The following is a 72,089-nucleotide window of genomic DNA, read 5'->3' on the forward strand; positions in this document are numbered from 1 at the left end:
ATGAAATTTAACCAACTCTAAATGTATTGGTAATGTTTGCTATTTCAGTGTGTATCCTCGAAAATAAGACTTCTGGCAGAAACTGGCATGCTGAGGCCGGTACGATGCAGAGTGTAGGGTCAGATCTGACTCTGGAATGTGACAAGGATTACTGGCTGCAGAACTCAACTGCTGGTAACCCGGTGACCAAGCAAAACATAACATGCAACACAAGTGGGGACTGGTCGGAAGCTGCAATGTGTCATAAAATAAGTAAGCTTAATTCAATTTTGTTAAATTTATTCTTTGAAACCCCCCAACCTGAAATATGTTGTATGCTTTATTCACACAATAACGATCTGGCCAGTTTTGAATAACCAGCAGGTGAATGCTACATTTTAAGCATATCGAAACCCCCGTTTTTAATACTCTTGCAAGTGTTGCGAGGATGTATAAGACACCGTTCGAACACATTTTGGTAATGACACATCGCGACTTAAACTGACTCTTATAAATGCAGTGACTTCTCCTTATATACACCGTACTAGTTTATTTGGAATATAATTGAGTGATTTACAATGGTCGAGTTTATTTAGTGCTCGGTTTGGAAAGGCATCTACCTGTGAAGCTTTACAATCACATTTCTAAAAATATGAACATTGACTTTGGTAAAACTAGTTAAAGGACTAGTACGATATGTGGTGCGTGCTCAATTACGATGTCGGAATATCATAAAATAGACAATAATTTACTTAAGTATTCGTTTTCAAGTCAAATGTTTTGATGATGCTCATATTTGCGGCAGAAGTTTTCAATTAATATATTCTAGACTATAAACGATAATGAATAATTGCTTTCTATTTCGCAGACTGTGGATTCTTCCCACATGAAAACAACGCCGATATAACATATTCTCCTGACACCCAGAATGTTCATTCAAAAGCAACTATATCATGTAGAGAAGGGCACAGGATCAAAAACGGCGCTGGAAACAGCGACGTGATCAGACTTGCGACATGTGAAGAGACTGGGCAGTGGAATAGCACATACACATGTGAACCGAAGGGTATATTATATATTTGTGTTTATTTATTAGAAACTTTTCAACATAATAGTCTGCGGTCTTTTATTGCGTGCTATTATACTAATTTGCATGAACGACTGTATAACTAAACGTATATATATAATATATTTCTAATAGTGGTGATGTTCAGTTTAACATGCAATAGGCCAGATGGAGTTGTCATATGCCACATTGAGGGATAATTAAGTGCAGTCTGTGGCAGGCCAACTCGAACAATTTAATGGCGTTATAAATGCACACGAAATTATGACGTCATGCATGCATATAAATGTTCGAATAGTTAAACTTGAGGCTAGTTTTATGTCTCGAATTGACACATCGTGTTGACCGTTGTTGGCGTGTAGTTTTGCTTTTGATCGTCATTGTTTCTATACAAAAATGCAAAGTGTAATTGTTTTGCTGTCCCGGTGCACTGTATCGCAGTCTTTGATTGTGTGAAAATTCATTTACAACGTCAAACAATTAGCCCGTGCTAGACGACCCAATGCAAATATACCCAAATGTAATATTGTTCATCAATGCTCGATAGCATACACATGTGCAATCGTTCTTACTAGGTTCACGGTAACAGATAACACACGTTGATAACGAACGTTGAAAAGTGTTTCCTAACTATTAAACATTTTTATTCACATACACAATTGTTTATCACTTTTCTACGGTTAACACAAGGACAATGTTACCGACATTTAATGGATTTTCTATTGTTGTTAATCGAAATAAAAATAATATTTCCACAATTGCTTTCACCGCACACATTAACACACATGTGTTCGGAGATATATCGCTCAGTTCTTTGTGAAAGAGGCAATATTACAGACTTCATTGAATGGAGTTACCTTTATTGGGAATCACATGATCAATAGCGCATCATTTGATTAAATACTTAATGATTATTATTCTGCGAAATGCGTATCATGCATGGCATATTGCTCCTGTGTAGTGATGTGATGTTTCGTATCACTTACATTAATATTGTGGGGTAGAGTCGCAGCCGAGACATTTCTCTTGCGATATGCCAGTTGATAAACTACGCAGCACACGTAATAAATTGCTCGTTATGGTGTTCATGTTTATAAAACAGTTCAAGTATGTTTCATAAAACGTCTAACTTACGTTCAACATAACTGATCCCATTTATACTAGTCATCGCAATAAAAAAAAATATCATGGCGAAAACATGAAATTTAACCAACTCTAAATGTATTGGTAATGTTTGCTATTTCAGTGTGTATCCTCGAAAATAAGACTTCTGGCAGAAACTGGCATGCTGAGGCCGGTACGATGCAGAGTGTAGGGTCAGATCTGACTCTGGAATGTGACAAGGATTACTGGCTGCAGAACTCAACTGCTGGTAACCCGGTGACCAAGCAAAACATAACATGCAACACAAGTGGGGACTGGTCGGAAGCTGCAATGTGTCATAAAATAAGTAAGCTTAATTCAATTTTGTTAAATTTATTCTTTGAAACCCCCCAACCTGAAATATGTTGTATGCTTTATTCACACAATAACGATCTGGCCAGTTTTGAATAACCAGCAGGTGAATGCTACATTTTAAGCATATCGAAACCCCCGTTTTTAATACTCTTGCAAGTGTTGCGAGGATGTATAAGACACCGTTCGAACACATTTTGGTAATGACACATCGCGACTTAAACTGACTCTTATAAATGCAGTGACTTCTCCTTATATACACCGTACTAGTTTATTTGGAATATAATTGAGTGATTTACAATGGTCGAGTTTATTTAGTGCTCGGTTTGGAAAGGCATCTACCTGTGAAGCTTTACAATCACATTTCTAAAAATATGAACATTGACTTTGGTAAAACTAGTTAAAGGACTAGTACGATATGTGGTGCGTGCTCAATTACGATGTCGGAATATCATAAAATAGACAATAATTTACTTAAGTATTCGTTTTCAAGTCAAATGTTTTGATGATGCTCATATTTGCGGCAGAAGTTTTCAATTAATATATTCTAGACTATAAACGATAATGAATAATTGCTTTCTATTTCGCAGACTGTGGATTCTTCCCACATGAAAACAACGCCGATATAACATATTCTCCTGACACCCAGAATGTTCATTCAAAAGCAACTATATCATGTAGAGAAGGGCACAGGATCAAAAACGGCGCTGGAAACAGCGACGTGATCAGACTTGCGACATGTGAAGAGACTGGGCAGTGGAATAGCACATACACATGTGAACCGAAGGGTATATTATATATTTGTGTTTATTTATTAGAAACTTTTCAACATAATAGTCTGCGGTCTTTTATTGCGTGCTATTATACTAATTTGCATGAACGACTGTATAATAAACGTATATATATAATATATTTCTAATAGTGGTGATGTTCAGTTTAACATGCAATAGGCCAGATGGAGTTGTCATATGCCACATTGAGGGATAATTAAGTGCAGTCTGTGGCAGGCCAACTCGAACAATTTAATGGCGTTATAAATGCACACGAAATTATGACGTCATGCATGCATATAAATGTTCGAATAGTTAAACTTGAGGCTAGTTTTATGTCTCGAATTGACACATCGTGTTGACCGTTGTTGGCGTGTAGTTTTGCTTTTGATCGTCATTGTTTCTATACAAAAATGCAAAGTGTAATTGTTTTGCTGTCCCGGTGCACTGTATCGCAGTCTTTGATTGTGTGAAAATTCATTTACAACGTCAAACAATTAGCCCGTGCTAGACGACCCAATGCAAATATACCCAAATGTAATATTGTTCATCAATGCTCGATAGCATACACATGTGCAATCGTTCTTACTAGGTTCACGGTAACAGATAACACACGTTGATAACGAACGTTGAAAAGTGTTTCCTAACTATTAAACATTTTTATTCACATACACAATTGTTTATCACTTTTCTACGGTTAACACAAGGACAATGTTACCGACATTTAATGGATTTTCTATTGTTGTTAATCGAAATAAAAATAATATTTCCACAATTGCTTTCACCGCACACATTAACACACATGTGTTCGGAGATATATCGCTCAGTTCTTTGTGAAAGAGGCAATATTACAGACTTCATTGAATGGAGTTACCTTTATTGGGAATCACATGATCAATAGCGCATCATTTGATTAAATACTTAATGATTATTATTCTGCGAAATGCGTATCATGCATGGCATATTGCTCCTGTGTAGTGATGTGATGTTTCGTATCACTTACATTAATATTGTGGGGTAGAGTCGCAGCCGAGACATTTCTCTTGCGATATGCCAGTTGATAAACTACGCAGCACACGTAATAAATTGCTCGTTATGGTGTTCATGTTTATAAAACAGTTCAAGTATGTTTCATAAAACGTCTAACTTACGTTCAACATAACTGATCCCATTTATACTAGTCATCGCAATAAAAAAAAATATCATGGCGAAAACATGAAATTTAACCAACTCTAAATGTATTGGTAATGTTTGCTATTTCAGTGTGTATCCTCGAAAATAAGACTTCTGGCAGAAACTGGCATGCTGAGGCCGGTACGATGCAGAGTGTAGGGTCAGATCTGACTCTGGAATGTGACAAGGATTACTGGCTGCAGAACTCAACTGCTGGTAACCCGGTGACCAAGCAAAACATAACATGCAACACAAGTGGGGACTGGTCGGAAGCTGCAATGTGTCATAAAATAAGTAAGCTTAATTCAATTTTGTTAAATTTATTCTTTGAAACCCCCCAACCTGAAATATGTTGTATGCTTTATTCACACAATAACGATCTGGCCAGTTTTGAATAACCAGCAGGTGAATGCTACATTTTAAGCATATCGAAACCCCCGTTTTTAATACTCTTGCAAGTGTTGCGAGGATGTATAAGACACCGTTCGAACACATTTTGGTAATGACACATCGCGACTTAAACTGACTCTTATAAATGCAGTGACTTCTCCTTATATACACCGTACTAGTTTATTTGGAATATAATTGAGTGATTTACAATGGTCGAGTTTATTTAGTGCTCGGTTTGGAAAGGCATCTACCTGTGAAGCTTTACAATCACATTTCTAAAAATATGAACATTGACTTTGGTAAAACTAGTTAAAGGACTAGTACGATATGTGGTGCGTGCTCAATTACGATGTCGGAATATCATAAAATAGACAATAATTTACTTAAGTATTCGTTTTCAAGTCAAATGTTTTGATGATGCTCATATTTGCGGCAGAAGTTTTCAATTAATATATTCTAGACTATAAACGATAATGAATAATTGCTTTCTATTTCGCAGACTGTGGATTCTTCCCACATGAAAACAACGCCGATATAACATATTCTCCTGACACCCAGAATGTTCATTCAAAAGCAACTATATCATGTAGAGAAGGGCACAGGATCAAAAACGGCGCTGGAAACAGCGACGTGATCAGACTTGCGACATGTGAAGAGACTGGGCAGTGGAATAGCACATACACATGTGAACCGAAGGGTATATTATATATTTGTGTTTATTTATTAGAAACTTTTCAACATAATAGTCTGCGGTCTTTTATTGCGTGCTATTATACTAATTTGCATGAACGACTGTATAACTAAACGTATATATATAATATATTTCTAATAGTGGTGATGTTCAGTTTAACATGCAATAGGCCAGATGGAGTTGTCATATGCCACATTGAGGGATAATTAAGTGCAGTCTGTGGCAGGCCAACTCGAACAATTTAATGGCGTTATAAATGCACACGAAATTATGACGTCATGCATGCATATAAATGTTCGAATAGTTAAACTTGAGGCTAGTTTTATGTCTCGAATTGACACATCGTGTTGACCGTTGTTGGCGTGTAGTTTTGCTTTTGATCGTCATTGTTTCTATACAAAAATGCAAAGTGTAATTGTTTTGCTGTCCCGGTGCACTGTATCGCAGTCTTTGATTGTGTGAAAATTCATTTACAACGTCAAACAATTAGCCCGTGCTAGACGACCCAATGCAAATATACCCAAATGTAATATTGTTCATCAATGCTCGATAGCATACACATGTGCAATCGTTCTTACTAGGTTCACGGTAACAGATAACACACGTTGATAACGAACGTTGAAAAGTGTTTCCTAACTATTAAACATTTTTATTCACATACACAATTGTTTATCACTTTTCTACGGTTAACACAAGGACAATGTTACCGACATTTAATGGATTTTCTATTGTTGTTAATCGAAATAAAAATAATATTTCCACAATTGCTTTCACCGCACACATTAACACACATGTGTTCGGAGATATATCGCTCAGTTCTTTGTGAAAGAGGCAATATTACAGACTTCATTGAATGGAGTTACCTTTATTGGGAATCACATGATCAATAGCGCATCATTTGATTAAATACTTAATGATTATTATTCTGCGAAATGCGTATCATGCATGGCATATTGCTCCTGTGTAGTGATGTGATGTTTCGTATCACTTACATTAATATTGTGGGGTAGAGTCGCAGCCGAGACATTTCTCTTGCGATATGCCAGTTGATAAACTACGCAGCACACGTAATAAATTGCTCGTTATGGTGTTCATGTTTATAAAACAGTTCAAGTATGTTTCATAAAACGTCTAACTTACGTTCAACATAACTGATCCCATTTATACTAGTCATCGCAATAAAAAAAAATATCATGGCGAAAACATGAAATTTAACCAACTCTAAATGTATTGGTAATGTTTGCTATTTCAGTGTGTATCCTCGAAAATAAGACTTCTGGCAGAAACTGGCATGCTGAGGCCGGTACGATGCAGAGTGTAGGGTCAGATCTGACTCTGGAATGTGACAAGGATTACTGGCTGCAGAACTCAACTGCTGGTAACCCGGTGACCAAGCAAAACATAACATGCAACACAAGTGGGGACTGGTCGGAAGCTGCAATGTGTAATAAAATAAGTAAGCTTAATTCAATTTTGTTAAATTTATTCTTTGAAACCCCCCAACCTGAAATATGTTGTATGCTTTATTCACACAATAACGATCTGGCCAGTTTTGAATAACCAGCAGGTGAATGCTACATTTTAAGCATATCGAAACCCCCGTTTTTAATACTCTTGCAAGTGTTGCGAGGATGTATAAGACACCGTTCGAACACATTTTGGTAATGACACATCGCGACCTTAAACTGACTCTTATAAATGCAGTGACTTCTCCTTATATACACCGTACTAGTTTATTTGGAATATAATTGAGTGATTTACAATGGTCGAGTTTATTTAGTGCTTGGTTTGGAAAGGCATCTACCTGTGAAGCTTTACAATCACATTTCTAAAAATATGAACATTGACTTTGGTAAAACTAGTTAAAGGACTAGTACGATATGTGGTGCGTGCTCAATTACGATGTCGGAATATCATAAAATAGACAATAATTTACTTAAGTATTCGTTTTCAAGTCAAATGTTTTGATGATGCTCATATTTGCGGCAGAAGTTTTCAATTAATATATTCTAGACTATAAACGATAATGAATAATTGCTTTCTATTTCGCAGACTGTGGATTCTTCCCACATGAAAACAACGCCGATATAACATATTCTCCTGACACCCAGAATGTTCATTCAAAAGCAACTATATCATGTAGAGAAGGGCACAGGATCAAAAACGGCGCTGGAAACAGCGACGTGATCAGACTTGCGACATGTGAAGAGACTGGGCAGTGGAATAGCACATACACATGTGAACCGAAGGGTATATTATATATTTGTGTTTATTTATTAGAAACTTTTCAACATAATAGTCTGCGGTCTTTTATTGCGTGCTATTATACTAATTTGCATGAACGACTGTATAATAAACGTATATATATAATATATTTCTAATAGTGGTGATGTTCAGTTTAACATGCAATAGGCCAGATGGAGTTGTCATATGCCACATTGAGGGATAATTAAGTGCAGTCTGTGGCAGGCCAACTCGAACAATTTAATGGCGTTATAAATGCACACGAAATTATGACGTCATGCATGCATATAAATGTTCGAATAGTTAAACTTGAGGCTAGTTTTATGTCTCGAATTGACACATCGTGTTGACCGTTGTTGGCGTGTAGTTTTGCTTTTGATCGTCATTGTTTCTATACAAAAATGCAAAGTGTAATTGTTTTGCTGTCCCGGTGCACTGTATCGCAGTCTTTGATTGTGTGAAAATTCATTTACAACGTCAAACAATTAGCCCGTGCTAGACGACCCAATGCAAATATACCCAAATGTAATATTGTTCATCAATGCTCGATAGCATACACATGTGCAATCGTTCTTACTAGGTTCACGGTAACAGATAACACACGTTGATAACGAACGTTGAAAAGTGTTTCCTAACTATTAAACATTTTTATTCACATACACAATTGTTTATCACTTTTCTACGGTTAACACAAGGACAATGTTACCGACATTTAATGGATTTTCTATTGTTGTTAATCGAAATAAAAATAATATTTCCACAATTGCTTTCACCGCACACATTAACACACATGTGTTCGGAGATATATCGCTCAGTTCTTTGTGAAAGAGGCAATATTACAGACTTCATTGAATGGAGTTACCTTTATTGGGAATCACATGATCAATAGCGCATCATTTGATTAAATACTTAATGATTATTATTCTGCGAAATGCGTATCATGCATGGCATATTGCTCCTGTGTAGTGATGTGATGTTTCGTATCACTTACATTAATATTGTGGGGTAGAGTCGCAGCCGAGACATTTCTCTTGCGATATGCCAGTTGATAAACTACGCAGCACACGTAATAAATTGCTCGTTATGGTGTTCATGTTTATAAAACAGTTCAAGTATGTTTCATAAAACGTCTAACTTACGTTCAACATAACTGATCCCATTTATACTAGTCATCGCAATAAAAAAAATATCATGGCGAAAACATGAAATTTAACCAACTCTAAATGTATTGGTAATGTTTGCTATTTCAGTGTGTATCCTCGAAAATAAGACTTCTGGCAGAAACTGGCATGCTGAGGCCGGTACGATGCAGAGTGTAGGGTCAGATCTGACTCTGGAATGTGACAAGGATTACTGGCTGCAGAACTCAACTGCTGGTAACCCGGTGACCAAGCAAAACATAACATGCAACACAAGTGGGGACTGGTCGGAAGCTGCAATGTGTAATAAAATAAGTAAGCTTAATTCAATTTTGTTAAATTTATTCTTTGAAACCCCCCAACCTGAAATATGTTGTATGCTTTATTCACACAATAACGATCTGGCCAGTTTTGAATAACCAGCAGGTGAATGCTACATTTTAAGCATATCGAAACCCCCGTTTTTAATACTCTTGCAAGTGTTGCGAGGATGTATAAGACACCGTTCGAACACATTTTGGTAATGACACATCGCGACTTAAACTGACTCTTATAAATGCAGTGACTTCTCCTTATATACACCGTACTAGTTTATTTGGAATATAATTGAGTGATTTACAATGGTCGAGTTTATTTAGTGCTTGGTTTGGAAAGGCATCTACCTGTGAAGCTTTACAATCACATTTCTAAAAATATGAACATTGACTTTGGTTAAAACTAGTTAAAGGACTAGTACGATATGTGGTGCGTGCTCAATTACGATGTCGGAATATCATAAAATAGACAATAATTTACTTAAGTATTCGTTTTCAAGTCAAATGTTTTGATGATGCTCATATTTGCGGCAGAAGTTTTCAATTAATATATTCTAGACTATAAACGATAATGAATAATTGCTTTCTATTTCGCAGACTGTGGATTCTTCCCACATGAAAACAACGCCGATATAACATATTCTCCTGACACCCAGAATGTTCATTCAAAAGCAACTATATCATGTAGAGAAGGGCACAGGATCAAAAACGGCGCTGGAAACAGCGACGTGATCAGACTTGCGACATGTGAAGAGACTGGGCAGTGGAATAGCACATACACATGTGAACCGAAGGGTATATTATATATTTGTGTTTATTTATTAGAAACTTTTCAACATAATAGTCTGCGGTCTTTTATTGCGTGCTATTATACTAATTTGCATGAACGACTGTATAATAAACGTATATATATAATATATTTCTAATAGTGGTGATGTTCAGTTTAACATGCAATAGGCCAGATGGAGTTGTCATATGCCACATTGAGGGATAATTAAGTGCAGTCTGTGGCAGGCCAACTCGAACAATTTAATGGCGTTATAAATGCACACGAAATTATGACGTCATGCATGCATATAAATGTTCGAATAGTTAAACTTGAGGCTAGTTTTATGTCTCGAATTGACACATCGTGTTGACCGTTGTTGGCGTGTAGTTTTGCTTTTGATCGTCATTGTTTCTATACAAAAATGCAAAGTGTAATTGTTTTGCTGTCCCGGTGCACTGTATCGCAGTCTTTGATTGTGTGAAAATTCATTTACAACGTCAAACAATTAGCCCGTGCTAGACGACCCAATGCAAATATACCCAAATGTAATATTGTTCATCAATGCTCGATAGCATACACATGTGCAATCGTTCTTACTAGGTTCACGGTAACAGATAACACACGTTGATAACGAACGTTGAAAAGTGTTTCCTAACTATTAAACATTTTTATTCACATACACAATTGTTTATCACTTTTCTACGGTTAACACAAGGACAATGTTACCGACATTTAATGGATTTTCTATTGTTGTTAATCGAAATAAAAATAATATTTCCACAATTGCTTTCGACGCACACATTAACACACATGTGTTCGGAGATATATCGCTCAGTTCTTTGTGAAAGAGGCAATATTACAGACTTCATTGAATGGAGTTACCTTTATTGGGAATCACATGATCAATAGCGCATCATTTGATTAAATACTTAATGATTATTATTCTGCGAAATGCGTATCATGCATGGCATATTGCTCCTGTGTAGTGATGTGATGTTTCGTATCACTTACATTAATATTGTGGGGTAGAGTCGCAGCCGAGACATTTCTCTTGCGATATGCCAGTTGATAAACTACGCAGCACACGTAATAAATTGCTCGTTATGGTGTTCATGTTTATAAAACAGTTCAAGTATGTTTCATAAAACGTCTAACTTACGTTCAACATAACTGATCCCATTTATACTAGTCATCGCAATAAAAAAAAATCTCATGGCGAAAACATGAAATTTAACCAACTCTAAATGTATTGGTAATGTTTGCTATTTCAGTGTGTATCCTCGAAAATAAGACTTCTGGCAGAAACTGGCATGCTGAGGCCGGTACGATGCAGAGTGTAGGGTCAGATCTGACTCTGGAATGTGACAAGGATTACTGGCTGCAGAACTCAACTGCTGGTAACCCGGTGACCAAGCAAAACATAACATGCAACACAAGTGGGGACTGGTCGGAAGCTGCAATGTGTAATAAAATAAGTAAGCTTAATTCAATTTTGTTAAATTTATTCTTTGAAAACCCCCCAACCTGAAATATGTTGTATGCTTTATTCACACAATAACGATCTGGCCAGTTTTGAATAACCAGCAGGTGAATGCTACATTTTAAGCATATCGAAACCCCCGTTTTTAATACTCTTGCAAGTGTTGCGAGGATGTATAAGACACCGTTCGAACACATTTTGGTAATGACACATCGCGACTTAAACTGACTCTTATAAATGCAGTGACTTCTCCTTATATACACCGTACTAGTTTATTTGGAATATAATTGAGTGATTTACAATGGTCGAGTTTATTTAGTGCTTGGTTTGGAAAGGCATCTACCTGTGAAGCTTTACAATCACATTTCTAAAAATATGAACATTGACTTTGTTAAAACTAGTTAAAGGACTAGTACGATATGTGGTGCGTGCTCAATTACGATGTCGGAATATCATAAAATAGACAATAATTTACTTAAGTATTCGTTTTCAAGTCAAATGTTTTGATGATGCTCATATTTGCGGCAGAAGTTTTCAATTAATATATTCTAGACTATAAACGATAATGAATAATTGCTTTCTATTTCGCAGACTGTGGATCCTACCCACATGAAAACAACGCCGATATAACATATTCTCCTGACACCCAGAATGTTCATTCAAAAGCAACTATATCATGTAGAGAAGGGCACAGGATCAAAAACGGCGCTGGAAACAGCGACGTGATCAGACTTGCGACATGTGAAGAGACTGGGCAGTGGAATAGCACATACACATGTGAACCGAAGGGTATATTATATATTTGTGTTTATTTATTAGAAACTTTTCAACATAATAGTCTGCGGTCTTTTATTGCGTGCTATTATACTAATTTGCATGAACGACTGTATAATAAACGTATATATATAATATATTTCTAATAGTGGTGATGTTCAGTTTAACATGCAATAGGCCAGATGGAGTTGTCATATGCCACATTGAGGGATAATTAAGTGCAGTCTGTGGCAGGCCAACTCGAACAATTTAATGGCGTTATAAATGCACACGAAATTATGACGTCATGCATGCATATAAATGTTCGAATAGTTAAACTTGAGGCTAGTTTTATGTCTCGAATTGACACATCGTGTTGACCGTTGTTGGCGTGTAGTTTTGCTTTTGATCGTCATTGTTTCTATACAAAAATGCAAAGTGTAATTGTTTTGCTGTCCCGGTGCACTGTATCGCAGTCTTTGATTGTGTGAAAATTCATTTACAACGCCAAACAATCAGCCCGTGCTAGACGACCCAATGCAAATATACCCAAATGTAATATTGTTCATCAATGCTCGATAGCATACACATGTGCAATCGTTCTTACTAGGTTCACGGTAACAGATAACACACGTTGATAACGAACGTTGAAAAGTGTTTCCTAACTATTAAACATTTTTATTCACATACACAATTGTTTATCACTTTTCTACGGTTAACACAAGGACAATGTTACCGACATTTAATGGATTTTCTATTGTTGTTAATCGAAATAAAAATAATATTTCCACAATTGCTTTCACCGCACACATTAACACACATGTGTTCGGAGATATATCGCTCAGTTCTTTGTGAAAGAGGCAATATTACAGACTTCATTGAATGGAGTTACCTTTATTGGGAATCACATGATCAATAGCGCATCATTTGATTAAATACTTAATGATTATTATTCTGCGAAATGCGTATCATGCATGGCATATTGCTCCTGTGTAGTGATGTGATGTTTCGTATCACTTACATTAATATTGTGGGGTAGAGTCGCAGCCGAGACATTTCTCTTGCGATATGCCAGTTGATAAACTACGCAGCACACGTAATAAATTGCTCGTTATGGTGTTCATGTTTATAAAACAGTTCAAGTATGTTTCATAAAACGTCTAACTTACGTTCAACATAACTGATCCCATTTTTACTAGGCATCGCAATAAAAAAAAATCTCATGGCGAAAACATGAAATTTAACCAACTCTAAATGTATTGGTAATGTTTGCTATTTCAGTGTGTATCCTCGAAAATAAGACTTCTGGCAGAAACTGGCATGCTGAGGCCGGTACGATGCAGAGTGTAGGGTCAGATCTGACTCTGGAATGTGACAAGGATTACTGGCTGCAGAACTCAACTGCTGGTAACCCGGTGACCAAGCAAAACATAACATGCAACACAAGTGGGGACTGGTCGGAAGCTGCAATGTGTAATAAAATAAGTAAGCTTAATTCAATTTTGTTAAATTTATTCTTTGAAACCCCCCAACCTGAAATATGTTGTATGCTTTATTCACACAATAACGATCTGGCCAGTTTTGAATAACCAGCAGGTGAATGCTACATTTTAAGCATATCGAAACCCCCGTTTTTAATACTCTTGCAAGTGTTGCGAGGATGTATAAGACACCGTTCGAACACATTTTGGTAATGACACATCGCGACTTAAACTGACTCTTATAAATGCAGTGACTTCTCCTTATATACACCGTACTAGTTTATTTGGAATATAATTGAGTGATTTACAATGGTCGTGTTTATTTAGTGCTTGGTTTGGAAAGGCATCTACCTGTGAAGCTTTACAATCACATTTTTAAAAATATGAACATTGACTTTGGTAAAACTAGTTAAAGGACTAGTACGATATGTGGTGCGTGCTCAATTACGATGTCGGAATATCATAAAATAGACAATAATTTACTTAAGTATTCGTTTTCAAGTCAAATGTTTTGATGATGCTCATATTTGCGGCAGAAGTTTTCAATTAATATATTCTAGACTATAAACGATAATGAATAATTGCTTTCTATTTCGCAGACTGTGGATCCTACCCACATGAAAACAACGCCGATATAACATATTCTCCTGACACCCAGAATGTTCATTCAAAAGCAACTATATCATGTAGAGAAGGGCACAGGATCAAAAACGGCGCTGGAAACAGCGACGTGATCAGACTTGCGACATGTGAAGAGACTGGGCAGTGGAATAGCACATACACATGTGAACCGAAGGGTATATTATATATTTGTGTTTATTTATAAGAAACTTTTCAACATAATAGTCTGCGGTCTTTTATTGCGTGCTATTATACTAATTTGCATGAACGACTGTATAATAAACGTATATATATAATATATTTCTAATAGTGGTGATGTTCAGTTTAACATGCAATAGGCCAGATGGAGTTGTCATATGCCACATTGAGGGATAATTAAGTGCAGTCTGTGGCAGGCCAACTCGAACAATTTAATGGCGTTATAAATGCACACGAAATTATGACGTCATGCATGCATATAAATGTTCGAATAGTTACACTTGAGGCTAGTTTTATGTCTCGAATTGACACATCGTGTTGACCGTTGTTGGCGTGTAGTTTTGCTTTTGATCGTCATTGTTTCTATACAAAAATGCAAAGTGTAATTGTTTTGCTGTCCCGGTGCACTGTATCGCAGTCTTTGATTGTGTGAAAATTCATTTACAACGTCAAACAATCAGCCCGTGCTAGACGACCCAATGCAAATATACCCAAATGTAATATTGTTCATCAATGCTCGATAGCATACACATGTGCAATCGTTCTTACTAGGTTCACGGTAACAGATAACACACGTTGATAACGAACGTTGAAAAGTGTTTCCTAACTGTTAAACATTGTTATTCACATACACAATTGTTTATCACTTTTCTACGGTTAACACAAGGACAATGTTACCGACATTTAATGGATTTTCTATTGTTGTTAATCGAAATAAAAATAATATTTCCACAATTGCTTTCACCGCACACATTAACACACATGTGTTCGAAGATATATCGCTCAGTTCTTTGTGAAAGAGGCAATATTACAGACCTCATTGAATGCAGTTACCTTTATTGGGAATCACATGATCAATAGCGCATCATTTGATTAAATACTTAATGATTATTATTCTGCGAAATGCGTATCATGCATGGCATATTGCTCTTGTGTAGTGATGTGATGTTTCGTATCACTTACATTAATAGTGTGGGGTAGAGTCGCAGCCGAGACATTTCTCTTGCGATATGCCAGTTATAAACTACGTAGCACACGTAATAAATTGCTCGTTATGGTTTTCCTGTTTATAAAACAGTTCAAGTATGTTTCATAAAACGTCTCACTTACGTTCAACATATTTTTTCCCGTTTATACTAGTCATCACAATAACATTTTTTCTCATGGCGAGAACATGAAATTTAACCAACTCTAAATGTATTGTTAATGTTTGCTTTTTCAGTGTGTATCCTCGAAAATAAGACTTCTGGCAGAAACTGGCATGCTGAGGCCGGTACGATGAAGAGTGTAGGGTCAGATCTGACTCTGGAATGTGACAAGGATTACTGGCTGCAGAACTCAACTGCTGGTAACCCGGTGACCAAGCAAAACATAACATGCAACTCAAGTGGGGACTGGTCGGAAGCTGCAATGTGTAATAAAATAAGTAAGTTTAATTCAATTTTCTTAAATTTATTCTTTGAAACCCCCCAACCTGAAATATGTTGTATGCTTTATTCACACAATAACGATCTGGCCAGTTTTGAATTACCAGCAGGTGAATGCTACATTTTAAGCATATCGAAACTCCCGTTTTTAATACTCTTGCAAGTGATGCGAGGATGTATAAGACACCGTTCGAACACAATTTGGTAATGACACATCGCGACTGAAACTGACTCTTATAAATGCAATGACTTCTCCTTATATACACCGTACTAGTTTATTTGGAATATAATTGAGTGATTTACAATGGTCGTGTTTATTTAGTGCTTGGTTTGGAAAGGCATCTACCTGTGAAGCTTTACAATCACATTTCTAAAAATATGAACATTGACTTTGTTAAAACTAGTTAAAGGACTAGTACGATATGTGGTGCGTGCTCAATTACGATGCCGGAATATCATAAAATAGACAATAATTTACTTAAGTATTCGTTTTCAAGTCAAATGTTTTGATGATGCTCATATTTGCGGAAGAAGTTTTCAATTAATATATTTAAGACTTTATACGATAATAAATACTAGTAATTGCTTTCTATTTCGCAGACTGTGGATCCTACCAACGTGAAAACAACGCCGATATAACATATTCTCCTGAAACAACGAATGTTCATTCAAAAGCAATTATATCATGTAGAGAAGGGCACAGGATCACAAACGGCGCTGGAAACAGCGACGTGATCAGACTTGCGACATGTGAAGAGACTGGGCAGTGGAATAGCACATACACATGTGAACCGAAGGGTATATTATATATTTGTGTTTATTTATTAGAAAATTTTTTTACATAATAGTCTGCGGTCTTTTATTGCGTGCTATTATACTAATTTGCATGAACGGCTGTATAATAAACGCATATATAATACATTTCTAATAGTGGTGATGTTCAGTATAACATGCAATAGGCCAGATGGAGTTGTCATATGCCACATTGAGGGATAATTAAGTGCAGTCTGTGGCAGGCCAACTCGAACAATTTAATGGCGTTATAAATGCACACGAAATTATGACATCATGCATGCATATAAATGTTCGAATAGTTAATCTTGAGGCTAGTTTTATGTCTCAAATTGACACATCGTGATGACCCTTGTTGGCGTGTAGTTTTGCTTTTGATCGTCATTGTTTCTATACAAAAATGCAAGTGTAATTATTTTGCTGTCCCGGTGCACTCTATCGCAGTCTTTGATTGTGTAAAAAATCATTTACAACGTCAAACAATAAGCCCGTGCTAGACGACCCAATGCAAATATACCCAAATGTAATATTGTTCATCAATTATCGATAGCATACACATGTGCAATCGTTCTTACTAGGTTCACGGTAACCTTATAACACACGTTGGTAACGGACGTTGAAACGTGTTTCCTAACTTTTAAACATTTTTTTCACATCCACACTTGTTTATTACTTTTCTACGGTTAACACAAGGACAATGTTATCGACATTTAATGGATTTTCTATTGTTGTTAATCGAAATAAAAATAATATTTCCACAATTGCTTTCACCGCACAAATTAGCACACATGTGTTCGGAGATATATTGCTCAGTTCCTTGTGAAAGAGGCAATATTACAGACCTCATGAAATGGAGTTACCTTTAATGGGAATCACATGATCAATAGCGAATCATTTGATTTTATTCTTAATGATTATAATTCTGCGAAATGCGTATCGTGCATGGCATATTGCTCCTGTGTAGTGATGTGATGTTTCGTATCACTTACATTAATAATGTGGGGTAGAGTCGCACCCGATACATTTCTCTTGCGATATGCTATTTGATAAACTACGTAGCACACGTAATAAATTGCTCGTTATGGTGTTCATGTTTATAAAACATTTCAAGTATGTTTCATAAAACGTCTAACTTACGTTCAAAATAATTTGTATGTTCCTTTATGTATTATTTTATTACTTTAGTACCTGCGTGAGCACATGCGTTGTGGTTTCTTGTGATTCAGCATTATTTTTGCGAACTTACGTTTGCACGAATGATTAATTTCATAAAATTTCGCATAGCTTGCCAGGCCCTCAAAACCGAACACACCGATGATAGTCACTGGCATTTGGATGATGCTGCGTTAGACAATGCTACGGTGCAGAACTACGACGCACACATGCCACTAAGGTGTGACGATGGATACTGGTTAAAACCTTCGTCGACCCTTGGCAACCCACAGAGAACCCAGGCAGTGGAGTGCGGAATAAACGGGACCTGGACACCCGCTGCAAACTGCGTTATGATAAGTATGCATTTTTTTGAGAATTGTTTGACGTCGTTTCCCGTAATAAAGAAAAGACGTTCCGTGCGTGTACATTTGATAGCCAGAACACTAGTCGATCTGCTGTTAAATATTATATTGCCATCGGTGGGACAATTTATTGTTACTCGTACTCAGTTGACGATGCATAATGTGCAAGAATAGCAAGTTTGCTGGTTTCCGGTGTCTTGTTAAAGTGTCTATAGGTAGGTACATGTTGGCAACGCTTAACTCTCACCATGTTTTGCGCATTGCCCTTTGTCAAATAACAGGAAAACCAACGAGAACCATTTTTATTTGGATAATCATAAACCCACCGATTGCAGAATTGATATAGTCAATAATGAAACAGTATGCATCGTACGCTCAGATCATTATTCATTCTGCCAAGTCTTTAGTGTATGCCCCTTTTTCAAAATAGTGCACCAAATACGTTTTGCAGTATTAAACAATTCGTTTGAATAGATGCACGCTTCAGGCGTGCAATCAAGCTTTTTAAGCAATATGCAAAAGTCACGCACTCCGTTATATGCATAAAATCCAGCATTCTATCTGCAACTTACACGCGTTATGCAATGTGTGTGCAATGCCGTTTTTTAAGCATTTGGCAATTAAGACACACTCCGCTCTGTGCGTGGAATCTAGCCATTGAAGAATGTTCGATATAAAGGATAACTTTTTTGCAAAGTCAGCAATGGTATATGGATTAAAAATCATGGAGCATTGATCCGATTAGTGTTATAACTCTCGGGTAGCACTGAACTGTCAGAGCTGTATAGCGAGTCGGAGCTGGTACCTAGTCTAAATGGCACAAGCCGCACCGAATATCGTCAGTATACGCCAAAAGGCAATGTTTGACATGAATGCTTTATACGACAACTTTACCAATATACATACTTCAATATGATTGTATGAGGTGCATGTGCATGCGCGTTCATATGTTTTGTGGACCATATACAATGTTAGAAATGTTACATTTTTATACGATACGAACGCCTTTCTAGGATCGCTATACGGCTCGTGTATCCGCTTTTAGTGAGTAGAAAAGGCATTTTGAGGTATACATCGGTTAATAGGCAAACTATTGGTAAAAACAAACGTTCTCGCCGATAAATATGACTTATTTTGCTAATGTGATTTGTATATTCCTTGTATGTATTCTTTTATTACTTTAGTACCTGCGTGAGCACCTGTGTTGTGGTTTCTTGTGATTAAGCATTATTTGTGCAAACTTACGTTTGCACGAATGATTAATTTCATAAAATTTCGCATAGCTTGCCAGGCCCTCAAAATCGAACACACCGATGATAGTCACTGGCATTTGGATGATGCTGCGTTAGACAATGCTACGGTGCAGAACTACGACGCACACATGCCACTAAGGTGTGACGATGGATACTGGTTGAAACCTTCGTCAACCTTTGGCAACCCACAGACAACCCAGGTAGTGGAGTGCGGAATAAACGGGACCTGGACACCCGCTGCAAACTGCGTTATGATAAGTATGCATTTTTGTGAGAATTGTTTGGCGTCGTTTCCTGTGATTAAAACACCCAAAAGACGTTAAGTGCCTGTATAGTTTATAGCCAGCACACTATTGTGGTTTTTCTCAAATATTATATTGCCAATAGGAGACACAATTTAATGTAAATCATAATCAGTTGACGATACATGATGTGCAAGAATAGCGATTTTTTCTGTTTTCATTTGTGTCGTTTAAGTGTTTCTATATAGGTACTTGTTTACAATGCTTTAACTCTAACCATCTGCAGCATACTGTCCTTTGCCAAATAACAGGAAAGCCAACGAGAATCTTTTTCATTTGTATAATAATACAACCACTGATTGTATGATAGATGTATTCACTAATGATACATTATGCAACGTACGATCAGATGAATACACATTCTGCCAAGTCTATAAAGTATGCTTCTTTTTCAAAAAATTTCACCTAATTCCTTGTGCAGTTTTAAGCAATTCGTTTTAATAAATGCACGCTACACGCGGGCAATCCAGCTTTTTAAGAAATATTGAGAGGTCACACACTCCGCTATCTGCATGAAATCCAGCCATCTATCTGCAGTGAACACATATTTTGAATGTGCATGCGATGCAGCTATTTAAGCATTCGCCAATAAAAACAAACTCCGCTTTATGCGTGGAAACCAACCATTTAGAATGTTTAATATATACGGAATATTACGCTAGTCAATTGTTCCAAGAGTTTGTATCACTCGAGTAGTTTGTGTGATGACGTATCACACGAGAGGCGGAGCCTCGAGTGTGATGCGAAATATCACAAGCCACGAGAGTGATACAAACTCTTGGAACAATTGACTAGCGTAATATTCCTTTTATTATATACAACAACTAATGAAAACAGTTAACACATGTATTTTGTACTTTAACAAAACTGACAAAACAATGACTAAAACGGTACGCCATAGTTTATTTAAGACGCGTAAGAATACAGTTTATGTAAATTAACGTGTAAACATTCGAACCGGGAAAACACAGGTTTCCGACAAGCTTACCTTAATGCCATCGTTAATCCAATTTTTATAACAATGAAGTTTACATCTTTAATCCGATGTTTATAACAAAAACGTTTAAACGATAAGCACTTCCACTTCTATCTTCCATATCTTTATCGAAACTTAGTTTAAACCACACTATTGTATTGTATTCATATCGAAATATACATTTATGCATAAAAAACACACACTCCAAAATACGTTTTTAACACATAGTTTACTGTTAAAAAACACCACGTCCGACATGTCCTTAAATTCCAGAGGGTATAGATAAAAATATTGTGTTTCGTAACATAAATGACGTCACACGATGTACTACGTAATATATTTCGTAATATAAAATATTTCTATTTTCGGTGCGTGTAATGTGACGTCATTAAATGGGTCAAAGTAGTCCGGCTAGTATGGTAATACGGAATTGGAAACAGCGAGTAGCGTAATTTTTTATTTCAACGATTGATACAAGCTGTATTTTGTTAAAAGCATTAAACATGTATATAATAAAACGTATAACTTTTTGGTAAGCTCAGCAACGGTATATGTATTCGAAATCATGGAGAATTGATTCGTTTAGTGTTATAAATCACTGAACAGTCAGAGTTGTATAGCAAGTCGAGGCTGGTACCTGGTCTAAATGGCACAATTTATACCGAACATCGTGAAGCAATGTATGAAATGATTGCTTAATACGACAAATTTGCCAATATACATAATTCAATATGATTGTGTTAGGTTAATGTTCATGTGCGTTCATATGTTTTGTGGACCATATACAAGGTTACATTTTTGGACGATACGAACGCCTTTCTAGGGTCGCTACACGGCTCATTTATCCGCTTTTAGTGAGTAAAAAATAAGATTAAATATACACATCGGTCATTAGACAAACTAGACGTCCTCAACGAATAATATGACAAAGCTTTGTTGTTTTCATATTTCTTAAATATGTGTTTTATTAATTTGGTACATGTTAGCACGTTTGTTGTTTCTAATGACTCAGCATTGGTTATGTGAACACATGTTTGCGCGAATAATAAATTGCATTACATTTTGCATAGCCTGCCCGGCCCTCATGACCAAGCACAGCGATGCTTGTCACTGGCACATGACTAATTCTACGTTAAGCAATGCTACGAAGATGACTTATGACGCAAACGTGCAACTCAAGTGTGACGATGGATACTGGTTGCAAAACACGTCAACCCCTGGCAAACCAAATACAACCCAAAGAGTGAAGTGCAGATTAAACGGGGACTGGACACCCGCTGAAGACTGCTCTATGATAAGTATGAATTTATGTGAAAATTGTTTGACAACGCTTTCTGTAGTGCAACACCCGTATAAACATTAGAAAGTCGTTTATGGCTTGCTAATGTGTAAACAGCACACTTTTCTTTACAGTTTTTTGTAATATTGTATTGACAATGTATGAGACAATTGAATGAACATCATAGTCATCTGACGATACAGTTGTGCGAGAATAGCAGTTAATCTAGTTTAATATCAATTGTCATGTTAAGATTTCTCATTATAGGTAGGCTTTGGTTATGTTATAGCTCTAACCATAGTTTGCACGCTGTCCTTTGCTATATGACAAGAAAACCAACAATAGCCATCGTCAGTTAAATAACCCACCGATTGTATACTAAATGCATTCAATAACAAAACTTGATGCAACGTATTATACGATCATAACACTGTCTGCAAAGTCTTCAAAATGTGCCTCGTTGCTCCCCAAATATTGCACCAAATTCAATTTGCAGACTACACAAAATTAATTTTGATAAATACACGCTACACGCGTACAATCCAGTTATTTAAGCAACAGGCAAATGTCACTCACTCCGCTATTTGCATGAAATCCAGCCATCTATCTGCAATTAATACGAATTCCGCAATATGAGTGCAATGCAGCTATTTAAGTTTTGGGCAATTAAGACACACTCCACTATATGCGTGCAGTCCAGCCATTGAAGAATATTCGATATAAAGTATAATTGTTTGGCAAAGTCAGCAATTGTAAATGGGATTGAAATGGAGAATCTATCAGTTTAGTGTTATAACCAAAGGGTAGCGATGACCTGTCAGAGCTGTAGAGCGAATCGGCCCTGGTACTTGGTCCGTATGGCGCAATCGATACTGTACATCGTGAGTGTTTGCCCAACATGGACTGGTTGATAGTCATGTTCTATACGACAACTTTGCTAATAATTATGCATAAATCAATATGACTTAGTTTTGTTAATGTTCATGTACAATTGTATGTTTTCTCAGAAAGATAGCATTTTTTAACAATACGAACACGCATTCCGCAATATGCGGGAAATGGTGAAATGGAATGTCAGCCTTGCATTAGGTTTGGCTATTTGGAAAGGGTTAAACGATGTTTCTGAACCGAACTTTCAATATATAAGTAAACTATTCTTATTTCTGCAAATCGAAGTAAACACATCCTATTTACTTTTGTTTGAAATAACTATAATAAAACTAAACAAAACACTACAATTGTGTGCTTTACATACATAAAACACACTTCATTCATGTGTATTTACTGGAGTCTTTGTTTCAGTAAATGTTTGCAACGACCCCTTCAATATTTAACAATAACACTGATGTTTTTAAAGAAAATAACAATCAATCGATCGTCCTTTTCAATCAGTACACGTCATATGGTCATTGGAGCACATATCTAGATGCACAAATCTTTATTCTTTATTAATTTCATTATAAGTTCACATACTTTATTCACATTTAAATAAGCATTATTTTGATTTCACCGACCTCAACAGGAACACAATTCTATTTTTTTTCACGGTTCGGAACCATTTGAAAACGCATGTGCAACACATGTTGTTAGCAAGAGTCTATTTGACGAAAATTCGAGACGAACCAGGACAATTTTAATACTCAGCAGAGACATTATGGTTACACACGTTCTGAACATGTTTCATCAACATTAGGGAGCACTGGGAAACGCATGTGATTTCTATAGTTTTTACAAGCATTGTCTTTAATTTGACCAACTGGCTAAGTTTTGTACCCGACGCAGCCAATTTTGAAATTGAAAAAGATACCATGGCGAAACAGGTTATGACAGAGTGATGTACAGATTGGAAAATAAATGTGAATTTGCCCTGTTCAATAGGTAAATCCTGATGACTGACGACGCGCAACAGTAAACAAACTTTGCTACAGTGTTTGACAAAAACGTGAATATCGTGACTTCAATTTTATATGGACATTTAATATAATAACTTCATTATTTGGTTTCATTTTAAGAAATTTATAAATCTCAAAGTATCACTTCCTTTTACTTACACATTTTTTAATCGTGGTAATAAATAGAAACGCATTTGGCGTAATAAAAGTTATAAGAGTTCTTCCCATTACTTCTGCATGTTGTGTTATATATACTAATGTATTCAATAAAAAAAAATATATATATAAAAGTAACAACACGTGACTGGGATTTTAAATATATATATTGATATAGCCAAAGTGTTTCACACAGCTCATCAGGGCATAATACAATATATTACAACGTCAAAATGTCATGGAGATAACGTCATATCAATTATGACGTCATAACGTCAATAAATTTTAAATGAAATTTAATTGGGTTTTAATACATGTATAAAATGTTGTTATTTTGCTAACCTAGCTGAAAAATTGTTCGAAAATAGCTTGTCAAATGGAAATATTTTTAATTTTGGTTCATTTTGTGAACATTCATATAAATGTTTACTTAAAGGCATCTGTCTTGTTAAGGTGTCTCGCATTTGTTGTTCATGGACAGATCGCTTATTTCTAAGTTTATCGCCAGTTTGGCCTATATAATACTTTTTGCATCCATTGCATACTAATACATAAATCACATTTTGTATATCACAAAATATACAAACTTATTTCAATTACTGTTTTGAAAAGTAATACATATTATAATCTATTTTGATCCATGATCATTTAATGCTAGCTAAATAAAATAATCAATCCATGATAGATACATTTTTATAATGGATTAGCTCAACTGGTTATAAACGAAACAATAATATAATTACTTCTTCAGTAATTAATAATATTCAGGCACGTGGAAGTTTTTCAGAATGTAGCTTATTCTGTAATAAATGATTTCCTAAATATTTTTTTAAAAATCTACGCATTTCGATGACAGTATTGCTGACATCAATGTAAATGCTCAATAGTAGAGTACTGCTTATTTGTTTCATTACGAGAAGTTAACAATTTTACATTCGTAGATGATCGTGCTATGAGTTGCGATTATCGTCTTACGAAACTATACCTTGCTATACAGGTCTGAGTATATATGATTGTTCGTATAAGAGAGTAATAAGTTAAAATCTCGATATTTTAGCACTGGTTATATGTTTTAGATTGCGGTAAATTTACTATCGACAACCAAAACTCAAAGAATGCACAAATAACATGGCATAGTGGAACCCTCTTTGGAGATGTCACTACTGTAAATTGCGATGGCGGATACAGAATCGTGGGACCAAACGTGAACAAACATGTATCGGAGAATATAACGTGTGGTTCCGATGGCCGTTGGGGAAAAACGTCTGGCTGCGAACCAAAAGGTACACTAATCTTACAAATATTTGTGTTTTTCACTATTACATTGCATCCGTACACAACAATTGTTGTCGTAAAACAACAGAACATCGTTGAAGAACTCATTGCAGATTTTGAGAAACCGGACTAAAAAGCATTATATGAAGTCATTAGATCCAAGTTTTCAGAATTCCAAGATTTTTATTAAAACATATAATTACATTAACAAAACCATAATAGTAATAAATCGAGGTAGAAAACAACAATTAAATAAAAACATTCTACTTTGCATTTTTTTAATGCGCAACATGTTCGCCTTTGTTTTGGATTCTTTTTTGTTTACTACTTGCAACATTGGAGACATTCCTCTTTCATTCCCTACTCACGTGATTTAAATAATCATTAAAAGTTCATGGTGATTTTATTTTACACGTAATCGGCTAAAAAAGAAATACTGATGTGCTTTAAATACATATTATATTTCGATACCGAGCTATACTCACAATGTTACAGATTGTGGAAGACCTTTTGAACCAGACCATGGCTGGGTGAATATCTCGAATGGAACCGCTGTAGGAAACACGGCCACTTTCTACTGTGATATTGGCTACACTGTAGTCGGAAACAATAAAACAACATGCCTTAACAACAACACCTGGAACCGTCCGACACCAGAGTGCAAAGTCAATGGTAAAACAACACTCACATTTATTAATTCTGCATAAGCACGCAATATATTAATTAGATAGTAATTGTCAGAAACAACTTGAACCATTGAAAAGGTTTACATAGCTTATATTACGCAGCGAAACAAATGATGAAACACGTTTTATATCGAGAATCTCATCATATAAAAATGTATCGTATCCACAAAAGTAACAAGATAACATAGGACAGCTGTTTAAGCTTATAAAACCGACAAGAAAAGCCTTAAAGGTTGATCCTAAATTATCAGTAAAGCAAATAAGCACACAATTAATAAGTCACATACATAATTCATATTAAATATTTCCATTATGCAAACAAATTATGTAATAACCTATAATAAATGCGATGCTGCCTGCAAATGATGGCAACGAAATTCGTTTATTCTACTTTTCCTAGATTGTGGCAATCTGACGCAACCGCAACACGGACACGTGGATACCTCTAACGGAACAACATATCTTTCGGTCGCCGTGTACTCGTGTGAGGTTGGATACACGCTGCTCGGAAATGCATCCCGTCTTTGTTACGCAAACAAGACATGGAGTGATCTACCACCGACATGCATAATTAATAGTATGTGCAATGTGTTATTACATACGTACGATGCGTATCAATTTTTAAAGGATTTACTTTTGTTCACATTACAAATTAATTAGCGATTGTGCAATCTCTCCTATATATATATTTAGTATGTAAACACGTTCATTAGTTTGTCTTTATTATTAACATACATATTAAATGCTTCATTAAATTAGTTAAGCTATTCAATTCAATCCTCTTTCAAATAATTAATTCGAGCTAATTCGTCACACATTTTCGTTATTGACAGATTGTAAAGATGCGAACCCCATCTCAAATGGTTACTACACCCTTTTAAACGGCACAACGACATACCAGTCGACGGTTCGGTATTCGTGTGACGCGGGGTATACACTGTACGGTACCGACATTAGACGTTGTCTTGCCAACAGTAGCTGGACACCACTTGATGTCAACTGTACAATTAAAGGTATAGGTGTACTTCAATAAACGAGCGCGATTAATTAAGATGTTTTATTCAGGCAACACAGGATATACGATGTACAAAACCAAAATCAAACGTCGACAACATACATGCGTAGTTAAACTGAATTTACTTATTGTTAAGTATACCTTGTACAAATAAGTGGGAACTGTTTCCTGGTTACTTTCACAGATTTCATTGCGTTTCGCTACTTGGTCTTAACACATAATATGCAAAAGAGTGTATATCCAATAACAACCCTGATATTAACGATTTAAAAAAATAACTTTAAATAATAACAAACTGACGTCACGAGCGGATTATTAAATCAATGTGCGGACCTTTTTGAAAGGCAAATGCTTGCTTTGTTTCCAGTTGCCTGTTATTTCGAATGATTTCATTATAGATATGAATGACTTATACAATATTGTGAAGTAAAAGTCATAATTTTTTTATTTTTTCTCTCCATTTACAAAAATGCTATTTCCTTTCATGTTTATTAGATAGATGTTGTTCATTTGTTTTCGGGTCTTCTTGTTTATTCTTTAATTTACATATTGATATTTGACGTATATCATAAGTTGTTATGGTTAAGTGGTACGTTAATGAACATCAGTAATTGTCATACTTACCTGTCTTTGTTGACAATTTAGCCAGGAATACGCTGCATGCATCTTCCGCATTTTTTAATGTTAATTTGGGGTATAATCAGTTGCACTTTCGCGTACCAGTAAAGCACTGGTTTTATTTATATGTTTTAAATAAGCGCTGATCATATCGGCCCGATCTGATTTATATATCTGAAATGAATCCGATCGATGAAGGTCAACTACTGATCAAAATGTCCACGCTCAGTCTTAGTAAACGGTGATACATAAAATTAAGCTACAAATAAGCATATACATAGAAAAAACAATGATACAAAGAAACAAATAATTTCAATACTTGACTTATTGAATACACGTTAAACTGTTGCTTAGGTCGATCACACTTTTTTAGATTTCAAATGAGTCATCAAACAAAATCTTATGAACAGGGCGCTTACCTCAATGATACCTTTAATGATAACTAATAACAACACAATAATGCTCTATGCTGTTTCATTTTCTGTACCTCCATCCATTTTTCTGAATTTAATATATTCGACAGTATATTTTTGAAAACATTTGTATCGAATGCTAACCATTCATACAACAAACACGATTTACTCTCTGGTCATATCGATCTATGTAATTGTTATTATAGTTTTAAATTATGCCTGAAATACACACAATCCGAAATTTATTTTGGATTCGTAAAACTGCTTATGTATTCAACTTGTTTTATTACTTTACTGTTAAAAACAAAAATACGTCGCCAGAATTGGTATCCCGATAATGCAGATAGTCTATCTATAAATTGTGTGTTTTATCACATAAATTACGTTATCCGAGATATGTTATAAATTGCAAATTCAGTAAAATGGACATAAAAGTGTGGAACACTGGTTTTGTAAAACATTTTAGTGAATTTTATACAATAACATAGAGCTGGGTCGAACGTCTATAATTGACCCTAGCTGTATAACGCGTCTTGAGGCAAAGGCTCTCGGGCTATAATATCGGCAGTGGGCTTGTTATAGACGTTCGGCCCAGATCTGTCGTAGGTAACGGCCTAATTCTATAATATAACTTATATGATATGACCCTCTTATCATTTGTTATTATTGTAAACTTTATATAAGCCCCTTGAATTTCAGACTGTTTTGATAAAGTTTTGCCCGAGTTCGCGAATGTAACTTTCTCGAACGGAACATTGTACGAGTCCATAGCAACTGTAAAATGTAAAGATGGATACAGAATACTCGGTGGTAACAATAACTGGTTAACAGCGGAAAATATAACGTGCACTGCCTTCGGCAACTGGTCTGAATATGATGGTTGTGAAAAGAAAGGTATTGATGCATGCCTCTATACTTCTCAATTAATTGATTGCCTTAAAATAAGGCTTTTTCGTCAATTCTTGCACAATTAGTGCTAGTGCACGCATGTAATCATATATAGAACGGTATTTCAGATGTCAGAAAACAATAGTTCATGTATTTAATTTCAAACGATGTTGTCATTGTTGACGAGTTTTATTGACGAAGAGCTGCTTATGTTTAAGTAAAAATATACTACTTTATTCTGGAATTTAGGTTGAAGGCTTCGTAAATAGTTTACTCGTTTCGAATAAACGTAGTTTCGTTCAGGTATTTTGTTATTGTAAATGTATTATTATTTCGTGTGAATGTGTGCGGATTATACATGACTATCACGTATCACGTTCTATTATAGACTGTGGTAAAAAAGAGTCATACGATAACGCTTTTGTGCTCTGGAAAAATGAGACCTGGTTTGAGTCTTCGGTAATAGTTCAGTGCGCTGAAGGATATCGAATAAACGGTAGTCATAACAATAACGTTACCAAAGAAGAGATAAAATGCCAGGCGGATGGTCATTGGTCGACATCACAGGGATGTATCAAAAAAGGTAATGATGGTCGTATAATTATTACCATGATAATTAATAATATAAATATAGTGCATAGTAATGGTATTATAAATATGTAATAATAAGAATACTGTGTACTACTATAGTTATTATAATTATTATCATGATTATGTTTATGTTTATGATGATTATTATTATTATTATTATTATTATTATTATTATTATTTTATTTTATGCTTTCCGGTGGTTTATAGAGAAATATCAGTGAATTAAAACTGATAATTTCACTGTTAAAACAGTGAAAATTATCAGTGAAAATTATCGATAATTTTCACTGTTTTACCGGCACTATTTGTTAAACCCCATTGTGACCCCCACACATTCTTCCACCAAGAGCGAGAACTCTTCGATAAATATTTATATCAACATACGGAGTAACTTCCCATGAACATACATGTACACACTGCTAACGTTATTTACGCTATAAATAGACTCCGCCTATTTATACGACAACATGACATAAACAAATTGTGTCATCATATGATTATTTATTTTTTAAATGATGTTATCGGTGTTTTTTTTCTTTTCACATAATATGTGTTACATTGTAAATACAAAAAAGTTATCCTCTATATTAGTATTATTATTATTATTATTATTATTATTATTATTATTATTATGATTATTATTATTATTATTATCATCATCATCATCATCATCATCATCATCATCATCATCATCATCATCATCATTATCATCATCATAATCATCATCATCATCATCATCATCATCATCATCATCATCATCATCATCATCATCATCATCATCATCATTAGTATGCGTATTCGATATAGTTAAATCCAGTCAGTGTGTGTATGTCTCTTAGAATGTCCAACGGATATCGAAGTTGATCACGGTCATGTAACATATTATGGGCAACTGTACCGTGACATTGCCTCTATAAGATGCTCCCCGGGCTATAGAATTAACGGAACGAAAGGCAACAGCATCGTCAATCAAACTGTGAATTGTCAATCGACGGGCAGATGGCAACTTCCAAGTGGTTGTGTACGAAAAGGTATGATTGTCATAGTAACTTACGTTTAATACGTATCACTCACATTTTTAACAGTATATCAATGTATTTCATCATGAAACATACTCTTAAAGTTACCTTGTTTAACTCTTACATGCATAACCGATCTCCGCATCGGAATCACTATAATATGAATACAAGTTTCGTTTTGAAAGTAATATGCTTAATCATCAAGTACAAACCATTATATTAACTTACATTTTTAGCTCGACTATTATATATGAAATATATATAGTAGAGCTATCCTACTCACCCCGGCTTCGGCGTTCCCGTTCCCGTGTGCGTGAGCGTTGGAATGTTAAAGTTTGCGTACCACCTCAAATATTTTCTAAGTCCCTTGGCATATTGCTTTTATATTTTGCATACCTTTTTACCAACATGACCCTTACGTATAAACATGAGCAGGCAACTGTATCAAGCATTGTGTAAGAATTATGGCCCTTTTTCCACTTAGAATATGCATATTATTGATAAATCTATGTTACAGTTTGCGTACTACCTCAAATATTGTATAAGTCCCTTGGCATATTGCTTTTATATTTTACAAACTTCTTTACCAACATGACCCCAACCTATAAACAAGAGCAGACAACTGTATAAAGCATTTTGGAAGAATGATGGCCCTTTTTCCACTTAGAATATGCATATTATTGATAAATCTATGTTAAAGTTTGCGTACCACCTCAAATATTTTCTCAGTCCCTTGACATATTGCTTTTATATTTTGCATACTTCTTTACCAACATGACCACAACCTCTTAACAAAAGCAGACAACTCTATCAAGCATTTTGTAAGAATTCTAGCTTTTTTTCACTTAGAATATTGAAGATTTGGTTAAGTTTTGTGTTTAGGTACACTTTATTCCTAAAGTATCAAAGCTATTGCTTTCATGCTTGCAACACTTACTAACTATCATAAGGGGACTCTGCAGGCAAAGTTATGTAACTTTGACTGGCATTTTGACAGAATTATGGCCCTTTTTATATTAAGATAATTGAACATTTAGATAAGTTTTGTGTTTTGGTCCATTTTACTCCTAAAGTATCATAGCTATTGCTTTCAGACTTGGAAAACTCGCTATCTATCGTAAGGGGACTTTACAGGGCAAGTTGCATAACTATGGTTGGCAGTTTAACTGAATTATGGCCCTTTTTTGTCTTAGTAACTTTGAATCTTTTGTTAAATTTTGTGTTTAGATCCACTTTACTTCTAAAGTATCAAGGCTATCGCTTTCAAACTTCAAATACTTTCTTACTATCATGAGGGTACTGTACTTGGTAAGTTGAATTTGACCTTGACCTTTGAATTACCTTGACTCTCAAGGTCAAATTAATAAATTTTGCTTTAATTGCCATAACTTCTTTATTTACAATCAGATTTGATTCAATTTTTGACAAAACTACACTTACCGGACATACCACAATGGACTCCACCCAAACCATCCCCCACGCCCCACCCCAGAAAACCCCCCACAAAAAAAATATTTTGTTTTCCTTTGTTTTTCTTATTTTTGAAAGATAACCTAATAAATGACCACACACCCATATTATACCCCCCTCTCCACCCCGCCCCCCCCCCCCAAAAAAAAAAAACATGATAACAAAACCCACAAATATTTATTTATTTTATTTTGAAGGACAGTCCAACCATCCCACACAAGCTATTCCTATCTAACTTGAAATAAAATGTCATTAGTTTGTTTTATGTATTGACAAATGTTCAAAAGATTGTGGAAAATATACTTGAAGTCAGAATCGTCTATAAAGTACAACTTCTTTAAACCATAAAGGATCAATATGTTTCAGTTATGGTCCTCTTCAACTTAGAATATGAATATATTACCTTGACCTTATTGAATATGAACAATTTCCCCATGATGGGTTATGCTATACTGTCAAGCACTCGAATAGTCGAGCGCGCTGTCCTCTGACAGCTCTTGTTAACATGACCATTCCGTAAAAAAGTTACGCTTTTAAATTCCGTATAAATATTATACACGGTTTGCAATTTTCTAAGAGCTATTTAATGTCGTTGTGGAAGTAAATAGTTATATTATTAAAAGAATGTTCATTTTCAGATTGTTTAGATAAAGAACAACCCTCTAATGCGAGTGTTAATTACTTGAACGGTACCCTTTACGAAGCAATAGCATTCAGCACATGTCGGGAGGGTTACCGTATCAAAGGAAGAAACACAAATGTCAATGTATCGGAGGAAATACAGTGTCTGGATACGGGATTATGGTCTCCAGCATTAGGATGCGAACGAAAAGGTGCTTAAACATGTGATGTATTGGAAACAATTTTGTTCCATTGTCTGTTACTATCGTACAAATATAACTTAAAATGCAATGCACGTGAAAAGTTTTTAAATATAAATATCCACACGGCTGCCTTGGCTGTTATCTTAGTTGTATACATTGGTGTTTATGTTTTCATGTGTTTTGTCTTGTTTCTAAATGTTTGGCTATAGATATCTTGCTAAAGTACAGGAGCCGTATTCACCAATGTACGTAAGTCTCAAATCTTAGACTCAGCTCAAGTTTCTGACTTAAAATCAAACTCAGGCTTACAAAACTTATTTCACGAAACTTAAAACGGTAAGTTTTAGACTCAGACTCAGTATGGTAAGTCTAAAAATGCTAAGTCTACAATGTTTAGACTTGTAAACGTAATACAATCGCGACGTAACGTTTTACACACGTACAAATCCAAAATTACCGCCGCACGACGCCACTTGCTTTTTCATGATAATTTAAGAGTTGAAAAAGTGTTTATCGACCGAACGAATCCCTCAGAAATTGATCGGGACATTGAATGCTATTTCAACGTTTTCGTTTTACAAGACCGGGTATTATTTTTATTTGTAATATGTGTGATGAAGAGCTGAACAGGAGTACAATGCGGAGCCTGCCAGTTCCGGTAGTTCTGGCAGTATGAACCTACCTGAGGTACGTGGCCAGCGGCGTCTTTCAGCTTTCCGTCGGTGATAGTACTGGCCTGTCACAGGCAACGGTTAGCCATTTATGTGCACAGGTCAGCGACATTCTGTCAGCGAAAGTGCTGGCATTCGTAAAATTTCCAGCAGGTGCAGACGCCGCCGTCGCAAAACTTGAACTTAGTGCCATCGCTGGTACGTGAGTGAAAATGAGATGTATGCTTTTGCAACTGTTCTTATGTATAATAGACAACTGTAAAACTCATAATTATCCGCGTTTGTTTGTTGTCTGTGTGATAATAATCTCAAAACTTAATGTACGTGAACATGCACTAATTATATAGATAATACGTGTTGTTTTAATGTAATAGCAATAACATACATTTTAAAATATCACTAACTATCATAATGAATTTATTTCTTATTAGTGATACCTATTTTAAATCGTTAACAAGGCAATAACTTGACATATATTTTATTTGCATTAATGATCTTTTTATAGATATCGCAATTATTATATTACACTATTACATCCGGAATGTTTACTTTCAGTTTAGAGCTGCCGTTATCAGTTACATTTTTTTTTTTTTGTTATTGTTTTCTTTGTATTACATGACTGAATTTGAATATTTCATTACTAGATTTGGACATTTCTTTACGTCCAAAATTGACTGGACCATCGGACCAGTCATCTGTAATTTTCTACTGGACCGTCGGTAATTTTGTTGGACCTGGTCTTCGCTCTTGTGGCTTAATCCGAACACTGCATCACCACCGCCTGCGGCTGGGTGCCGCATTTCTCCGACTTGTTTATGTATACATTGAAAGAATTACAAAACATGCTGTTTCATTACCAAGAAATACTATGTTTGCATATGCACTTATTCCTTGAATAAGTGAACTCAACAACAAATTTGAAACAATGATTATAAGTATCTGGCACAAAGGAAAACAAAATATTTCCTTTAATGCACATACTTCATTAGCAGATCTTACATTAATGATATATATTTTTTTTTACAACAAACACTGAAACAAGGAATCTGATACGCCTTGCCATTTCATGCCATATATCAGTAAATGAGTACATGAATATTGTTATTTAGTGCACCTTTGGTGAGCTTACTTACATATTAAAAATCATAATCATTGACAAGTGTCAGATCTTTTCACCACATGTTTTAATTACGCAAAGCCAATTATTATTTATATAAAATTAAACGATAAAATCTGAAGATTGTTTACAATGTGTGACGTTGATTTACATTCTATTTCTAACACCATTTCAGCAAATCATACAGTACTATAAAGCATACATTAACCAATTGAAAACACTTATAAGCTTTATTATTTAATGTATTTGTTTTAAATATTCATAGTGATTATATCACATAGAAAACACATATTAGGTTCGACATGTAGTAATATTGAAACAGAAACTAACTGCAAGTGATTAATACTTTGTCAACAAATTTAATTAAATTAAAGCATAACAAAAAAGGAATTACATTTTATGACAACTTACACCGAGCCATGGACTTTTTGACTTTCTTACTGTTCTCTAGTTCTCTCGACACCAAATTCTCTGAAATTTTAATAAATAAAATGGTATGTCATGTGTATGTGTGTTAAGTGAATACATTAGAAGTATTTATTAAACACATTACAATTTATGTTTACAACCATGACTGTTGATTAGTTAAATATAAACGACATACATGGTCATAGTTATCGATGTTAACTTGTAGTAATTGAAAAGCTCATTTAAAAATGTGAATATTAGAAAGGATACGAATAAAACATAAATTGTTACGGATCTAACAGGCTACGAGATGAGAACTAAAAAATACCTTCTAAAATGGTACAGTTATCCGTTATAGCACAAATATTCCATTGTAAATACTTAAATAAAAATTCACGTGTGCACATTTTGGACACAGAGAACGTGCAACTGTACCATAAATCATAACATTATTTGAAACTAAAACACATTCCAAAATGGCATCCAAAATCCGTAAGTAGCTATACTTTGTTGAGTGGTTATGCCCTTTCATACATTGTGCATTATGCGGCGTTAGTAAAAATGACATCGGTAGCAAATCCAATCGTATACTTTTAAATAAAATATTAAAAAATATCAGTCAGATACGAAAATAACATATAACTTACAATGATATTCTGCTCGCCACCTCGTCCCATTTTTATTCTTCGAATAACCGAAATTTTTCGACTCCCATTTCCTTGTATTTGCCGAATGAAAAGCTCCAGTGGTCCCAAATCAGCGCGTTCAAAGCAATCTTTGCTGGAGACTTCTGACGCTTCATTTCGCTTTTTTACAACTGACAGACACTCCATCTTGAAAGTTGTATCAGAAATGTCTTCTGCAATTTGTTACACTATTTGGCGCGTTTTTTCTACTAGAGAGTTCGCTTAGTCGTGATGTCATTAAATAAACAATCTTATTGAAGTCTATTTCCAAACGCGTTCGTGAATACGAATCCTGAGTCTGTCTTTTGTAAGTCTAAATCTGAGTCAAAGCCTGAGTTTGAGTTCAAGTTTGCGTTTATTATTGGTGAATACGGCTCCTGGACTTGTAAGTGATGTGTATAATAATCTCTTATTGATAAAACTGTAATTGTTTTTTTATTTGAAATTTTATGACAAATTCATTAAGAATGGCCAGTCAATTTTGACTAAACGAGTTTTGCCCTGAATGCGTTTGTTATTATTTTTATTTACAAAATGGCGTAAGCTTATTTACATACACTTTTGAGTAGACTTATGAAATGCCCTAACTAAAGAGCAGAATCGTCGTTCGAACACATACGCGTTACATATTTACAATGCGTATTATTATGTTATATTATAGACTGCGGATCAGCGTTAACCGTAAACAATGCGAATGTCAGCCTCCAACCATCTGGCAATACTTTATACGAGGCCCATGCCACTGTCACATGCCTTACCGGGTATCGGCTCTACAGACATAATGACAATCATCAAATCGATGAACAAATCCAGTGTCTCTCAAACGGATCCTGGAATCTTTCATTGGGATGTGAACGGAAAGGTTAAACACTTGGAAACGCTCTTAAAAATTTGTTCCGTAAAAACATGCGTATTATGTACATTAGTGTGTAGGAAAAGTCAAATAAATACAAAAGTATGGTTTTATTAGGTAACTCTGTAATCATATTTTCACTTTTTATGTTCTAAGTGACATTATTTAATACCTTCTAAGATTCAGAAAGACTTTAAAATGACAAAATACAAAAGCTTCATTTCATTATTAAAATGCAGATACATGTGTACATGAATAAATAAAATAATAGATTTGAATAACAAGTATGCATGAATTTGAATTTTTAGTATCATTTGTTATCATATTTCATGTTTAAATGTGTATTGTTTTATAACATATACTTTATTTTAAAAGATTGTGGAAATGAGTTTAGCCAAACAAATGCCAACGTGACATTTCCGAATGGCACAATGTATCAGTCAACTGCCCAAGTGCAGTGTATTGACGGGTACCGTCTACAGGGCCAAAACGACAACAGTAAAACGTTTGAACACATTCCATGCACTGATGGCGGCCATTGGGACGTGTCACATGGGTGCGAAAAAAAAGGTATCACAAAGCAAAAGCACAATACTACGATTTCAAATAGATGTTAACTTTTAACACATTATGTGAAGAAGGTTCACGCCGAAAAACCTTTAGTTTACTGTTGTTGTTGCTTATTACTTGCTCATATTAATATGCCTATTTAATTGACGTTAATTTACGTTAATTGACGTTTCTTTATCAGCCATGTATTACTAACTTAGATTTAAACTGATTATTAAATTAGCATTCGATACGTGTTCTTGATTGTAATTATCATTAGATTATACTTATTTCGCTGTTTATATCGTTAAGGGTCCATTCTTTAACGCATAAACACTGGCCGCATGTTATACATACACATTTATTATCTTATAATTCCTCACCGATCTTTTGATACTAAACTAAGATCCCAAAGCTAAACATGCATTATCCTTCAGAATGTGGAAGACCTCATGACATCAACAACGGAAAAGTTACGCGTGGACCTTGGACGTTTGAGAGCACTGTGAACTATATCTGTAACACTGGCTACCACACCGTCGACGTAACCACACTAAAGTGTAACAGCAGTGGTCTTTGGGATAATAATCCGCCAAACTGCACTGGTAATTGCGTAATCATCACGGTTAAACAACGCGTGCTCATGTTTTATCATATTGTTGGTTTATCAGATGTGCTGTTGTGCTATGACATTCGTAATGAATAGACATTTATAATCCGCGATATTAAATATAGGGACACGGTTATACTACTACTATTATTATTCTTAAGCCCGATGATTCAAAACCTCACCACGCGTCTATTATATTGTTGATTCCCAATGTACTTTTCCGTTTGCATGCGTTAATTAAGATTATATTTTTGTAAAAATCATGGTAGTTATGTTATGACATTTAAACATCAATATTTTATCGAGCCATTCAAATACTCTTTGAACTGTGCTAGTATTGTTAAAAGTTGCAAATATGTAGTAAACTTATTGTTTATAGTACTGCATATTAAGCATTGAATTGTAATGGTGCACATAGATATCGATGAATGCAACAACCACGATCAAAACCACTGTCACTACTACTCCGACTGCACAAATACTCCGGGAAGCTACACGTGCAAGTGTATCGAGGGTTATGATGATCTAGACGGTAACTTAGGTCGAAGGTGTGAAGGTAAGATCAATGGACGTATTTAATAAAAAAAACTTGCAAATGTCTCTTCTACTTATACTCGACCGACCTTTTATATTTACTACTTGAAGTGAAAGTTAGGAAAATCACTACAATTAAGATAGAGTATTGTTTTTATACGGTATTAATTATAAACCGCACTTCGTTGGGCGTACTTAATATCCAAGTCAAACAATCAATTATGTTACCACATGAAACAAATAAGGTCCGTAATTAAAATACTAGCAGCTGTGCTGCCTGTTTTGTTTTTACTATTACATAATAACACGCATTCTCGTTGACACAAATACTACCCTGTTCGCGTCATGGAGGTCTTAATTGCTTCTCTTGTGTACGTGTTCGTTTCCACAACCGATTAAAATCAATGTGAAATATCCACAACGCTTGATTATGTGATATGTATTACATCAATAAATTACTTCAGATCACAACGAATGCGAGGACCCTCCAAATACCCAGTGCAGTTTCTGGCTCAACAAAACGCGCGCATGCGTGAACTTGCAGGGTGGCTATATTTGTATATGCAACAAGGGATGGAACGGCACCAAATGTGATAATGGTATTGGCCAGTTGTGTTCATTATTTAACTATCGTGTTAGTATTTTAGTAAATGCGAACAAAACGTATACATCTGTATCTGTGAAGCGTATAGGAAAACGGGTGAGTTCAATGTTGTAAAATGTTATTTTAACGTGTTGTCATAACAGGACGGTGTACTGTATGTTCACATGTTATTTCAACCGAATATAAGTCATTTTCATTTTATAAATCATTTTTATTACAACACAAATTGAGATATTTTGTCGTACATTTACAAAATAATTTAATGTCAAAGGCTAACGGAGTATCTGTTTCATTTCACATTTATAATTACGTATTGTTTTGCAGATATTAATGAATGTTTCGAACCACATCCATGTGGTGAACATGCTCATTGTACAAACCTTTTTGGAAGTTATAACTGTTCATGCCCGCCTCAATACCCGCAGGGTAACGCTTTCCTTGGCTGTTTTGGTAAGCATTAGTTTATCGTTTGAAACATGTTATGAAACTTAGTAATACCTTTTTCTTCTTCTTTGATGTGTTTGTGTTCAGATTAAAACTGTAGAATCAATGCATGTTTTGTATAAGAACCTCATTGGTAACAAATCGATACATTAATGTGTATTTTTGAAGTTTTTAAAATCCATTGTGTATTCTACTTGCTTATTGATATATTGTTTCTTTCGTCGCTTTTAGATCATGAATTTATCATTTCTATCGATTCTCCGTTAATGTTGATTCTCATTGTTTTAGAGCCTGTGATTATATCCTTTGAAACAAACGGAACAAGATTCAATGGTGACAACGAAATCTTAGATACATTTCAAATACCCAATAGGTTTCCGTACTTTGGAACATACTACACGTTATTCAGGGTAGTGTATCAATGTTATTATATTGTTCAATTGTATGTTAGTTACATATGAGACACATGGAGTCAAACCCTTGCCGGAATTAAATAATGTTTATTTACAAGTTTGTCCATCAATATTGTTGTCAATTCCTACCTAATTTTAAAATCATGTCTATTCAATAAATGCTAGCCTTTCATTTAAATTAAAGTCCATGTAATAGAGGTGTACCGACCCTTTCCGGATGACGCTCGCACATTGTCCTTAATCTAAATTATGCAATGTTTCATACAATCACGTTCATTCAACCAGCATTTGATCAGTTTCACAAGCTGTCATTTTGTTGCTGTTGCTTATTTCAGCCAAGCATGGATGGATTCCTCGCCCTCGACTTCCAGCCGCTCTACAATCAATATGGGGGCGAAACTCCCAGCGAGTGGACAGCTGCGATTCAGAAGCATATCGTCATTGCCCCGCTATGGACAAACATTGACAGCAGAAATATATCTAATGGTGGTCTGTGGGTCCATGTATTAACTGAGAGAGACAAGGCTGACGTTGTACAAATCCAAGACCTCGTTCGCCAATACACCAATCAGTCTGAGTTCAATGTCAGTGTTGCCTTGGTTGCCACATGGAAACACGTGACTGTCCACTCGCCATACGAACCCGGATATGAACTCGTCAATCATCAGGTTAATTACGAAATACTTTGTAATTAATCCTCGTGACACTTATGGCTGTCAACTTGAAAATGATAATAATAGAAGTACATCATTTTCTGTTCGCGTTATTGTTATAAAGATTATGTGATGTTTTACATTCAAGCACGGCTGAAATAAGTTTACTTTAGTTAATAACGTCACAACCATAAATATATTGCAGGAAAATTATAGTTGGTTATCATTGATATACAGACGCAAATTTAATGTGTTATTATATTGTCAAAATTAAATATTTACTATCAGCAATTCAATTGTGATGTATTTATGATTTACGCTCTTTTGTTTACAGAACCTTTCGATGCAGGTCATTTTAGTGACAGACGGTATGTACACATACATTATGTTCAACTACGACAGGGAACAGTTCAGCATCAGACCATTACCAGAAGTACCTGTTGCCAGTGGTTACACGCATTTGGACTATTCCGCAAACGTTCTGTCTACCAGAAACAACTTTACAAATCTAAATAAGGAATCCAACGTGAACCCAGGTGATTTATTTTAACACTTTTATTTTTTGAGTGTGGATATCATCATTAAGTGTGATCAAAAATCAATCAGATTATACTCATAAAAGATACACACAGTTACACAATTTCATAAACGCGTAAGGAGTACAAACATTTTTGACTTTGTTTTATTCTGAACTTTATATCTACATTATTATTGGGAATGACAAAATAACATTACACAATCGATAGTACTGATTTTGTAGGATTAATCTGTGATATGCAATAACGTTTATCATCAATTACGTAACTCGATCATCTAGTTCAAAAGTTTTTTTTCAAGTTATTATTTTATACAAACGTTTTTTATGCTGTCTCGTTCATAGAGTTCCCCGGCCGATGGCTGTTCAACGTGACAACTATAACCGCATCAATGTGGAATGAGACTAGATGTTTGCAGTTCGTGAAGGAAAATAACAGCACATTAAAGAGCTGGATTACAGAACAGCTTGTCTATGCATTACCCTGTCCCTGTCAAGAGGTGCTCATGCTGGAGGTATGAAGTTTAATAATGTTTAAGCCAATATGGTTATGAATTCAGCTTCATTCAAGATCTGAAGTATTTACTATTATTGATGATTTATCGAGTACAATATACTATATTTACTCAATAAGTTTAAGTGAAGTGTGTTTATAAACAGTTACACTGAGAAGAACAATACTAATAGGCCATTTCCTCTTTTGTATGTCATTATTTTTAAATTAGATCGCATGTGTAAAAGACCTTCTTCAAGGATTTGTTTACATCATTTTTGTTAAGTATCATAATATACGCGGACTTTTTTTGTATGTCCGTAGGGCTCATAAACATAAACCGAAAGACATATATAGATTTTGGCCGTATTCATTTTTTTTTGGATTGTGCTTTGTTTAAGGATTACACGTTTACTCGTAAAGATGAGATATTACCGGGAATCGGAACCAAGTTCACCCACACGACATGCTACGAGTCCTGGTTCTTCAGCGCCTACGGGATCAAACAGAGATGCTGCTACATGTGAGTTAGCCTATTTGATTTAAGTAAAATTATATAAGTTATTTATTTGATTCAGGCGACATCAGTTTGTTCATATTTTGTTGTGCGGCTTGTGTTCAAATTGTTCAATCCGTGTATTTCACCGTTACTTTAAAATATGACGTTTTCAGGTTCAGCAAACTGCAGTCTCAGTATCCGGGGGCTGTAGCCGCGGAGTTTGAGAACTCCACCATTGCATCACTCCTCCAGGATGGCTACTATCAGTGCTGCTCCCCTGACGGCAGCAAAAAATACTGTCACTTGTACCAGCAGATCAACCCTCCTGATGACTGCTCCAGATACACAATCAGCGATGAGCTACCACTGGAGGACAAGAAAGACTATCCACAGATTGAAGACGTGGCGGTGGATGTGGAAAAATTAGCGACCAATCCTCGAAATAGGGTCTTGAGAAATGTACAAAGTGATGGTGACCAGAGGAAACCTGAATCAAATGTTAACAGTTTTAGCAACGATTCAATGTTTATTGGTATGTACAGAAATCTGAAAAAGATGTTTGGGTTCGGATAGAGAACAAAATATGATTACCCGAAGTTCATCATATTATCTGAAATGAAGTGACATGTTAACCTGCTTCAAAATGCGTATGTTGTTGCGTGTTTGATTGATGTAATTTATGTCGCGTTTGTTTTTTCTCATACACATTATTGTTACATACCATTAGCACATGTTTAACTATTGTGTGTATTGTGAGATGATGAGATACCTGGGTTTACGTAGTCAACAGAAAAGGAAGTCGTATATATAATGAATTCTCAAGTTCAAAACGTCTTCGCCCTTCAGCGAATTCAATTAATGGAGTTGGATTGCGAAATATACTCTTATAACACCATATCCGATAATGCCATATTGTCATGCCAATAAAATAATATATGTTTCGATTCTGAAAGAGAACGATAAATTATGTACCCTACGGTAATCATATTACATAATGTACTTGACATAAAGTGACATTTTAAGGTATTGCATAATATGTGTCCTGTTGCATTTTAGTGTGACATAATTTGTGTCGTGTTTCACCTGTCATTAATATTTCGTAACATACCTTAAGCACGTGTTTGAAATCTTATTGTATTGCGTGAATTGTGTGGTAATGATAAAATATATTAACATTATGTGTTAACGTATTCACCAGAAAAGGAAGTCATATATAAAAAGTATTTACACTTTTGAGAATTCAATACATATTGCTCCATTTAGATTGGCATTAAACAATAAACTTTAGTTCGGGCGATAAACACGTAGTCATGTTGATCGTGAAGTTTGTAAGTTTAAGGGTATTTACAATAGTATGCCTCTCTTTAAGAGCCTTTAACGTAAAATAACGCTAACCAATGGAGTTTATCAGCCTACCAAAGGTTTACTGGTAGACGTGAGTCACCCGAGATGGTTTAAATTTATAACGGCACACATTTCGTTGTCATATTTCTGATCTAGTAGCTTAAAATGCAACTTCTAAAAATAGTAACCTTCTGTAATTGTGTATTCATAAAACATACACGTATTGAACAATTTTATTATGCATGTTAGAATATCTTAGTTATTTTATTATTGATTAAAGTGACGTCATATTCTACATTTTATTTTGATTAAGTTCATAAATCTGCATCAGTTTTTCTCTTGCAATCGACGATTTAGCGCACGTCAGCCAGAGCAACAAAATGACCGTCAGTTGTTAGGCCTATACAAGCAACTGCCTCTGACCTAGGGGACTCTACTTATTACATCATATCCGCAAATATGTGAAACATACAACAATAGCACCATATCCCAGGATGATACATTTTCATACTAGAATGATAATATAAGCGCACTAAAGTACGATTCACAAGAACGACACCAACTACAAAAACATAAAAATGTCCTAAGCAACTTCCGCTTTGGATCCTGTATGTACTACGATAACAACACATTTTAAGACGAAAAGGACCACGCAAAACTAACACTGTCACAACTTGTTTAGCAATTAACACAAAGACCAAACATACATTGATCAAAACTATTTTAGGAAACGAGTCATTTTATAATTTGATGTAAGATGAGACGATGTGAGTAATCGCATCGCTGGTTTTCCTCCATTGTTTTCAGTAAATTGCCGCATTGAATGGAAAATGTAGCATTTTGTAATTTCTTAGAGTTTGTGTGTGCTTAAAGTGAGCAATCTACCGCGAAATCTACAGCCTTGTATACAAATTGTTATGTATAAGTTTTAGATATATTATATGATGAACACCAGGATAATTAATAGTAAGCAATCTTTGTAGGCAATTATGACGTTTAGATATGTAGTAAACTGTAATTATGATAAATGTTTATTGAAGCATAACACAGATTCTTGGTGCATATAATCGCGATTTTGATAATATGAATATCAAAATATTGTGTTAAAACACATGATGATACTGATACGTTAAACAGTATGGTATGTTTTTAGTTTTAACGTTGTCTTCTCTGTTATATAAGCAAACGTTCTTAAAGGTAAGTCATGAAAAACGTATAAACAGGGGATAACTCAACGATTTTCAAGTTTATGCACGAAGTAATTATTTTATAACAGGTTGACGCGCCGACGACGTGTAACAGTTTATGACGAGTCTTTTTAAAATAAGCTCCAATGCTTTTCGTTGACAAAACAGTCACATCAAAAACTGTCTCGGATGTCGCCACACTGTATTAAAACATCTATAGATTCTTTATTTAGCAATCAACTGTTCTACACGTATACTGTGTCTAGAACTAGTGTTCCGAATAACAGCAAAATGTCGGAAATTCGCAACTTTTCATTCTACATTTCTTATTATTGAATGCTTTGAGCTTTTATGAGTACACATGTAAAGCTCAAAGTTGTTCCTGATAAGGGTTTGTGTCATGTTAAAAATGATTTACGTATGTCTCTAAAATCGAATTCAGTCAATCTAGTACATCGTAACAAACATAATTTTTGTTACCATCGACATCAATTTGCGGTCATTTGTGGAGAAATAATCAAAACAAACATTTGATAAAAAAAAATGGTTATCAAATCGAACGCCGACGTTTTGAATTTACGATTCGATCTATCATACGGAGGTTCCAGAGATAGTCGATGATTAGACACGAGATCTAGATCGCGGAGGTGTTGCCGGCCTCGCCAGCCGTAGTGGGTGGAGAATAATACCAACAACGGTTGATGTTTGTATATGTAATTTCCCGTGCAGACAATACATGTAAATTAATCTGCAAAAAAAGCATTAAATTATAATATGAAGATAAATGGATTAATGTTAAGAATTAGATGATAAATCACTTCAATATAGCAAACATATAACAATGCAAACAATGCAATCGCATCGACATGTTTAACAACATAATATTATTTCAATATATAAATACTTATAATAATAACAATAATAATAATAATAATAATAATAATAATAATAATACTAATAATAATAATAATAATAATAATAATAATAATAATTATAATAATAATACTAATAATAATAATAATAATAATAATAATAATATTATTATTATTATTATTATTATTATTATTATTATTAATAATAACAGTAATAATAATAATAATAATAATAATAATAATATAAAATACCTGCAGATATATGTAAATATAACTGCTAAATGCTGAGCACATAGAAATGGCGTCTATCTATCTGAGTGCCGCTGTCTTGTTTGAAAAGTGGCGCAATTGATAAAAAATTCCGTGCTCGTGCGCATAAACGGTGTTAGCATGAACTATAACAATAGTGGTTAAACACACTACCAATGCTTCAACTACAATACTAATACCAATTGACAATGCCGACTTAAAGATAGTGGCTTGGAACTTAGAAGATTTCTAAGAGAGAACTTTTAAAATATAAAATCTATATAATCACCCTATGACAATATAATCACCCTATGACAATATACTCACCCTATGACAGAGGATTCCGGAGATAGTCGAAAGCGTATTTTCGATTTCGGAATACTCGGCGTTGTCCTTAAAAAACTTACTCATTTGCAATAACCGTAAACGTGTTTGAAGCTTTGGATAAATATAATAGTTTTGCTGGCACTACATATAATGTAAGTTGTTTTAATTTGCGCATAATTGATACTTTTATGATCTGTTTGTGTATATTGATGCCTTTGTTTATGTTGCTATTATTACCGATTAAAGTGCTGCCTTAATTCTAGGCGGTAAGTTTACATGAAAAAAAAACGTTATCAGTTGCAACCCCAAGCGAACCGAATGATGAATATATGGTAGTTGGATCATTGCATTACATCTCATATTAGCATCAGCATAGGTTGTACTAAGTGAGAGTCCATATGTTAATATTTTATCTGCTAACATAATACTATACTTTGTAAAGGGAAGGTCCGCACCTATTGGTGCTATCATTCGGCACAGATGTGCGTAAAGTAAACAGAAAACAATGTTTATACTTAAGTATGAAGACGTATCTTGATTAACTGTCTGTCTTTCGCTGTTCAGGTGTCATGTTACGGCATGTCTTATATTCCCTATAGTATCGATGACTATCTGCGTGTGCTAACAATGTACATTTCTGTGTCAGCAGTAACATTGCTCCTGGTTTAGTTTGGACTGATAAATCTCGTGAATTGATCCCGTCGACCACTAAAATCCGGATCCATGCGCCCGGTAAACCACTCCATGCCTGATAGGAAGGCAATTGTAAATATCTATCCAAAACATCATCTTTGACAGGTAACAACTGCCTCACTTTCCGTTTGATTGTTGATTCACTTATGTTAAAAATAGAATGAAATATTGTCACACGAATAGGACCGATATCATATCAAAACCATTACAATTTATTTGAATTGTCAATATTGTGTTGTATTTTAATTTTGCTTTGAAATTGAAAACTTGCGAATGTTTCTTAGGTTTCACCCTGTGTTTTAAAAGAAGCAATATCTTTGGTTAGAATATTATTAGAATAAAGCTCTTCTTGGATAGATAAAATTATCGCCTGAAAACAATCTATTTCGAATATACTGCATTGAATCCGATGGCCATTGCAATAAAAAACACTAGTTATTAAGTTCTGAAACCGATGAACATTAGAATGTGGTTTAGCAATAATCAAAACACACTCGGGTAAAACACTTATTACTTAACGGTCCTTTTCATAAGCTTCAGTGTACATACATGTTAATTATAACAAAAATAAACATTAACGCTTAATCCATTGTGTTTATGTTATTGTTTGTTAAAACATGCACGAAAAGCTCGCGCATTTGCGATTTATACATATGAAGCTTAAATAAACGTGTAATGTGTATTTTACAACTCTTTCTCGTCGGAATATAATATTTTAGAAGCTCCTCCGGATAGCGTTTTGAGTTTAAAATTACAAATGTTTAAGATAAAAATAAATTAGTTTACATGCTCAAAATCAAACGATTTTCATGTTTTAGACTTTTTTAGACACGCCAAGATTCTTTCGTGATGATAAAATTTACATTAATACTAAATATGCAGTGATTATTTTTCTCTCTGTTTCGTGCACTTCAGACAAGCGGCATATTGAACTAATGTTCTAATTCACCAAGTGTGTGTGCCTTTAATATAACTTCTTTATCGTTGAAGTAAAAATCCTAAAACTAAGTGAAAGGTCTGTGCGTGATCGTTTGAATGCTGAGGGGAAGGCGAATATTGTCCACCCAACAAAGTCTAGCGAACATACGTACGATGCCAAAGACCACTGAAGTAATTGTCATGAACCAACACAAAGAACTGTACATATACTGTAACTTTATGTACTTTTCCTCCAAATGTTTATTTGGTTAAATGGAAAACACAAAGTCGTGGGTTCTTCTTTACTTATTTCTTTTCAGTTCAGTGTTATATAAATATAAATTAATTCAGGAATACAATCATTCTGATCCGAAGAAGGAATCATAAACGTCCTGCAAATTAACAATAACAAACATATAACACATTATTATAAATATTGCTGTCTTGCTGTTAAATAATATGATATATATGAAAAGTATTTATAACAGCAAATATAACAACAATATATAGATAAATATATTAACAAATGATGAAACAATCATTTGACGCATTAGTACTAATTACAACATAAGATTAATTACAGAATATAATATCTTTCCATAAAAAATAATGTTGTGGCGACCAGACCGACTGACTGACCTAGACATGCAAATACATATCTCAAAACACAAATACATGTGTGAAACACATACATACATATACACAGTTCAACACACATTTACTCACAAATTTATGGAATCTGGCGTCGCAGCGCTTCTTCCGAATCCGTGTCCGCAAGTGATGTTACTCTGCAAGCTATTGTATAATGATACCTAATAATTTAAAGAAGTTTAAAGTTGACAGATGTTCACTAGTCTCTTGACATATTTGTTCTGGCGCGCGAGCTCGTGAAACAATACCGTACATTTACACAAAAGACGTAACCACATAAAACAGGTTACATACAACTTTACTAAAATTTTGATGTGAAATCCACCCTGTCACAATACAACACTACTAGACAGTTGCGACACTGACCGTCCACAAATCCGGCGACATTTATTACAAAGACGCCGGACACTATTGCCAATGTGGAAATAAGGTATTGTGTAATTATCAAAGACACATAATACAAATCGGTAACATACGACTGAAATAAAATTGATATGTCTGTCAAGTTTGCTGTTTGTAATTGTTGCTGTTTTTTGAAAATACAATCTCGTTTGAATAAAAGTCGTACAAACTTATGAATATGTCTATCTTTGAATCTCGTTCGACAAGTGTGTTCGATGGCGGCATGACATATAGATCGTCCTGCCGATTATAACAGACAGCATAAACCTGCGATAAACATAAAACACCTAAAACAACCTGACGTGCAGTACCGCCACATGTTAATGATTTTGAAGCGTCATATTATATTGGAGATCGAGTTGAGTCAAGCATGTAACCAACATCATCTGACGAGGATTTTGCAATCCCACAGGAGCGACCGAGGAGTGAACATGATAACGCAGATATCTAGCTCCGAATAATAATATTAAATATAAAGGTTATTTGTAATAAAATAAAAATAGCTACTTAAGTGTTGAGCTTACAATTTTGGTTTGCATAAACGTCTAAAACGAACACCCGTTAAGAAAAAATGCATATAATACGAACAATATAAAAGTCTGCATATGCCTCCATTGGGATTCGAAATTGTGCATACTTCAATGAGAATATATACATTTTTATCCCATCATCAGACGTGCATTGTCGAAATAAACCACTGTGGAATAAATTTACCTTTATTTCAGCAGTGCTGAAATATAGCTGTCACGCGCGGCGAAGAATGTTCATATTACTCGGAATCAACTATAAAGTTATCATTTTTAGTACAATCGAATCAGATTAAACAAAACAAACAATTTGATACCAAGATGTAATATAGTTTTTACACATAATGCAACTCAAAAAGCAAATAAACATTATTTACAAATATTAAGTGCGCGTACTCGTGACGTCATTATTAATACGTCATACGACACAATGCATGTTGTTTCACGCTAAAGATGCAGTTGTTTAGTGTCTTTTTTTCATTATTTCTTAAAAATCGGGGACTTAGAGGTATGATAAACGAAAAACAGGTTGGTTACTGATCTTTGTGTAATGTATTAGGCTCGACACGATTAAAATAATGAAACAATGTTTGCTTAAAATATCTTTGGGATTTTCCGTCTAGTTCGATTTTCCTATTCTATGTTTAAAGAAATAATTTACGACTAAGAAAATTGATGGGATAAATCGAATACTAGGTCGGTGCCGAATAAAGCAAAGTTTATCTTGCTCGGCACGAAAATCTGAACCACTCGCCAAGGCTCGTGGTTCAGATTTTCTAAGCCTCGCAAAATAAACTTTGCTTTATTCGGCACCGACCTAGTATTCTCTATATACTACACTACAGTCCCGTTATTAAGAAAGCGCATGTGCATTGTGATAGTTCATTTATTTATAAATCAGAAGGATTTGACTATTACAGTAATAATTATTATTATAACATTAATATTTCAAAACAAACACATGCATGTAAAGAAACCGACAAAAAATACTCATTTAATCTAAAAAACTGATATTATAAATTAGGTCAAGGACAAGATCTTGCGCGTGTTAAACAAAAAAAATATGCATTTCAAAATAATTGCTGAATAAAATCTACTGAACTAGTTGCGTTTGTCTATTTGTGTAAAATTTAAAACTGTTATATTGTCCACAGCACTTTTTTTGAATCGGGGTATGACACACGGATTTGTTTTCGCAAGAATAGTCAATCGGAACGCCTTTCTCGATTTCTCAAGTTGGCATTGGCAGAACGTGTACGTCGTGACTAGAGTTGAGATATCAATACGTAGCTTATGCAAAAGGAACATTAAAACAAAGAAGTTATGGGAAGAATATGCGGACAGGAACGTGGGCCGCATTGTCATCAATATCTGAATACAATATTGTGAGATTTGCAATAAATCAAAATATATCGCATTGAAGGGAAAGCCTGTCATCGATTGTTGAGATATAGATATACATGTCCATGTAATCGGCGGTTTATGGTACATGTATTCGCACTTGTTTGGTGTTTCTAATAACTCAGCATTAGTTATGTGAACACATGTTTGTGCGAATTATTAATTTCATAACATTTCTTATAGCCTGCCCGGCCCCCATGACCAAGCACACCGGCGGTAGCCACTGGCAGTTGGCTAATGCTACGCTAAGCAATGCTACAAAGATGAAATACGATGCAACGGTGCAACTGAAGTGTGACGATGGATACTGGTTGCAGAACACGTCAACCCATGGCAACGCAAATACGACCCAAAGTGTGAAGTGCGGATTAAACGGGGACTGGACATCTGCTGAAAACTGTTCTTTGATAGGTATGAATTTATTTGAGCATTGTTTGTCATCGTTTTATGTATTGCAACACCCGTGAAAACATTCGAAAGACGTTTCTGGCTTATTAACGTATAACCGGCACACTATTTTGGCAGGTTTTGTAATATTATATTGACAATAAGTGAGACAATTGAATGGACGTCATAGTCATCTGACGATACATACTGTGCTAGAATAACAATTTTTCCGGTTACATATCATTTGTCATGTGAAAGTTTTTTATTATAAATAAGTTTGGTTATGTTAAAGCTCTAACCATAGTGTGCACACTGATCTTTGCTTTAAGACAAGAAAACCGACAACAGCCATTGTCAGTTGAATAATCCTCCACCCACCGATTGTATACTAAATGCTTTCAATAATGGAACATGATGCAACGTATTATCCGATTTAAATACATTCTACAACGTCTTCAAAACTATCCTCGCCTAAATATTGCACGAAATACACTTTGCAGTCTACACATAAGTCATTTAAAAACATATACGCTACAAGCGTGCAATCCAGCAAGTTAAGCAACAGACAAAGGTCACGCACTCCGCTAAATGCATGAAATTCAGCTATCTATCTGCAATGAATTCGAATTCCGCAATATGCCTGCGTGCAATGCAGCTTTGTAAGTAGTGGGCACTCAAGACACATATCACTGTATGCGTGCAGTGCAGTCATTGAAGAATGTTCGACATAAAGTATAACGTTTTGGCAAAGTCGGCAATGGTAAATGGGATTGACAAGGAGAATCTATCGGTTTAGTGTTAGAACTCAAGGGAAGCGCTGAACTGTCAGGGCTGTATAGCGAGTCGGAGCTGAAACTTAGCCGAAATTGCGCAATCGAGGTTGCACATCGTGAGTGTTCGCCCGAAAGGCAATGATTGACAGGCATTCTTTATACGAAATCTTCGCTAATATGCATATTTGAATGTAATTGTATGGGGTTACTGTCTGTGTACATTCATTGTGTTGTGAGCCATATACACTGTCAGAAAGATTACATGTTCAGACAATACGAACGCCTCTCTAGGATTGCTATACCGCTCGTTTATCCACTTTGATTGAGTAAAAAAGATAAAATATGTGTTACATGTACACACCGGTTATGAGACGAACTTTTGGTAAAAACAAACGTTCTCAACGCATACTATGACATAGTTTGTAAGTGTTATTTTCATATACCTTTAATCTGTATTATCATTTGGTACATGTGTTCGCACTTATTTGCTGTTTCTAATGACTCAGCATTAATTATTTGAATACATGTTTGCGCGAATTATTAATTTGATAAGATTTCGCATAGCCTGCCCGGCCCTCGCGACCAAGCACACCGATGGTAGCCACTGGCGGTTGGGTATTCCTACGCTTAGCAATGCTACAGAGATGATTTACGACGTAAAAGTGCAACTCAAGTAAAACGATGGATACTGGCTGCACAACACGTCAACCCACGGCAAGGCAAATATAACCCAAAGTTTGAAGTGCGGATTAAACGGGGACTGGACATCTGCTGAAAACTGTTCTTCGATAAGTATGCATGTATTATGCATTGTTTGACATCATTTTCTGTATTGCAACACCCGTTAAAACATTTGAAAGACGTTTTTGGCCTATTGGTGTATAACCGTCACATTATTTTGGCAGTTTTTGTAATATTATATTGAAAATAAGTGGGACAACTGAATGGACATCATTGTCAGCTGACGATGCATGCTGTGCAAGAATAGCAATTTTTCTCTGGCTTCATATAATTTGTCTTGCGAAATCTTCTTGTTATAGGTAGGCTTTGGTTATGTTTTAGCTCTAACCATAATGTGCACACTGCTCTCTGCTATATGACAAGAAAACCAACAACATCCATTGTCAGATGCATAATCCTACACCCACTGATTGTATACTAAATGCATTCAATAACAAAAAATGATGAAACGTATTTTCCGATCATAATTCATTTTGCAAGGTTTTCATTATCTGCCTCGGTGCCCAAATATTAAACGAAATTCAGTGTGCATTCTAAAGAAAATGCATATCAATACTTACACTTTACACGCGTGAAATCAAGCTATTTAAGCAACAGGCAAAGGCCACGCACTCCGCTATATGCATGAAATCCAGCCATCTATCGGCAATGAATACGAATTCCGCAATATGCGTGCAATGCAGCTATTACAATATTAAGTATTGGGCAATGAAGACACACTCCACTATATGCATGCAGTGCAGCCATTGAAGAATGTTCGACATAAAGTATAACGTTTTGGCAAAGTAAGCAATTGTATATGGGATTGAAATGGAGAAACTATCGGTATAGTTTTATAACTCAAGAGTTGCGCCGAACTGTCAGAGTTGTATAGCAAGTCGGAGCTGGAACTAAATCCAAATGGCGCAATCGATGATGCTGCACATCGTGAGTGTTCGCTAGAAAGGCAATGATTGACAGTCATGCTTTATACGACAATTTCGCTCATATGCATAATTCATTGTGTTTGTATGAGATATGTGTTGATGTACATTCGTATTTTGTGCGGGCTATTTACACTGTCAGAAAGATTACATGTTTGGACGATACGAACGCCTCTCTAGGATCGCTATACGGCTCGTTAATCCGTTTTGATTGAGTAAAAAAATAATAATATGTACACACCGGTTATTATACAAACTATTGGTAAAAGCGTTCGTTCTCATCGCATATCGTAACATAGTTTATGAGTGTTATTTTCATATTCCTTAAATATATATTTTACTAATTTAGTACATGTGTAAGCACTTGTTTGTTGTTTCTAATAACTCAGCATTAGTTATGTGAACACATGTTTGCGCGAATTATAAATTTCATAACATTTCGCATAGCCTGCCCGGCCCTCAGGACCAAGTACATCGATGTGAGCCACTGGCAGCTGGGTAACGCTACGCTAAGCAATGCTCAAGCGATGAAGTATGACGCAAACGTGCAACTCAAGTGTAACGAAGGATACTGGTTGCAGAACACGTCAACTCATGGCAACGCAAATACAACCCAAAACGTGAAGTGCGGATTAAACCGGGACTGGACACCTGCTAAAAACTGTGCTTTGATAAGTATGAATCTATTTGAGAATTGTTTGACATCGCTTTGTGGTTTGCAAATCCCAAAGAAACATTCGAAAGACGTGTCTGGCTTCTTAATGTAGAACCATTACACTTTTCTGGCAGTTGTTGTTATATTTTTTGACAATAAGTAAGACAATTGAATGGACATCATAGTCAGCTGACGATACATAATGTGCAAGATTTTCCATTTTTCTGGTTTCTTATCATTTGTTTTGAAAGTTTCTTATAATAGGTAGGCTTTGGTTATGTTATAACTTTAACCTTAGTGTGCACACTGCTCTTTGCCTTATGACAAGAAAACCAACAACAACCATCTTCAGTTGAATAATCCTACACCCACCAATTGTATACTAAATGCAATCAATAACGAAACATAATGCAACGTATTATCCGATCATATTACATTCTGCAAAGTCTTCAAAATTTGCCTCGTTGCCCAAATATTGCACGAAAAACATTTTGCAGTCTACACAAACTTCATTGAAATAAATACACGCTACACGCTAGCTGACCCAGCTATTTAAGCAACAGGAAAAGGTCACGCACTCCGCTATATGCATGAAATCCAGCCATCCATCGGCAATGAATACGAATTCCGCAATATGCGTGCAATGCAGCTATTTAAGTTTTGGGCAACTAAGACACACTCCTTTATATGCGTGCATTGGAGCCATTGAAGAATGGTCAACATAAAGTATAACGCTTTGGCAAAGTCAGCAATGGTATATGGGATTGAAATGGGAAATCTATCGGTATAGTTTTATAACTCAAGTGTAGCGTTGAACTGTCAGAGCTGAATAGCGAGTAGGAGCTGGAACTTAGTCCAAATGGCGCAATCGATGATGCTGCACATCGTGAGTGTTCGCCCGAAAGGCAGAGATTGACAGTCATGCTTTATACGACAACTTCACTTATATGCATACTTCAATGTGATTGTATGAGATTAGTGTTGATGTACATCCATATGTTTTGTGGGCCATATACACCGTCAGAAAGATTACATGTTTGGACGATACGAACGCCTCTCTAGGATCGCTATACGGCTCGTTTATCCGCTTTGATTGAGTAAAACATATAATAATATGTACACACCGGTTATTATACAAAATATTGGTACAAGCAAACGTTCTCAACGCATACTGTAACAAAGTTTTTAAGTGTTATTTTCATATTCCTTAAATATGTATTTTACTTATTTTGTACATGTGTAAGCACTTGTTCGTTGTTTCTACTGACTCAGCATTATTTATGTGAATACATGTTTCTGCGAATGATTAATTTCATAACATTTCACATAGCTTGCCCGGCCCTCAGGACCAAGCACACTGATGTGAGCCACTGGCAGCTGGGTAATGCTACGCTAAGCAATCTACAGTGATGATTTACGACGTTAACTTGCAGCTCAAATGTGATAATGGATACCGGTTGCAGAACACGTCAACCCATGGTAACGCAAATACAACCCAAAACGTTAAGTGCGGATTAAACGGGGACTGGACACCTGCTGAAAACTGTTCTTTGATAAGTATGAATTTATTTGAGCATTGTTTGACATCGCTTTGTGTTTTGAAAAACCCTTAGAAACATTCCAAAGACGTATCTGGCTTCTTAATGTATAACCAGCACACTATTTTGGCAGTTTTTGTAATATTATTTTGACAATAAGTGAGACAATTGAATGGATATCATAGTCAGCTGACGATACATAATGTGCAAGATTTTCAATTTTTCTGGTTTCTTATCATTTGTTTTGAAAGTTTCTTATAATAGGTAGGCTTTGGTTATGTTATAGCTTTAACCATAGTGTGCACACTGCTCTTTGCTTTATGACAAGAAAACCAACAACGACCATCTTCACCCACCGAGAGTATACTAAATGCATTCAATAACGAAACATAATGCAACGTTTTATCCGGTCATACTACATTCTGCAAAGTCTTCAAAATTTGCCTCGTTTCTCAAATATTGCACGAAATACATTTTGCAGTCTACACATAATTCATTTTAATAAATATACGCTACATGCTAGCTGACCCAGGTATTTCAGCAACAGGCAAAGGTCACGCACTACGCTACATGCGTGAAATCCAGTCGTCATCTATCGGCAATTAATACGAATTCCGCAATATGCGTGCAATGCAGCTACTTAAGTATTGGGCAATTAAGACACAGTCCACTATATGCGTGCATTGAAGCCATTGAAGAATGTTCGACATAAAGTAAAAAGTTTTGGCAAAGTCAGCAATGGTATATGGGATTGAAATGGAGAATCTATCGGTATAGTTTTATAACTTAAGAGTAGCGCTGAACTGTCAGAGCTGAATAGTGAATCGGAGCTAGAACTTAGTCCAAATGGCGCAATCGATGATGATGCACATCGTGAGTGTTCGCCCGAAAGGCAATGATCGACAGTAATGCTTTATACGACAACTTCGCTTATATGCATAATATTCTGTTTACGAAACAGATAGCGAACCAGGTCGGTCGCAAAAAAGAAAAACTGTATGTTTTGGTATCAGTATTTAATCTCAAATTCAACTCGATGTATGGTCAAATGCTGCAAAACAAAATAAAAAGACGTTCAGTTCTGCAGTAAAATACATTTAAAAAATAATGTATTGTTATCAATCAATTCTTTAATTGACTGAAAAAAGGTAAAACTTACAACCTATACCGAAGTAATAAACAATGTTATAGTTACGAAGGAAAAGTTTTTGAAGTTACCTTAACAAATAGGACATATAGCCTCAACTGGGTCGAAAGGTTAAGTACGACGTAATTTAAGTACGAAGAACATTCACTGAAAAAAACATGAATGAACGAATATACCTCAAAAATAATAACTGCCTTAAATAAAAAAAACAAGCTATATAGAATTGATAACGATTGAGGACAAACTCCTTGTTTTAACAAGAACAACGTCACCCTTGCTAATAGGAACTTGTACAGTGTTCCATTTCTGGCGAAGTTGAAGAGTTTAGAGATCGCCTCCTCTCCACCTGAGCCAAAACTGATCTGCAAGGAATTTAACCCTTTTCCACTGATCTTTATAAAGCAGTTTGATATCCATATTTCCTACAGCTTGTTCATCGCTCAATACCGTCTGGGTCAACAAGGTAGCAGGACTCAATACAATAGGACTGTCGCAATCTGAGGACACAGGCACTATTGAACGAGCATTTATTTCATTTCGGCGATCAATGTAACAAGAACGTTATGACTCAAGTTGGTCACATTTCCAAGCATAGCATCTAATATTTTGCGGGTCACAACAATCATACGCTCCCATGAGCCACCAAAATGAGAACTATGTGGGGAATTGAATATCCATACACAGTCTGAATTGTACAGAAAATTACGGGTGTCTAAACTCTCTACATTCATAGCATCCACCCGTAAGGAATCTGCTGCCCTTACAAAGTTAGTCCCACGGTCAGATCGAAAAGCCCTCACCTTCACTCTGATAGCCATAAACATACGCAGGGCATTTATAAAGGCCGAGGAGGTCATCTCTGAAATCTTCCTCTTAACTTTCTTCAAGTCACACAGTTATAAATCAGACTAGTCACCAAACGCCTACCACCCGTAATCCAATAACCAGCAGACCTTATGGCTCCTTCTGTAAAAAGCCGACCCTGATGTTGCACTACCTCATGAAAGTGACTAGCAATTAGTTTAGAAACAGGCAGGTATCCTGGAAGAAAGACATGTTGCTTTTCACTGTTGGGGAGATTACTTCTACTCAATATGCCACCTACTTTTAACAAACCCTCTGAGTCTAAAAATGGGTCAAGCTTTAAGAGACTGCTTGATTTCAAAACTGACTGATTGGCCTCAAAATATTCTAACTCATCCTTGTAAACTTCCCTCTGTACTTGTCTTAATATGAAAACTTCAGATTGAAATTTGAAGTCTGGAGATTTATACTTGACCTTTGCCTCTAGCACAGAACTGACGGCCATTTCCTGATGGCGGGCAAGAGCTAAGAACCTCAGAACAGAGATTGCCAGAACAAGTCTTTTCCAACTTGAAAACTTAGAGAACCTGTCGCACTATTTCAGTTCAGAACAGAAAGAGAAATCGGTAGCTAAGGCAGTAACTTGGCGGCGGATCTCAGAGTCATCCGCAGAATTCAACAAGAGAAAGAACCCTTGATAACTTCCTCGGAATGATGTAAAAATAAGAGGCCATAAAACCACTGACTTTCTAGTAACTGCCTAGGACTACAACCTCTACTACCAATGTCTGCAGGATTGGCAGATGTAGCGATGTAATGCCACTAATTAGCGGAGCTCGACTGACGCACTCTATGAACCCTGTTGCTGACATAAGTTTCGAAACACTTTGAAGTATTTTTAATGTACCCAAGTACGATACGAATGTCCGAATAGAACCTTACTACAGAAATAGGTAAATATAAATGCTGCTTTATGAAGTCTGCAATCTAAACTGCGTGTACAGATTCACATAGTTTCAACCGTAGAATGGTATGACCGCTACGCGGAGCTACTTTCGATTTGCCCATAACGAAACTACATACCCTACTCTCAAGACATATGGCAACTACGTATGCAACTGCTGAAATGGCAACTTCGGAAGCGTCTGAGAAAACATGAAGCTCAAACGAAATGAACTTAGCAAGAGGCGCATGGAAATAAGCTCTTTGTATTTGCACTTCACCAAGTTCATGCAAGGCTTCTTTCCAAGATAAAACTTTGACTCGACGTCAGGGGGTACAGTACCGTCCCAACCACTACCACTACAGGTAAGTGACCTCAACATGAGCTTACCAATAACAGTCACTGGGGCAACAAAGCCCAAAGGGTCGAACAAACTGTTAACAGTAGATAGAATGCCTCTTCGAGTGATATGACACATTGAGGTTTCAATTTTAAATGAAAAACAGTCACTGTCTAAGTACCAACTGATCCCTATACTACGTTGAACAGGAAGTGTGTCATTTCCAAAAGAATGACATTTCAATTATTTGGCAAGATCATCTGTTCTAACAGAAAGCCACCTTATGTATGCGCAAACCATTCTGGGTACGCTTTATCAGGTTTATCAGGTCAGCTGGTGAAGATTTTGAGGTCAAGCCGTCGTCAACATAAAAGTTGTTATTCACAAAGTCGACCATATCAGGGTCTCATTCTACGACAGACTTACGAAGGCCGTAAGTTGCCACAGCCGGGGAAGAGCTATTTCTAAAAACATGAACACGCATGTGGTAATCTATCAATTCCTTATCTGGATCATAGGCTTTGTGCAACAAAACCTGTTATAATCTCGGTGCTGCTCATCCACAAGAAAGCAATAGAACATCTGCTATATACCTACTGTAACAGGGATTTGATCTTGCCTAAATCTCATCAAAACAAACTCCTATCAAACTTTTTGTCAGGTCGGGGCCACTGAGCAATACTTTTTTCAAAGAGGTTTCCTGAAATTCTGCAGTGGAATCAAACACACAACGTATTTGATTGGGCTTCTTCGGGTGAAAAACTCCAAAGATAGGCAAGTACCAACATTCTTGAATTGCCCATTCCTAACAGTAGACATATGAGGGGCAACTTCTGCATGTCCGTTATCAATTATCTTTGAAATGAACTCAGCACAAAGATCCTTCTTTACAGGATTCCTAGCAAAGCTTGCATGTACAAGTCGAGCACGTTTCAAGGCAAACTGCCGATTTTTGGGTAAACGTTCTATGGGACTCTTGAATGGTAAAGGGGCAATCCAATTTCCACTACTGTCTTTGTGCATAGCCTAATCCATGATGTCAATAAAGGTTCGATCATCAACCGAGAAAGTTTGATTTATTTTCATCGGCCGTCTAGACAAAGACAGGGTCATAAATATAACACGAGTCAACTACAGTAAAAACTGTATCACAGGGCTTAAACAATTATTGTCTACCACTAGACAACACCTGGGTCTTATTGACATTTACCTTACTTTGGGCATGAAAATCACCTAGACAAAGTTCAACCACAACCACCCAGCCGAGACCAATACGTTGCGCAAAGGGTTTCACTGGTGGACCTACAATCGTCTGATGCAACTGATGTACATCAATCGCATCCCTACCTATCAGCATAAGTATGTCAACGTTGGAAACATAAGAGGACAAGGAACTGGCCACATTCGAAATGTGAGAAATCTGTCTCACTTCATTGGTTGTGCACATTTCAGACTTGTTATGGGTATATACGGACATTCAATGACACAAGGTAAGCTGTAAGAAACAATGTCATCAACAGTAGGTACAATACATTTTGTACAGTAACGACCTTTTGTAACGGACATTCCAGTACAAGTATTGACCTTAAATTCTTCTTCAGGAAAATCAACATGCAAAGCTTTTGAACAACGTCTTGTGTGAATGTTCATCTACAATAGCATAACATTTAAGCTTTTTGACAGGATTACTATCAACACATACATTTACAAGAACAATTTTTGCATAAGATTTGTAATCTACATCATTAACACGTGTAAATCTGCTTGTGACTTTTGGTGGACCCACTAGACTGTTTTCCTTGTTCATAGTGTTACTTTGAGTGGTCTTCACACCTTCCTCTCTGTGGAACGTACCGAACAAATCTTAATGCATCACACCCATGTGACTGTCGCTGTTACAATATGAACATGCCACCGTATTTGGACACTCTTGAACTCTGTGCTTTGGTTTCAGACATTTAAAACACAGGCGTCTTTCTTTAACAAATTGCTTCCTATCACTTAAGGATTTTTTCTTAAACACATTGCACTCACTTCAGCCGTACTCAGCTTTATGAATAGGACACATAAATCATATTGTTTCCTTGTGATGTAGGAATATCGGTTTTGCGCGAAAATACTGCTCGTGAGGCTCCGTGTTTAGGCTCCGGATGTCTAGGTGCTGTTCGCAGACTTGGATCGTTACGAATAGTAGCCTGGTCTCATATAAATTCCACGAAGGCAGTGAATGGAGAGAAACTTACGATATGTTTCTTCTTTTAATCGTTGGCGTCGGCTGCCCACCGTTCTTGAACATTTGTTGGAAGCTTGGCTAGTATAGGTGCTAAGCCAATCGAGGAATCATAAAACGATAGAGCCGTTGAGTACTCATTGTCTTCTTTCAAGGCAAGTATTTCTTTCAGCAAATCACTAAGCTAATACCATTCATTTGGGTCTTTATAGGTCAGTCGAGAGAATGATTCAATTCGCCTTGTGATAGATTGGTGAACACTTTTCCATAACGTTAACAAGTCGAGACCATAGCTTCTCTCATGCTAAGGCTAGATCTCTTTGGTACGATGATCTCAAGCTAACCGCACGCTGTCGAGAACTTAGCCCCAGCCACTTCACAGCCAAATCCATTTCCTCAGAAGCGCTTGTATCCATCTCGCCAATCACGTTCTTGAAACTCGATTTCCAGGATTGATAAGACTCCGCTTTGTCAATAAATATAGTCAATCGCGACAGAGCCCAGTCTTTTTAAAGGAGGAATTTTCACAGATTGTCTCCAATATTTGTGTCAGACACTGTGGGATTATTTGTGCATTTTTTATGTAATCTTGAACTAGATCGTCAGGTTTTACAACAGGCAAAGTTTGCAATTTGAATTTAACGTTTGGTTCAAAATGACCCATCAGAGCCGTCGACATCTTTCTTTTGTAGTACATTTACTTCCTCAGCCGCGGCTTCGAACGCCTTTTGCTGAGAAAGAACTTAAAGATTCGCTTCTAATTCTGCCTTTTGTTTCAAAAAAGCTGCTTCTTGTTGAGTATATTTCAATTTAATCTTGGCAGATTCGGCTTCTGCTTGTTTCAATGCGATGAGTTCACTCCTAGAGGATTGCGAACTGTGTGTCTTCACACTACCATGAAGAGAGTTTGGCTTCATGCTTGACATGTCTTTTTTCAATATTGATTGTTTAATTTGGTCAATCTTTTCCAGCGCTTGTAACTTTGCTTTTTCCTGTAGCAACACGTCTGTAGTGAGAGCCGATAATTCTGCAAGACTTGCTTCACTTTTAACAGATTTAAGTACACTTCAAATGCGTCTTTAACTTTCACGCAACTTTCATATGTTTCTTGTAATTGCTGTTCAATCAGATTAATTTCACCAACAATACTCTAATAATTTAAACTACTTACTTTATCCAAACTTTCAGTCACTTTTGCGCTATAAAGCAGAACAGCGCTTCCTAAAGTCATCAATTCTTTCTTCATAAATAGCCATTCCTTTGGGAGATAACGGACGTACACGCCGTGTTTACATACAAAAACTTTCTAAAGTCCGGTATAACTGCAAATGAAACTTGAGTGTGACCAATTTGAACGTGGATGTAGTTCAATGTCCAATACCAGTCGTCTCCATCTGCTATAAGCCAAGTTTAGGTCAATTAACTATCCTGTTCTGGAAACAGATAGCGAACCAGGTCGGTCGAAAAAGAAAAACAGTATGTGATGGTATCAGTATTTAATCTCAAATTCAACTTGATGTATGGTAAATTACTGCAAAACAAAATAAAAAAAAACGTTCAGTTCTGCAGTAAAATACACTGACAATAATGTATTGTAATAAAACGTTCAGTTCTGCAGTAAAATACATTGACAATAATGTATTGTAATAAAACAAAACTTTAATTGACTGAAAAAAGGTAAAACATACAACCTATACCGAAGTAATAAATAATATTATAGTTAATAAAGAAAAGTTTTTGAAGTTACCCTAACAAATAGGACATATAGCCTCGACTGGGTCGAAAGGTTAGGTACGACGTAACTTGAGTACGATTAACATTTACTGAAAAAATCTGAATGAAAGAATATACCTCAAAAATAATTACTGCCTTAACAAAAAACAAGCTATATAGCATTGATAACATGTGGAAAACTTACACCATGTGGGCTATAAACCGGTATAAACGTCTAAGAAATTGCCGAAATAGCAATGGCGGCAAACGCCTTGAACATGCGTAGGTGAACATACATTGAATATATCCAAGGGAAGTGAGAAGCGAATTATTATACGGTTACATATGATCGATATGGCCAGCACACATAATTCAATATAAGTGTATGAGATAGGTAGGCTTTGGTTATGTTATAGCTCTAACCATAGTGTGCACACTGCTCTTTGTCTTATGACAAGAAAACCAACAACAACCATCTTCAGTTGAATAATCCTACACCCACCAATTGTATACTAAATGCAATCAATAACGGAACATCGGTATTCTATTGTCAGCTATTATAAACTATACTTTGCAGATGTTCAGATGTAGAAAGATCACTTAATTATCACATGAATAAACGGAACATGGGTGCTAAACTTACCGTGTCAGGAAATAGGTAATTATGTAATAAACTATATACATGAAATACACGAGAACAAGACATATACTGAAATTATATTTCATGGCAAATATTTACAACGTTAAATCTAAATGAATATGATATGCAACCTAAGAGATTCCTATCGGAAACAAATCATACATTTAATCAAAGACAATGCGTACTAACAATAGTCCGAAAGAAACGGATATTCCAATATTGAAGTTTTGTGTTAAATAGCCATACTTATCCGTATATTTGTATTATAAATCACAAATAACATTTAACTGTAAACAAATTATTAAATTGTTAATACATTATCATCAAGGCTTTCATTATTAACTGCACAAAAGTTTCTTATAATAGGTACGCTTTGGTCATGATTTAGCTATAACCATAGTGTGCACACTGTTCTTTGCTATATGACAAGAAAACTAACAACAGCAATTTTCAGTTGAATAATCCTATAAACAACGATTATATACTAAATGCCTTCAATAACGGAACATGATGCAACGTATTATCCGATCATAATACATTATGCAAGGTCTTCACAATTTTCTTCGTTACCTAGATATTGCACGAAATACATTGTGCAGGCTACACAAAATTCATTCCATTACATACATGTGCAATCCAGCTATTGAAGCAACAGGCAAAGGCCACGAACTCCGCTATATGCATGAAATCCAGCCATATATCTGCAATGAAAACGAATTCCGCAATATGCATGCAATGCAGCTATTGAAGTATTGGGCAATTAAGACACATTCCACTATATGCGTGCAGTGAAGCCATTGAAGAATGTTCGAAATAAAGTATACCGTTTTGGCAAAGTCATCAATGGCATATGGGAATGACATGGAGAGTCTCTCGGTTTAGGGTTATAACTCAAGGGTAGCGCTGAACTGTCAGAGCTGTATAGCGATTCGGAGCTGGAACCTTGCTCAAATGGCGCAATCGAGGCTGCACATCGTTAGTGTTCGCCCGAAAGGCAATTATTTACAGGCATGCTTTATACGACGCCTTTGCTAATATGCATATTTTAATGTGATTGTTTAGGGTAAGTGTTGATGTAAATTCATGTTTTGACGGCCATATATACTGTCAGAAAGATTACATGTTTGGACGATACGAACGCCTCTCTAGAATCGCTATACGGCTCGTTTATCTGCTTTGATTGAGTAAACAATATTATTCATGTTTTATATGTACACACCGGTTATAAGACAGACAATTAGTAAAAACGAACGTTCTAAACGCATATAATGACATATTTTTTAGTGTTATTTTCATATTCCTTTTATATGTATTTTACTAATTTGTTACATGTTTAATCTAGCCATCTATCTGCAATGAATACGAATTACGCAATATGCATGCAATGCAGCTATTTAAGAATTGGGCAATTAAGACACACTCCACTATATGCGTTCATTGCAGCCATTTAAGAATGTTTGCAATAATGTTTACCGTTTTGGTAAAGTCAGCAATGACATATGGGAATGACATGGAGAATCTATTGTTTTAGTGTTATAACTCAAGGGTAGCGCTGATCTGTCGGAGCTGTGTGGCGAGTCGGAGCTGGAACTGAGGCCTAATGGCGCAATCGAGGCTGCACATCGTGAGTGTTCGCCCGAAAGGCAATGATTGACAGGCATGCTTTATACAACGTCTCCGCTAATATGCATAGTTTAATGTAATTGTATGGGGTTAGTGTTGATGTACATTCATATGTTTTGTGGGCCATATACACTGTCAGAAAGATTACATGTTTCGACGATACGAACGCCTCTCTAGAATCGCAATGCGACTCATTTATTCGCTTTGATTGAGTAAAAAAGATACAGTGGGGTTAGGGATTTTGTTCCGGGATTAATCTCTTTAGAATCCCTAACCCTCATTCAGTCTATTTTTAGAGATAAATCCGTTTTCACCTCTTTTCATCCGAATTAATCTGTATTAAACCTTTTCCAGCGGTATTGACGGGTTAATTGCGGTAAATTAAGCCCCATAAGGGATGAATTCATCACAAGGGATGAATTAAGCCCTATAAGGGATGAATTCATCGCAACGCAGCGCAAGGGATGAATTCATCTTCATCTCTTCAAGCGATTAAATAATCTCTACGCATGCGCAGTCGATGTCAGCGGGGAATACGGATGAAAAGGCGGAGTTAATCACTGCCGTAAACGAGTAGGCGGGCGTATACAACTAATTTTAGATGAGGTTTTAATTGTGTCGGTTTTATGCAGAATACAATTTATTAATTTATTAATTGTACACCAGTGCACATTAATGTTTCACTGTTTTCTGTTTGCAGTTCAATCTTAAAATTATAAATTTTATTTGGAAAAGTTTATTAAGAAATAGATCAGTTTAGGAATAGAGAAAACATCGCCGGGACAGTTAAATATCAATAGATCATTTTTTGTTCAACCTATAGTTTTTGTTTTAATTTCAAATTGATACTTGATTTAGAAACATACTAACAATTTTAGATTATGGCAAAGGTATACATGAACTGTTCAATAAGAAAGTTTACCACGGCCTGAAATATTTCAATGTTTATCTCAATTTAAATGTAGAATTTCTGCAGATTTTCAGTTGAGAAACCTGTACCAGTTTCTTTGTGTATAAGACTAACACAGAATGTACAACATAATGTTTCTCATAAATACATACACGAGCTTTACATAAAATTATCAACCAAACAACATTAAATTAAAAATTAAATATTTTTTAAATAAAATTAAATTTCATTTATTTTCATTGCATTTGTAATTAATTTCCATGTATTGACCGTATCGGGTTAATAATATACGCACGCCTCCACCTTCCCCGCCTCACCAATAATTTTTAAAACGTACTTGTCAAATATCGTAGGATGGCACTTTAAAAATACATACCAGTACTGCAATGCATAAGTCGTAATCTGACGTATTTTTTTCTTAGTGGGTCAATACTTTCCCCTTGTTTGCATTAATTGCCTTGTAATTTTTCATTAAAACATATACTGATTTGCGCGTTTTTATAACATAAATCAAGATTATTTTATTATCTCGACGCGTTTGATGTCTTTGAATTCATTTATTTCCGAATTAAAACGCGTTAACCCCCCCATTTTGGTACTAAGTTCCATTTAAAACACATTTTGGGACCTGACTTCCAAATGATAAACAGATCTCTCCTATGTAATAAGGTTTTATGCGAATTAACTGTCTTGGATAAATTCCGCATTGGTGCGAATATTTAGGAACACATATTCACTTGAGGAAATCAATAGTTATCTTTTTTATTAATTGTTATATTATTATTTTTTATTTTTATATATTTTATCGCGTACTTAACGCCAACAGTTAGTGTGTGTTATATAAGACGTTCGACGGTATTAATCATTTTACTGTAGAATTATACAAAAAACCTACCGACAAACTGCATATTAGTTCGGAGACATGACATTATTTCGAAAGAAAGCAATTAGAGGTTCAATTCTATAAGAGCAGGTCTCGCTGCGCACGATTACTCTCTTACGCCACGCATGTTTTTGACACTTATGGATCTTGACAAATACCTAGTGTTTTATTTTGCTTAATCTAAATTAAGGTGTACATGTATATGTACAACAAAGCATGACTCCCAAATGACCAACAGCTCTTTCATAAGAAAACACTTATATTGCACCACATAAAATGCTATAAAACTATAATATTGAAGTACGCATATAAACTTTATTATAGATAGGTATGTATTTCGTGTTAATCTCGTTTACATATGAAACAGCTGTTGGTCATTTGGGAGTCATGTCTCCGAACTAATATGCAATACGCCCGGGTTTTTTTTTATATTCGGATTAATGCTCCGTTTTATATCCATAATTAATGAACGCCTCAATATTTTCAAAAATTAACACCGGATTAATGTTCACCGACCGTTCATACATATTTGATATAACTATTATAGAGCTGAATAAAACAATGCATTACGCCCTGTTTTCCCGGCACACGCCTGGACATACGCCTTTAAAAAACGCTATACCAATTCCAGTACTCGTGCACTTATTTGATTGTAAACAAAGACGGTTGAAATCCGTGCGTGGGAATTTTTCAGTAACCAAGAGCGACGTGTATATATGCGTCGGGTGTCAAAATCCGCATCACCGGATGTAAAATCTATTTTTAACCTGGCATATTATCCGCTGCTGTGTGCACCCGCCAATAAGTTTAAAATGGATTCCGAACCGGTATGTCGATTTATTAACATAACAAGTCTATGGGTGTATTTTTATTTCAGTCTGAAGCAGCTAAGTTTTCTTGATTATTTTGATTATTATTTTTTATTCATATTGTGTATGTGTACTGTATATTATCACACTTCCTGGAGAGTACTTCCAGCATAATTATTGAAATCTTGGTATGTTTAAATGTCAGTATTATACTTTTTTGTTTGCTTACGTAATAAACGTTAAATTTTAAAATATTATGCTTATTTTACGATAACTTATTATTTCGTTTTGGTGTGACTGGTTAGATGTTGACGTCGGTGAAGTATAGCTGTTAAAATTGTTTTGTCATATGCAGTTAGGGTTGCGTATCCCACACGCGCTTTTACCTGAATCATTCATTATTTCAGATTATTGCATGGGACATTGGGGTGTACGTGAAGTCATGTACACTTCTCTTCATTGGTGATGGTGGATGAACCTTGCAGATAATAGCAGCTTCTTTAAACAAATTAATGTTTCACAAATCTAAATTTATCTTATTTAAGCAACTCTACGTGATTGATGGCCGTTGGGGGCGTCGTGTGTGCACTTTGGGCATCGGCGGGGATCAGTTTATTGAAACCGTAAAGACCCAGTCTCACTATGACGCCGGCGGAGCCCCGGTGCGTGATCCGGTATCTACCGGGATGAACAGGGGCTCTACCGGGATGAACCGGGGCTTCAACGAGAAAGTATTAAATTTCAAATACCTTCGGGATGAACCGGGAGTCTCCGGCAAGGACCGGCAACGGGAACAAACGGGATGGCATCGTAGCTCCACCTGGGACTATGCAGACCTCGCCATAGCTACGGCAACGCCCCGGTGAATGCCGACATAGTCCTTGTATAGCTACCGTACATAAGTTAACAGGCATTCACCGGGGTATTAACGGCGACGACCGGGGTTAAACCGGGGCGTTGCCGTAGCGTTGATGGGGTCTAATGCCGGTATAGCCCCGGTGAGTGCCGGCGGAGTTACGGTATACCGGGGCTCTGCCGTGACACTGTCTTTGCTCTACCGGGACGCTGCCGGCTTTCACCGGGGCTCAACCGGGGCATACCCGGCGACAACCGGGGCTCTGCCGGGGCTTAAACGGGATGAACCGTAGCCAGTCCGGGGTTGACCGGGACTCTGCCGGGCTGTTGACCGTCTTCAACCGGGGCGGCACCGGGAAATAGTGTGACCGCGTTAAATAATTTATATGAATCATCCCGGTTCTCGCCGGTCGACCGGCGATAGCAAACCGGGATGAACCGGGGCTCTACCAGCAATAGTCAGACTTAGGCTTAACTCATTATTTTAGTTATATACTTTCCGCCGAATTTGTTATAAATATATGTGTACTGTTTACATGCCATACTTGTGCGTGTTAAGTATTCATAAGTATATGCCCTACATCATTACATATTATCGTTTCTGTTCTTTAGACATCTGAGCAAGGATGTTACCCCGTCTAAAGTCGTCTCGAAATTCATCAACTGAGCGGTCCCATTGAGGTCGATCTCTGTTGAAAATGTAACACATACAAGCGTCAGAAAAATTGTTTTTTGCATTTGTATTTCGAAGTCCTGTCTAATACAAGCAATCACTCCTATTTTGTATTTGGGTTATTATTTGAAAACGATAATGATAATGATGTTAATAGGATGATGATGATAAACTATGAGCAAATTGTCACAAGTAACAATGTTAAACATTTTGTTTACAGCAAATATTTGCAGTAAAAAAGTGTGATGATGATCAAAGATTTATAAATAAACAAAGATTAGGGTTATTGGATGTTCACGCCCGGCGACGAGATTTCAATCATCTTAGCGTGATAATCTTATCAACACATGCGTAGACATGTGGTGTCACAGACATAACACCCTTTAAGAGTAGTGTATTCAAAATGTTTATTTTTTGCTAATATTATTTTTACGTTATAAACGAAACTAAAAGCAATATATTTGTTTTCTGTTGTAAAGTTTATTCTAAAATTAACACTTTATTTGGAAAATTTAATACAGAAATATAAATTTTTATTTTCGGTCATAGCTTTTTATATTAAATCTAATTGTTCTAACATAGAATGTTAATTTTGAAATATGAACGTTTTAGGCAAAGGCGGATATGTAAAAAAGTAAAAAAAAAAGCATGCATCGGTTATGAATATCTCTGAGACCGCACACGCTAAAATAAAAAATCTTAGTCTTGTACATTTTAGACTACCGTTAAAATTACATGTTCATGAGAAGTATTTACATGCCTTTAAATACTTTAACTCGGCCGATAATCTCTCAAAGAATTGTTATTTAATACCCGCGAAAATATTAAAGTTAAAGACTGAAGATTTTGAGATCACTCTTATATTTATTCTTAAATCATTAGTTCCAGAAAGAAATATTTAAGTTTAAGGCAATTGAAATGTGTACTTGTAAAAAAGCTAACTCGGCCTTAAATACCATGTTTACATTTCATTACTAAATATTGGTTCAGAGACTCATAGGTTTTCAAATCTATTATGTTTTATTTAAAAATCACGTTAAATTTATCAACGCTGCTTCAAATATCGAAACTTGTTCATGATTAAAATGTTTTCAGTTCCATTGTGCGAAGTAATGAAATGTTGTGTATTGGAATCAAGCGGGCAGACACGCTGCAGTAGCGAATGATAACGCCAGATAACAGAGTGAGACTAGCGTCTGCTCGATTGATGTCACGTGATATTGATTTCGTTTTCGTTGCGCGCTTAAGTACTGCGCATGCGTAGGGTTGAAAAGGCGGAGTTATTATCGCGAGTAACAGCTCGCAATAATAACTCCGCCTTCTCAGCCCTACGCATGCGCAGTCATAGCAAAAGCTCACATTCTAAACTCCGCCTTTTAAGCCGCACGCATGCGCAGAGTGCTAGCATCCCAGACAATCCCAAATAATCCGTTTTCAACCCAAAAAAACCCTACAAGGGATTGTTAGGGATTAGTCCCTTAAAAAACGGATTGTTAGAGATTAATCTCCAAAAATATTCATCCCTAAGCAACCTCTTATTTGCCTTTTATTTGCGGAACAAAATCCCTAACACCACTGTAAACATAAACATAGATTAATATGTTCAAAAATGTTTACTATTTCAGATTACGTAGATCTAATATCATGTAGTACATAAAAACTTAACTATCGTATGTTATTAATGATTACTTAAAACAAAATGAAATATGCGTGTATAATAAAAGATAATTCAAAACTCTTACCGAACTTTGGTCTTATAATGTATTTAGCTTCAAATCCTGAATAATTATGTGTTTGTCTTATCAATCGGCCGTTGCCGTTATTTTTTGTTATTCTACTGGCTGTAGTTTGTTATGAGACGTCGACGTAAAAAAGGCGGCGAAGTTAACGTGACGTCATGTTTTTTAGCGCCAAAAATAAAAACGCGCTAAATATAAAGTTAACATTTTAACAATTAAAAAAACAAAGAATTTAAATATATATTTAATTCTTACAGTGCCCTCCATGAAATCTCCAACTTTTATCTCATAAAAAAGTAGTCAAAATTCAAAATCCAAACAAAATACACTTATCAAAAGGTCATGTATAATAAAATGTTCTATAGAAAAACTATCAAAAAATGTAAATATTCAAAATACCATAAAGCTGAATCTAAGATAAGTATTGTGTATGTAAACATCTTAATCAGTGCCCTCTAATAAACATAACTTTTTTATAGGTCTTAAAAGATTTGTGCTTCTAGTTTGAACTTTACATTTTCGTACAAGCCCATCCCTGCCCTTAAATACTTCGGTCACTCTGCCTAATGGCCACTGTCCCCTGGGGATGTTGTCATCTTCGACCAGTACTATGTCACCGGCTTGTAAGTTTCTGGTTTTCCTTTGCCACTTTTGGCGAATTTGAAGAGTGGGCAAGTATTTCCAGAATACGTCGCTGAGGTATTATATTTGTTTCCTCCATATTCTGCTATATGTGTCGTCTGCTTGGAAAACTCCTCTTGGTATACTGAAATTACTTTTCATTAATAGTAGCATGCTTGTTTTCAATGCTGAAATGTCTTTTAGATCGTTGCTAACGGGGTTGAAAGGTCTGTCATTTATAATCTTTTCGGTCTCGGCAATCAATGTTAATAATTTCTCGTATGTTAATAGCTGTTCATTTGCAAGGGATTTCAGTACGGTGCGCGTGGATCTGATCATGCACCCCCATGCTCCACCCATGTTTGAACATATATGGTGGGTTGAACTTCCAACCTTTTATTATAATATTCCAATGGGATAAGAACATGTTTCGGTAATTCGTTTTTAATTAACGTCAGTACATACATTTTTATTTATTGCCTGCTTACTATAGCAGTATTCCACAGCGAATTCTGCATTTCTGATTCACTAAATAGTGTGTGCTATATCTGGCAAAAAGTGTCGAGTTATCTGGAAACGAAGTGCC

The 72,089-nt window shown here is 35.7% G+C and overlaps 1 protein-coding gene and 1 long non-coding RNA gene across 2 annotated transcripts; one reads left to right on the forward strand and one right to left on the reverse strand.

The window, feature by feature from the left end:
• Positions 1–18,028: 18,028 nt before the first annotated feature.
• On the forward strand, positions 18,029–43,535 carry LOC127853960 (sushi, von Willebrand factor type A, EGF and pentraxin domain-containing protein 1-like). Its single transcript, XM_052388829.1, has 23 exons — positions 18,029–18,254; positions 19,543–19,770; positions 21,861–22,088; positions 25,194–25,400; positions 25,888–26,064; positions 26,479–26,655; positions 26,912–27,091; positions 28,824–29,018; positions 29,401–29,595; positions 30,443–30,634; positions 32,731–32,925; positions 36,460–36,660; positions 37,027–37,221; positions 37,638–37,805; positions 38,229–38,366; positions 38,809–38,943; positions 39,273–39,398; positions 39,681–39,802; positions 40,141–40,473; positions 40,793–40,994; positions 41,339–41,508; positions 41,888–42,009; positions 42,159–43,535. Exons 1-23 carry the CDS (start codon positions 18,125–18,127, stop codon positions 42,556–42,558), a joined length of 4,416 nt encoding a protein of 1,471 aa, XP_052244789.1. The 5' UTR covers positions 18,029–18,124; the 3' UTR covers positions 42,559–43,535.
• A 4,335-nt stretch (positions 43,536–47,870) lies between these two features.
• Positions 47,871–48,445, reverse strand: LOC127853962 (uncharacterized). The gene is made up of 2 exons (XR_008036813.1): positions 48,302–48,445; positions 47,871–47,967 (listed from the first exon to the last, which is right to left on the reverse strand). It is a non-coding gene; the product is annotated as an uncharacterized LOC127853962 (long non-coding RNA).
• Between the last annotated feature and the right edge of the window lie 23,644 nt (positions 48,446–72,089).

The sequence above is a fragment of the Dreissena polymorpha genome, chromosome 12, assembly GCF_020536995.1.
Source record: "Dreissena polymorpha isolate Duluth1 chromosome 12, UMN_Dpol_1.0, whole genome shotgun sequence".
In the NCBI taxonomy this organism is placed as follows: Eukaryota; Metazoa; Mollusca; class Bivalvia; order Myida; family Dreissenidae; genus Dreissena; species Dreissena polymorpha.

Coding starts and splice junctions, on each gene's coding strand:
- LOC127853960 (XM_052388829.1), top strand. CDS start 18,125: ATGCCACTAAGGTGTGACGATGGATACTGGTTAAAACCTTCGTCGACC. Junction 29,596..30,442: donor ACAGGGATGTATCAAAAAAG/GTAATGATGGTC, acceptor TATGTCTCTTAG/AATGTCCAACGGATATCGAA. Junction 40,474..40,792: donor ATGAACTCGTCAATCATCAG/GTTAATTACGAA, acceptor TTTTGTTTACAG/AACCTTTCGATGCAGGTCAT.